General features: G+C 35.9%; 5 protein-coding genes across 10 annotated transcripts in view; 4 read left to right on the top strand and 1 right to left on the bottom strand.

Annotated features, from left to right (window-relative positions):
* LOC120770734 overlaps window positions 1–7765 on the top strand; it is a 153560-nt gene extending 145795 nt beyond the window's left edge. The window contains exons 5-6 of the mRNA XM_040098323.1: window positions 6659–6736; window positions 7301–7765. Coding sequence (XP_039954257.1) covers window positions 6659–6736; window positions 7301–7561 — 339 coding nt within the window. The 3' untranslated portion in view covers window positions 7562–7765. The remainder of the gene's footprint in view (window positions 1–6658; window positions 6737–7300) is intronic.
* A 7923-nt stretch (window positions 7766–15688) lies between these two features.
* On the bottom strand, window positions 15689–22075 carry LOC120770985 (pre-mRNA-splicing regulator female-lethal(2)D). The gene is made up of 5 exons (XM_040098727.1): window positions 21070–22075; window positions 18530–18654; window positions 18236–18460; window positions 18062–18170; window positions 15689–17977 (listed from the first exon to the last, which is right to left on the bottom strand). Exons 1-5 carry the CDS (start codon window positions 21515–21517, stop codon window positions 16962–16964), a joined length of 1923 nt encoding a protein of 640 aa, XP_039954661.1. The 5' UTR covers window positions 21518–22075; the 3' UTR covers window positions 15689–16961.
* Window positions 22076–22467: 392 nt separating this feature from the next.
* LOC120772593 (tRNA pseudouridine(38/39) synthase) lies at window positions 22468–24615 on the top strand. 3 transcript variants are annotated; one of them, XM_040101305.1, is made up of 8 exons: window positions 22468–22817; window positions 22886–22977; window positions 23038–23532; window positions 23594–23741; window positions 23803–24021; window positions 24085–24233; window positions 24311–24426; window positions 24461–24615. In XM_040101305.1, exons 1-7 carry the CDS (start codon window positions 22537–22539, stop codon window positions 24418–24420), a joined length of 1494 nt encoding a protein of 497 aa, XP_039957239.1. In that variant the 5' UTR covers window positions 22468–22536; the 3' UTR covers window positions 24421–24426; window positions 24461–24615. The 3 variants fall into 3 exon arrangements, with proteins under 3 accessions (XP_039957239.1, XP_039957238.1, XP_039957240.1); XM_040101304.1 differs by having other exon boundaries at window positions 24311–24615; XM_040101306.1 differs by lacking the exons at window positions 24311–24426; window positions 24461–24615 and having other exon boundaries at window positions 23803–23996; window positions 24085–24176.
* An 864-nt stretch (window positions 24616–25479) lies between these two features.
* On the top strand, window positions 25480–32520 carry LOC120772714. The gene is made up of 5 exons (XM_040101462.1): window positions 25480–25940; window positions 29141–29341; window positions 31235–31372; window positions 31435–31752; window positions 31817–32520. Exons 1-5 carry the CDS (start codon window positions 25710–25712, stop codon window positions 32294–32296), a joined length of 1368 nt encoding a protein of 455 aa, XP_039957396.1. The 5' UTR covers window positions 25480–25709; the 3' UTR covers window positions 32297–32520.
* Window positions 32521–34687: 2167 nt separating this feature from the next.
* On the top strand, window positions 34688–38747 carry LOC120771805. 4 transcript variants are annotated; one of them, XM_040100009.1, is made up of 2 exons: window positions 34688–35121; window positions 35916–38747. In XM_040100009.1, exon 2 carries the CDS (start codon window positions 35975–35977, stop codon window positions 38549–38551), a length of 2577 nt encoding a protein of 858 aa, XP_039955943.1. In that variant the 5' UTR covers window positions 34688–35121; window positions 35916–35974; the 3' UTR covers window positions 38552–38747. The 4 variants fall into 4 exon arrangements, with proteins under 4 accessions (XP_039955943.1, XP_039955945.1, XP_039955944.1 ...); XM_040100011.1 differs by lacking the exon at window positions 34688–35121 and adding an exon at window positions 35499–35700; XM_040100010.1 differs by lacking the exon at window positions 34688–35121 and adding an exon at window positions 35499–35705.
* Window positions 38748–72089: the final 33342 nt, after the last annotated feature.

The following is a 72089-nucleotide window of genomic DNA, read 5'->3' as shown; positions in this document are numbered from 1 at the left end:
AAGAATATCCGTAGTCGTTTGCATACCTATTTCGAGGGGTATGTGCTTATTTGTTAGTAGTTGCTCTGATTTTTACGTAGCGAGCTGGAGGTTCTGTGAGTCGAGCCATGTTTTGGTCCACATAACCTTATTTGTAGTAAGTTCTACCAAATTAAAAACATCTCCAAACAAGTAGTGAATTTATAAACATTTTTTTAATGACAGAAATAACTTAGAAAGTTTACTAGTGCTAACTGAGGCACTAATGATACGAAAATGGTGTTAATTTTAGTCGCAAGCTGGTATCATTGATGATCATACAAAGGAGTAATGCGAACTTCCAACTACAAGTCATAACGCTGTCGCACTCTCTTTGCGACTTATCTGACCGATATCCAGCGGCAGTCGACTTCATCACAAATCACGAATGTGTCCCTCGATCGTGCTAGATCTGTCAATAGATAGATTGTTGCTATTGTCAAATCAAAAATTATCAAAGGACTCTTCATGGTCGTGGTATTTACGTACAACATGAGACATCCAGCTAATGGAAGTACGGAAAATTTATAACCTACTCCGTAATAATTGTAGTTCATCTTTACACACACATTGATAGGAACTATTCTTGTGCCGAGATATTAATCTAAACGTACTAGGCTAAAGAAGTAGAAGAAACAGAGAAAGAATTTCATTTTGGAAACACCTACTCAGTATTTGATGAAGAATTTTATGTTACACGGCGAACGTGCCTTGGCTTCATCGATATAAAACTGTAACCGTGGACGGTTAGATGAGAATCGAAACTACAATAGAAAGACCGTTCGGTTGAGAAAGCATATGATTTTGGATCAATCTATATTACAACCAGATTTTAAAATAAAGTATAGTTTGAACGAAGACATTTCGCCTAGTCTGCAACATTATTTGATAACAAAAAGCTCGATTACGTCCTTTCCAATGATAACAGTACTGGAGTTACAACATAATACCTATTTACAGAGCTTTCTGGCTTCCCTGTACTTTTTAGTTTAACCTGATAATTATTAGAGATCACTCAACTCAAATTTTAGGTTATGCTTTTATTGTTCTAACAAGCTGCTAAACCTGTAACTTGTTGGAAACTCAAACCTCAGCCGAGAGTACAAAGCACGAAGTCATTACCCCGACAAGAGCAAAGTAATTGGCAACAATGAAGAGGCACGACATAGCAGACACGGCAGCGATGCCCGTACTTAGCAGGTGAAGGCACGTGGAGTGGCCGCCGCGTCAAAGTGATGGCTGCAACCAGCCAAAATAGACACAACACCCAAGCAGCCAAGCAATCTTTCGCGCTCTTTATTTTTGCTGATGATTGCCAAAATGTGCAACCGAAAAGTAAATAAGCTAAGGTAACAAAAACAAATAACGCAGTCGGTTAGTAGGTGAATGTGCTAGTGGGCACAGCAACAACAATAACAAGCACTCACTGTTACCCATAGCAATTGTGTTGCAAGTACCGTTATTTAAGTATGCCACTAGTTAATAGGTTAGCAAAAGCTTGCTCCCAGTCACCGCTGTCTTGCCGCTGCCAAATCAGCGCTTTCTTCCTTCCAGCGGTGGCTGCTCATTTCGTTGCTTTTATTGACTTTTCATTGTTGTAGTTCACAATTTTTAGGCGGCGAAAATCAAAATAGCGCAGCCTTTGTGCTTTTCAGTGTTTTTGTAGTGGTTGTTTTTCCCTTTGGTTGGCAGCAAAATGTTGCAAGCGCCGTAAAATGCAATGTGGCAACAGCAGCCGTCGTTGTATGACTTCATTTTACGTGTTGCAGGTTGGGCGAGATTTCCGATATGTTCACGTGTAACACACAGACAGGCTTCCAACAGTGCGCTTACACTTACTAAGTACATAAATACATAAACAACAAAAACAACTTCATTTGCGCTTGCAACAAATGAGATTAGTTGCAGGTTTCGTTGATGTTGCGAAAAGTGGCATTTTGTGTTGCCGCTGTTGTTGTTGTTGTTTGTATATAGTGCAATGGGCATTAAATTAGTTAGGATTTTAATTGTTAATTAGTTGCTTAGCTTTGCTTTGTTGCGTTTTTTGCCGGAAAAGCAATCTGTAACATTTGCAAAACTTGCCACAAATAGTTTAGAAAGGCGGAAGTATGAAGGAGGCGCGAAAAATAAAAAATATGTTTTGTTCTAAAGCTTACGAGCTTTTCTTGTTTTAAATGAAGTCCTTAGCTTGCGTTGCTTCTAGAAATACAACTTGAAGTCGAATAATAAGGAAACTCCACTCCTACTTCTTCATTGGCGTACAAACCGAGTTTATAACAGTGCGCCAGTCGTTCTTTCTTTTCGCTGTTTGGCGCCAATTGGAAATACCAAGTGTAGCCAGGTCCTTCTCCACCTGGTCTTTCCAATGCTGTGGAGGTCTTCCTCTTCCTCTGCTTCCCGGTGGGTACTGCATCGAATACTCTTATAGCTGGTGTATTTTCATCCATTCGAGCGACATGACCTAGCCAGGATAGCCACTGCTACTAAATTCACTGAACTATGACAATGTCGTCATATATCTCGTACAGGTCATCATTTCATAGATTGCGGTATTCGCCGTTGCCAATACAAAAAGGCCATAAATCTTTTGCAGAACTCTCGAAAACTCGTAACGTTAACTCATTCGATATTGTCATCATCCATGCCTCAGCACCTTATAGCAGGATGGGGATGTTGAGTGACTTGTAGAGGTTGGTCTCTGTTCGTCGAGGAGGACTTCAATTCTCAATTGACTGCTCAGTCCGAAGAAGCACCTGTTGGCAAGAGCTATTCTGCGTTGGATTTTTTGACCTCGCCCACAGCCAGAACATTAGGCTTCACTTCCTTATAGTGCGGAGATTCCAAGTTCAAACATAGCGACTTAGAGTCAGTTCCTTTTCTTGCTGCCGAAGGCGACTGTAAAATCGACGAAGAGATGGTGTGTATCGACCCTCTTTTCACGGATCTTTTCAAAGATTTGGCGCATGGTGAATATCTGGACAGTTATTCATTTTCGAAGCGTAAGGCCAAACTGATAAGGTCCAATCAGTTTGTTGACGGTGGGATTTAGTCTTTCACATAATTCTTTCGATAGCACAATACGATGTCAGTCTTTAATTTTACGAGGACACCTTCCCAATTAAGGATATTCCAGATGCGTCATCAAAAGTTGGGTATCGCATCCGAGGCTATTTTTTCTTTTTTCATTTGAGCGTTTTTTACGTAGGGGGTCCCAAACCCAGCGCGAAGCCCTGGGGTGGTTGGTTCACCTGCCCACTTTAGCTCGCCTTCAAATGGATGTTCTTTGACTACACAGAGGATACTTGGTCTAAGACCGGAAGCCGTAAGCTGCTTGAGTCATATGTAAAGGAATCGTTTCTGGCCACTCTTAAGTGAATGGCGCTCAGAGAACTTTTCTCACTTGCGTGTATTTATACACATGACTCCATCCTCCATATCAGATAAGTTTAGTTAATTATTCCTCCTTTTGATATTATTCTATACGTGTTAGCTGTTTTGGTTTGTGTGAAGTATTTTTTTTTTTTTTTCATATGATACTTTTTCTGGATCCTTTTTGGGATTCGCCTAAGTGATTTTTTCTGAGTTAATCTTGTCGCTTTAACTGTTTTCTTCTTTTATTTCGCCAAAGAAGGTATTCACAATTATTTTTTCTCATAAGTTCATACATTTTTTGGAAAATTAATGCTTAAAATATTTCACTTCTTCTCTTTCTTTCTCTCACTCTCTCTCGCACTTTCTCAAAAGCGGAAACCCTCTAGCTCATTTTTGTCATGAAAGACTTCACATAAAAATTCCTTTGCTATTCGAAGTCGGATTAAAACAGAGAGACCTATTGCAGTCGGGATAACATAAAAATAATAACAACCTCGGAACAATTAAATCTAGGTTTATGCATCCAAGAACTTATACCTCTTAACCCGCAATCTATCAGGGATCTTGTGCAATATTATATTGAAGTGTTCGAACCCTTTTGCAAATTCTTCTTGATGGTTTCCCTTAAGCGGAGTTTTACGCTACGGTTCTTTTCCTAAACAGCCATCGCTTCCACAAACTATTGCAGCTCTGTTTCATGTTGCTATTCTTCAATTTTTTTTTAGTAAACATTTAGTGCAACCACTTTCGACCTTTTTAGCAGTCACTGGAGCAATAACACGAACGATAGCAATAACAACAACTACAACAATTATCATACTTGCAAAATTACTCGTAGCAACGTCTTTGGAACCTTTGACATTGCGAGGTGTGTGTCGGAGGCGTGTGAGACAAAAACAAAACAACAAATACGTGCAAGAGGTGGAAATGACAGTAGAAAACAAAAGTTGCAGCAAATAGTAAAATGTAAAAGTTTGGAAGACGAAAATAGAAAAAAAACAGGTGTTGCAAATACACATATTTCTTTTGTTCAAAGCTTCGAAACAGCTGATGAAGACATGGAAGCAGTAAAACTAAGAAAGGCACTTGGAAGAGGAATAAGCTGTGAAAAGGAAATTGAGAAGAGCAAAAAATAAGAATTTCTTGCATACAAAAATGCAACGCTGCGTTTGCAAGTACATAGTATGTATGTTTGAATGTGTAACTTTGAAGCCGCGTTCATGCACCCATAAGCCTCGGTCGTCAAGCACAAGCGTCAATAGTTAGTTAAATGCAAAGCGGTTGCAACAGCAACAACAACATTAGTAAAATAGCACACTCGCGACCCGCACCAGCGCACATCACGACGTGCCACAAAAACTCTTGAACTTTAAATTAAAGCGACCAACGGCAAAAACGGCTGCCAACAACACGACGACGAAGCACAAGAAGAGCAACAAAAGCGCCAAAACACAATAAAAACTGCCAGACAGTCAGCCTTGCGAGCGAGCAGACAGACAAACAGTCAGTCAAAGCAGACAGCCAAGCAGCAGCAGCAGTCACAGTGGCTCAGCAGGGCAACGGACTACCTGCAAAAGAACAGTTGTCAATGTTATTGTTTTTTTTGCTTTTGATTTTTAACTTTTTTTTTAATTTGTTGTTTTTTCTGCTTTTTCGGAGCTGAAAAGTACTACTGCTCAAAGCGCTCTTGGTAGAGCTTGCCAGCTATTGAGGCTGCCGATCGTGGCCTAAAGTGGTTTGCAACCTGCTGGCTGACAGCAAGCAGCGCCCGCCACGCTCCACCCGCACCCCTTAACTACACATATGTACGTGTACGCTTACTGCGAACCACGTTCCTTAGGCTAGCAACCCACACCGACACCGCACAAACGCTCGAACATACACTTGCTTATTGGCGGCATCGGCATTCTTTTCGAGTGCGCAAAGCCGCACCTCCGGTTTCTCAGCGCGAAAAACCGCACAGAAAAAATAGTGCCGAGCTTGTTTTTTTGCTGCAGCTTCTTTTTCATTACGATTCTTTAGCGCTGCGCTGCTGTAACCGGCATTTTCGTCGCATTTTGCATTGCTTTGCACTGCAATTGCCGCAAATTGTGGCAAACGTACGGCAATTGAATGTCGCCATTCGCCTACGACACATTTCAACTTGTTGGCAATATCACTGCTGCTGTTATTGTTGTCAAGTGTTGCTAAAATCCTAGCACTATTTGCTCACCGCTGCTCAGTGTGGAGCGCATGTTGACTTTGCTGTCATTTGGGTCACCTCACTTGCGCCAAAAATGCATGCTTGCCTTACTTATGTGTACTGCCATCCAGTCGATATTGTTGTTGTAGTGTGGCCGATGTTTGCGCCACTGGTCACTTTTGGCATTTCTCATTTGGCTGAGAAATACCTTTTAGGGCCCGCTGTTTTAGCATTTACTTTGAGTGTGTTCGTAGTTTTCTAGAGCTTTCAGCCAGTCGGTAGAGCTTTTTGGGATTGTAGCTTTCGAAGATTCCGAATTGTATATTTTACCTCGAAATGATCCCGTTATTTTGATATTTACTTTGAGTGTGTTTGTAATTTTTGTAGAGCTTTCATTCAGTCGGTCAAGCTTTTTGGGAATGTAGCTTTCGAAAATTTCGAATTGTATTTTTAACCTGGAAATGATGCCGCTGTTTTGGCATTTACCTTGAGGGTGTTCGTAAGAGAGTTTTGTAGAGTTTTCAGGCAGTCGGTAGAGCTTTTTAGGAATGTAGCTTTCGAAAATTCCGAATTGTATATTTTACCTCGAAATGTCTATTCATAATCCAGCAACTAAACGCTTTTATTAAGATACTAGTAGTTAAAACGTCTTCATAACTTCAAAGTTAGAGGAGCAAAGCTTACGGAAGAATTAGTTAGAAATCATAATAAGGAATTCTAATTCATTACGAGCTATTTTATAACGTCAAGTGGTCTAAGCTAAGGTCCAAACTAGCTGCGAAACAAACATATACCGTGCCGAGCATGGTTTCCCAAATTATGAAGATTGCAGGGATAATTGTAATTCTCGAATCTTATTGCTTCGTGGAGCTGAATAGCATCGTTAAACATTAAGGATTAAAGATGATCTTTAACTTGAAAAGTTTCGATTTCAAACGCAAAATCATAACGTATTCTATTCGCTAGAAAACCAGAGCTTACTTTAAAAGCTAATTAAACTTGTTTTCTTTACAGTCTGTTGAAGTTTAAGTCCTTTTCCAGCAATTGAGTTGATCTAAAAAACTTTTGCATTCTCTTTCTTTTTAGCGTCCTGGAACCCCATCCGGTCCCGGACCACGCCCACCAGGCCCACAACGCCCATCGCAACCTGGACCCGGCGAGCCTGTAAGTAAACTCACTAAGAAAATTGCGTGTATAATAGTGTTAAAATTAATGAGTTTTTGCTAAGCTTTCATTATAAATTCCAAAACTTTCTCAACAAAAGCTTTCTATACACTCTTTTGACATTAATGTCTAAGAAAGCCTAAAGAATTATAAACCATAGATAAAGCTAATAAATATTCGAAATAACAGATATTTAATACGAAAGCTTTTATATGTTCTGGCAGAGCTTTCATTGGCGCTGAATTAATTTCTTTAGATTTTATGTTAAAAGCTGTTAATCGAAAATTATGTGAAAGCACAATATTTTAGAGCTTTAAAAAAAGAAATGAAAAAGCCAAAATTGAAAGCTTTGCAAGAACTTTAACTTTGACTAAAAAACTACAAACAAAAAAATTTGCATAAATCATAAAAGCTTTCAAAAATTGTGGCCTTACAAAAATTAAATATAAATGTATTATTCTCTTTCACATTTCATGAAGTTTAACTAGGCGAGCTTTTAATCACTAAGTGCTTTCCGTAATTTAAATATTCATTAAAAATTTACTAACCTAATTGTCTCCACAGGGTCACGTTCACGTCCCCGGCATGCCATTCGACTTCGAGTACGCCGTCAATGATGTTGAGACCGCCAACGATTATGCCCACAAAGCTTCGAGCAATGGTGATGTGGTGACCGGTGAATATCGCGTTGCACTGCCCGATGGTCGCACACAGATCGTACGCTATACGGCCGACTGGAAGACTGGCTATCATGCGGATGTCAGCTACGAGGGTGAGCCACAATTTCCTCAGGGTCCCGGCGGCCGGCCCGGCTACAAATACTAAGGGAGTACACGCTGAATGATGTTGGAGCGCCGGAAGCACACTCTTGCACGCACGCACACAAACATACACTAACTCACTTGCTCACACACACACTTAACTGCAATTAAGGCTACAGCAACTGCCACAACAACAATAAACTACCACTGCCCCACATGAAGATGAGACAACGATAAGGCGATGCATTTTTTTTGGAAAAAAGAAATTCCTGAGATGTAAATTTTTGTTTAGTTTAAATCCATCGAATTTTTATTATTAGTTTAATTTTTAATAAGTTTTTAGTATTGAAATTTTTTTATATGTTTTTAACTAATATACACCGAGTAGTTCTCATATATTTTTCGAAAAGAATGAAAAATAATAATATTCATTTTAACTTTTTCGTATGCAGTATTTCAAATGTTCAAACTCTTTACGAATAAATAAAAACACATAAAATGAAACGAAGAAGCATGCCATTTCTTATTTTTCAAAAGTTTTAAACACAATGAAGCTTTCTACCAGTGAAAGCTTGAACATATTACTTCGTGTGTGAGTTTCTTTCGAAAATTAGCTTTAGTTTCTGAATATTATAAAAACACGACTTCCTAACGGCAAAGCATTGGATATAAAGTGAAACAGGTAGGTAGTAATCACTTGGAGCCAGGTCCGGCCTATAAGGTGGATGCATAAGAACTTTCCAGCCAAGCTCTCGGTGCTGCTGCCGACTCACTATTGAGACTTTTAGCCCAACGTTGTCCTGATGACATATTTCTCTCTTCTCATATCTCTAATACTTTCGAAAGCTGGACGCTTTTTAAATTTCCTTAGACAGTTCAAATTGTTGACAGTATAGATCCAAATTAAGTGTTTGATCGTAGGAATATGAGGATATGCTTGGACTAGATGATTCCCTGCCAATATTCGCCGATATTTCTCAACCTTTGTTAAATTTTCTTTACAAAAAGCTTTAAGCTCACTCTAAAGAGCTTCCAGTTTCCATGCTAATGCTTGAATTCAAAGTTTTCTTCTGAAAAACTCACATTAAACAAATTTAGTGCTTATATTCTAACGATGTGATATCACACGGCCAAACGTGAAATTATCTGCTCACCGAAGTGTTCTCTCAATAAATCGATTGATTTATGCGACGTGTGGGAAATGGCGCCGTCTTATTGAAACCAAATGTCACGCAGATCATGAGCATCAAATAGTCGGTTATCATGGTGCAATAACGATCGCCATTGACGGTTACGTTCTCACAGGCGTCATTTTTGAAGAAATATGGACCGATGATTCCACTGGCTTACAAACCAAAACAAACCGTTTTTTTCTGGGTGAAATGGCAGATCTTGAATCTCTTCAGTTTGCTATTTGTTTCAAACGTTGGATCTTCCTCGGACTTTTCAAGAGCCCATAGAGCGAAGCGATGTCTTTTGGGAAGGTCAAGTGGCTTCAGCAAGCTGTATTTTGTACGCTTTCAATTTAAGATCTCGACGTAAAATGCGCCAAGTCGTTCCATACGTCATTCCGAGTTGCTACGAACAACGCCGAATCGACTCTTCACGGTGTTCGTGTACACTCTCAGCTACGGCTACTATTTTCTCTTCACTGCGTGTTAGACGTGGTCTATTCGGTCGAATATTATCCCATAATAAATTCTGGATCTGAAGATGGGTTAGGGTATTGCGAATAGTACGCTCAATGGGCCGATTTTGTTGAATATAAGTTGAGCGAAGCGCGTGAAAATATTCTTTACAGAACGTGAATTTTATTTTTTGTGATGGGTCATTGAGTAGAACATATATTTTTTCATTGTAAAAGCAAGAAAAACTTTAGTTAAAGCTCACATAAACTTATATTTTTAATTGAACTTAAATTTTTATTTTGTTTCAACAAAATTTAAGTTCAAGAGAAAGCTAAGTGCACTTATTGTATACACTCTGGATGAAGTTTATAGCCTCATACTACCAAAATGTGAGTATCTAACATCAAATTAATAAAAAGCTTTATTTCTGAGATTTGATTCACCTTTCTTTACTGACCATCCCTTTTAAATAGTATTTGCTATCCTTTTCCTTTTTTTACTCTTACTTTTACTTTTAACGAGTGTTGCAGCTGTACTTGAAGTTTTAGACGCTAAAGCTTTTATTTATTTGGGTTTTTTCACTTTCCGTCTTTGCTGCTTATTTTCGCTTCGTCGCGACTCCCACGTGGTCACATAATTTACGACTTTGTAGCCAATAAAAATTGTCTGCGGCTAAATGAACGTGAAACGCATCTTAGTAAAAGATTCTTTAAGGATTTCGGCGATTAAATTTTACTAAAGAACAACTTTCTGCTGTTAATATTGCTATCCAAAATAGTAGACAATGTTCAATGAATTATAGATCACCACAAACATTACATTTATAAGCTCTATTTCGTACTATTTAAATAGGTTTCATGTTTCTCTAGCTATTATAATTAATTTTTGACCTGAGACAACCTTGATCCTTTGATCAGCGAGCGGACCTACAATATCGCCGCTATCCGTTATAATTTGAGATAATTCAAAGACTGTAAGGATCGAACATCGGTCGAACAACCCAAGAGGTCTTTGAAAGAACGCTTGAATGTTGTATATAGTATATTGATAAAAATTGGTGTAACAATTTTTTGATGAACCACGCACAAACAGGAAAAGTAACGTGACAAAAATCTATAATTTCATATTGTCAGACCACCATTTGAAGATGCACAAGAGAGTTTAGTTAATAGGTATTTCCAAAGGCACCGTGGGTCTGAAATATCTCATAAAATTTAATTAATAATGAAAGCCCGTTGAGTTCCTTGTTCGCCGACTCCGGACAACAAGCGCGATTGGCAGATCACATTGCCGCAGTGTTTCACAAGGTTTAAACGCAAGCCGAAAGACTTTCGGCGTGGTATCGTAACCTTTCACGAAGAATAATTCCACTGATGCACATCATATGCCAAATTACGTTTGAAAAAGTGGACTTGACCTAGCAAACTTACTCCGAATGTGGCGAAGACTTCGACTTTCACTTCGATTACCTAGCGACGGGCGATTGGCGCTATTCGATGCCGAATTGCAAAAAACGGTACTATTTGTAGAAGGAAAGGTAGTTTCCATCATCACGACGCCTCAGCAGAGTCCCTACTACCGTTGCCACTGCCAAACTCATCGAATTAAACCACCAAACTCTTTCTGCTCCCTCCACTGAAATCTTTAATGTTAGTCTCGTCTAATTGCAAAGCCACGTCCAGAAACCGTGGTCTTCGTGAGGGTTAAAAAAGTTGGAGCATTGCTTGTGTTGAGTTAAATGGGGGCTCTATTGTGAAATAACTGGCGATTTTTTCCAATTATTTCATTTATTTTTGTAGTCTATTTACTAATCGGACCGCCTTTGTGTCATCTGAGATGAAGTATGAAAAAGTAACTGTTAAACAATGTATAAACCATTGGTCGCGAGAGCATACTGAAATTATGGCAGTGGAAGCATAATACCAAGAGATGGTGAACCCGATTCCCCAATCGATGACGATGGAGCAGACGTTCCATTGCCCGACCATGAAGAAGTTCTAATAGCAATTACCCATCTCAAGAACAACAAAGCGGAAGGGGCCAATAGATTGCCGGCTATTCAAATACGGCGGCGAAAAAGCGATAAGGAGCATACATCAGCTTCTTTGTAGAATATGGTCGTATGAAAGCATGCCCAACGATTGGTGGTAGTGAACGAGGGCAAGACAAAATATCTCCCGTCATCAAACAAACAGTCATCGCACTCGCTAATTTGCGCCCGCGTCACTACTGAATGTCATAAATTTGAAATCGTAGAAAATTTTATCTATTTTGGAATCAGAATTAGCAGCAACAACAATGTGAAATGAAATTCAACGGAGAATAAGTCTTGCTTACCAAATACTTTTCTTATAAACTGTGCAGACAGCCTTAGCGAGCATATCACACACTTATTCAGTTACTCACTACAAAATGGTGTCTTCCCAACTATATTGAAATCATCCTACATCTGTCCGATTCACAAGGACAACCCAAAGTCTGAGGTCGTTAACTATAGGCCAGTTTGCATCCAATCAGCTTTGGCCAAGCTTTTCGAGAAGATAGTTCTTCCACAACTCACTGCATTCTTCACAAATATTATCACCAACAAGCAGCATGGTTTCGTCGGCGGAAGGTCGACTTCCTCTAACCTGTTTATCTAGGTAAATTATCTACTAGATGCCCTAAACAATGGCCACTCAGCTCACACCATTTACACCGATTTCAGCAAGGCTTTTGACATGGTAGATCATATTAAGTACTTAGACGATACGGTATATGCGGTAATGCACTGTTTTGGATTCAATCATATCTTACAGGTAGGCATTTCCAAGTCAAAGTAGACGGATACCTGTCTGCTAAGTATAATGTAACCTCAGGGGTCACATCTGTGGCCTATTCTCTTTAATATCTTCGTAAGCAATATTGGCGATAACTTTCAATCAGAATTTTTGCTTTATGCAGACGATTTGAAGATCTTCAGAATGATAACCGGTGAGCAAGACCTTCGAGTTCTTCAGAAGACGACAAGCTTTCGTTGCGGTGCCGATTAAACAAATTGGATTTGAATGTCAGAAAATGTGTAACTGTATCCTACTCACGGTCACATATCAGAATACCAGCTAATTATTATCTAAACGATGAGTTGTTAAGTGAAGTGGATCATGTAAAGAACCTGGCTATCATCATAGACAATAAACTGACGTTTAACAAGCATATTGAGAAGATCACTCTCCAGGCTTTTAAAGTTCTGGGATTCATTACTAGAACTAGTAAGGATTTCATGAATCCCATCTCACTGTTACGCCTTTATTCATCAATGGTTCTGCCAATTTTAGAATATGGCACTGTAATTTGGACGCCTTATACCGATGCTGCCTCTAGTCGTATTGAAAAAATACAATCAAAGCTATGTAAATGTCTTGGCTATCGATATGGTATTCCTGGTGGTTACAACACAGTGTCTGATGTCTATAAACACTACTATCAGCAGCCTGCAAGAACGTCGTCAAGTAGCTGACATGATATTTTTTTCAAAGTCGTGAACGGCCTTATCGATGCGCCAGACATCATCAGCAGTTTCGAATTTGCATCAGTGGGTCTCTCACTGAGACGTAACCGTCTCCTGAAGACTATGAAAACTACCAAGAGCTACGTTCTCAATGGTCCTCACAACCGTCTGGCCTGGCTCGTCAACTAATTACATAGTGATGTGGACTTCTATAGCGGATCACTCAGTGCCTTCATCCCGGATATCAAATCACGTCTGCTGCAATATTTCTAGTCTCACCTTTTCCACTTTCTCCTTCCTAACTTGCTATTCTTATAATTTTTGTTCAATTTATAGTTTTATTTATACTAGTATTAAATACTATTAATCCCTTTCTCTTAATTACATAACAAATATTATATAATTTTAAATTTTTTAGTTGTATAATGCCGTTTGGCGTATGTATACTTAAATAAATAAATAAATAGTTATATAAAAGAAGACGACTTCTATAACAAAATACGACAACACTATGTTTTCTTTTAATAAATGTTAAAACATGTGATTTTTTTAATGTTAAAAACAGCTGTCTCATAAATCTCCAACGGCAGTGAGAACAGTCTGGATTAGTGAATAGATTATATATGATTATATATATAAATATTTGTTATATTAAATATATAATCTAATCACTTATAGTTTTTGATCGAAACATGGTATTAGAGGGCGCGTAAGCACATAAGGGTTAATAACATGCATAGCGACATCTGCCGTCTTCTAGCTAGATACAACAGCGCGGGCAATGACATATTGCAGCGGTGGCGGCATATGATAAAAATAATAACAATGGCAACAACACAAGTCAACAAGCCATATGGACAAACAATCTCAGAAGCATGAAAATCTCGATAATTTAAATAAAACATCTGTTTCTTATATTCAAATATATTGTTATTTATTTTTTCTTAAATATTTTCGTTCAATTATTCAATAATTTTTAACATTCTGGTAGAACATAAAATTTTAACGCAACAGCATTAACATTTGGACTTTTTTAGAGGAATTTTTTTCAATGAGACTTTTTTATTTGTAGCTTTTGTCTTCTTTTACATGTAATAGTTTTTTTATATATATATACATATAATATATTTTTGTTACAATTATAAAATTATACTTCTTTGTCCTTAATTATGATTTGTAGTTTTTTTGTTTGTTTTTTATTATAATTTTTTTTCTTACACAAACTCGAAGTTGTTAAATATTATTTAGTGTATTTTGGTGTTTTCTTTACTTATATACCGAGTTATATATTATATATAGTATGTATGTATGTATATATGTATAAATATATATGTATATTAAACATAATTTATATTAATATTATAGTAATTTACACTTAGATATACATACTTAATATTTTTTTTTATTTTAATTATTTAATAAGTATTTTTATTTTTTACTAATATTTATGAGATAGCCAGCCGTCCATTGTAAATATGCTTAATTGCTTATTTAATTACATTTATATTAATTTAATAGCAAATTTTTAATTCTATATTGATTTGCGAAATTTTTATTGTTAAATGAGGTTTTTTTATAGTAATTATTTTTAAGATTTTTCTTGTTTATTTTATTTAAAAGCTTAAACTTTTACATCTCACTTAATCTAAATAAAAAATGTTTAGTAAATTTCGTCTTATTTTTTATTTATTAATATTATTATATATTATTGTTTGTATTTCATTGTTTTTTTTTACTCTCAAATTTTAAGCTTATTCTTGTTGCTGGAGTGGTTAAATATAAGTGCCTTTACGGGTTTAAACCAGTTTGGAAGATTGCAGATTTCATTTCATTTATAAAATTTACAATAAGGATATTTTAATTATATTTACTTGCTCTTTAAAAATGCTACTAAAAAGGTAGGTTATCTATGGATATTTATATGTATGTATATGTGTGTGTGCTGAAGATGAGTTTTAAGTAGATAAAATATTTCAAACACAATTTAAAGTAAAAAAAATAATAAATCACTAATTTAGCATAATTTAAAAAAAAATTAAAAATTAAAAGAAGTACTATTAATATAAAAGTACAATTAGAAGTATGTTTTAAATAATAAAATTGTTAAAAATAGTTAATAGTAACATAATTTGTTTTAAACATTTTTTTTATAATAAATATTTTTAAACAAAAAAATTTTTTTAAATTTGTGCAAAATATAAAAGCCAGGCAACAAAAAATAATTTATACAAAAACATATGTAATATTATTATGAAACAAAAATTATGTTTTCAGAGAAAATATATAACAAATATTTTGAGTGTATGAGTTATAATATAAGTGAATACATACAGTTGAACTTCCCTAACTCGAATCACCATAATACGCAAGAGACCTTCGAGTTATGGAGAAATGCGAGTTATGGAGAAATCCGAGTTATGGAAGTTCAACTGTATTTTGTGTAAAATGTCATTTATGTAAATAAAATTAAATTTAACACATTTTAATGAATTTTTGACTACAAAAAAAAATAAATAAAAATATATAAAAAAAAAATATAAAAAATATATATAAAAAAATATAAAAAAAATATAAAAAATAAATAAAAAAAATATAAATAAATATAAAAAATAAAAACAATGTATAAAACAAAAAAAATATATAAATATGCATAAAAAAATAAAAGTAATGAAAAAATTACAAAATATTGAAATAAAAATAATACAATTAACAATAAACTATTAAAAAAAAATTTAAAATTTCTAATGTATTTATCAAATTAATATAGTATTTGTAGCAATAAGTTAATGCAGTTTAAGTCAATTTAATCTAACATAGCCGCTTTCATTTCCAGTAAAAATCACTTATTTCAAGCTACCACTTCGAAGCGCATATTTATGATAAACCACAGCACTAAATCACGTATCAGTTTGGCAGAATAACTCAACTGGACTTGAAATGAGTTAAATTGACTTAAGCTACTTTAAGATATGCATATGTAACAAGACATTCGTGTATTGCCTCAATCACTTTCTTTGTAAATTTGTTGCAGATCTCATGTAGTTGAAAAATTATGCCAGTCAATGCGCGATTAATCGAAACTACTCACAAAATTGCTGAGTCACGTTTAACATTACTTTGTTTTTCTAAACAGAATTTTTTTAGTTAAGCACATGCTTTGGAAATGTTTGATAATTCCAAAAAGTTTTAAAGAAAAGTAGCGAAATGTTCACCGCAAAAACGAGCAAGCTCAAAAATAAAATGTAACTGTAAGATATGTAAAATATTAGTTAAATCTGAGCCCACGGAATACATTAAATATTCAAAGCACATTTGACATTTGCTATGACATTTTTAAACTTAATAACTTTCCACTTAACACAAAGCACACTATCGAAATTTATCCGTATTGAATACTTGTAGCTACTAAAATATGAATATTTACAATTTAGTTTTCAAAACTAGCATAGCGCAAACTCACGCCACTCAGCAACGCGCCAAGCGCAGATATTTGAAGGGCGAGTTTCGACGGCAGCTTCCACACAAATGAAATTCAGCAATTATTTTTGTGTTAAACCTGATTATTTATTAACTTAATTTATACAGATTATTTGTATGTTTGTATTATTTCGTGTTTTTTGTTTTTGTTTTTTTTTTTGTGTTTTTATTAAACATTCAATGTAACTAATGCCACATCAAGGCTTTAATCTCACTACAGAAATCTCAACATTTGAAACACATCAAAATGTTTGTAGTTATTTGTTGTTGTTGCTTTTAATAACAAATTGAAACAAAATAGTGCAGAGTAAAAGCATAACATGACTTCAACGGTTAATTTCAATAATTTTTTCGTTTTTTTTTTATTTTTATTACAGCTAAGTAAACAAAACAATGCATAAACTTAAGTAAATTTTTAATATAAAATAATATTTTGCAAAAATTCTTCTAATTGAATATGTAAAAACCATATTGAAAATGCGGACATTATTCAGCAACACAAACGAGTTCAATAGAGCGTAAAATTGTTTTTTTTTTTTTGTTTTTTGAATATATTACCCGCAATATTTCTTTAAATAAACTTTGCAAGTAATTTTTACTATATTTGTTGCCGGTTACTTAATTTCTTAATTGTTTTTAATTTGTTTTTTGTTTATTACACAGTTATTGTTTAATTTCCCTTAGCATCATTATATTCTGCATATTCCTTTTGTTTATTTTAAAACACTATAGTATCGTTTTTTCACTTTAACATTCAAGTCGCAATAAAAATATATGCATTTATACCTTCACGATAATATATGTACGTAAATAAAACTAGCTCAGTTTCGCGCATCAGCACTTTGCAGTTTTCATGCAACACACCCGCCCTAATGATTACTATCGCCGCCGATATTGCCATTTTGCTGTTGGCGGACGGAGCGTCTTCGCGTCATAATACGCAGCGCAACACCGCCATTATTGCCACCCGCATCCATGGCTGACTCATCGATCGCCAGACCACTGGTGTGCTCCTCATTTGCCATACCAACCACCGCATTGTCGACAATACTTAGAGGATCCACTGCGGCAATGCCGGTATTAATGCCACCCAACATTTGTTGTTGTTGCGCATTATTACTGCCAACACAATTGCCGGCGTCATAGTCATTGATTTCATTCGATTGCACCGAAGTGCGGCGTAATTTGGACTTTTTTGGTGGCAACGTGCGTGGCGCGGTTACATGCGTCGGCGTAGCAGGCGTGATTACGGCCGGACTATCATTCAGTTCACTGCAATCATAATTACGTTTACGCGAGGCGACTGTGCGTAGCATGGCGCCACCTGCCACAACAGGTGAGGCGGTAATGAAGGGATTCAAAGTATTGTTTCCATCAGCTTCCGGCATTTGTTTAGCCACCGCGATTGGCACATGTGGTTGCTCCTCATTGCCATTGTAGAAGTCTTTTGGTGTGCCATAGTTGCGTAGACAAGAATTTTCATCGATGGTCTCCAAAGGTCGAGTTGCAGCATATTTTAATTCGTTGGCATTGTTGAGCGTATTGTGCGTTGGCGGAAGAACAGTGGTGTTGACGTTGTTAATAGTTGCGGCGTTAGTGTTGTAGGGTATGGCACAGGTTTCGGCAACATTTACTGTCATGTTGCAAGGAGCAACAGCGCCATTATGGCTACTGTGCAGAGCAGGGGTATTGGCATCAGTGACTTCTGCATCTGTTACTTTAATAGTATTCTCATTGTCCAAACTGCCAGTTTTCAATTGATAATTTTCCTTCTCCAAAGTTAGTATGCGATCGTGGGTGGTCTTCAGTTCTTGCTGCAGGAATAAGATTGTACTTTGCATGCCTTCAACATCTTCGTCTAATTCGGGCAGAAAATCGTCGACCTCTGTGGAAGGAAGGAGAAATGTATATGTAGTAAAAAAAGTATAAAAAAAAAAATTTAAGTATGGGTATCTTCCAGCTTGCTTACCTGATTGTGACTTCTTTACTTCTTCGCAAAAGCTTTTTTGCATAGCCAGTTCAGTCTCAAGTTTGGCCAAGCGACCGTTGGAAGTCATTTTACCCAGTTCCTCATTTTCCTAGTGAAATGAAATTTTACGAATTATACAATATCTTTTAAATTGATATAGCTTGTGTTGCTTACTTGATATAACAATCGACATTTGGCGATCAAACGTTTGCCAGTATTAGAATCTGGTGTGAATTTCCAGGCGGACAATTCATTTTGGGTTTCCTCCAACTTTGCTTTGGTAGCCTTTAGCTCTTTCTTGAGCTTCTCAAAAAGCAAATTAACAGCGGGATCAAGCAAAGCCGCTCGCAGTGCCAAAGCAGTGGGTGCTTGTGCTGCTTTGTATTCGGCAATTTGGCTCTGCAATAAATTTCACAAGATAGAAAATTAATTTAAATGTAAGGAACCATACATTTTCTTAGAACATACCACATAATCCTGAAATTCTTGCTCCTTATTGGCCAAACGGCGCATGAGTATTTTTTCGCGCCGTTGTGCATCAACGCATTGCTGCGATAAGCGCGTCTGTTCCAGCTTGAGATTTTCAATTTCATCTACATTAACGACGAAGAGAATTGCATATTTAATTTAAGAATTTATACATTATATGGTACATGACTTTTAAATATACAAATATTTGTTGTAAATATATAAACATAAGCTAATATACATATGTGATAAAAAATGATTACATGTTTAAAAATATAACATAAATCGAATATACATACATACATAGATTATATGAACAAGTTATAATAAATAATTATGTACATTTTGTTTCTAAATTGAACTTAATACGAAATCATACCAATACTGGGTGCAACAAGGTGCGTTTGTGTGCGAATTGCCGCACATTTCGTGAATTTCGAGTTGGCATTTTTGTTTTCTGAGTGTGTTGACTCTGCGATTTGTTGCGTTACGTTACGTTGTTGTTGTGTATATTTATTTGTCTTGGAGGACGGTCAGCTCAGTGTTGAAGAGTGTGACAACAGACCATTCAGAGCAGTTCGTATCGTTATGTATATTGCGACGCGAATGAAACGCCAATATTTTTTTACCAAAACAGTATAGAAAAACTACAAAGCGAATTTTTTTCTAAATTATTTTTCGCAATACACAAACACAAGTAACGAACATAATGATATTTTTTCAATTTATTTTTCCCGCACAACCAGCACTGTAAATTATTTACAAACAGTTATTTTTTTGTGCCATGAAATAAATATTAAAATATGTAATATATGCATTTTTATCGATAAACTTTTCTCTCAAATGCTTTTTGATTTTAGATTCAATCGATCAAAATGCCAACAGCGCACATTTTTTCGGGATAGACACTGGTATATTTTTTTAGATACAGCAATATTTTAGAAAAACACAATTACATCGACAACTAACACTCTTTTCTGACATTTTCAGATAATACCGGTTTGACACTTTGTGAGGTATATATACAATGTTTATGCAAATTTAATTAATTTTATTTCAATGATTGCATATTATTTTCTGTTACGCTTATCTGTACGTAAACAGATTACATTTTTAAAATACTGTTTATAATTTATTTTTCAAATTGATTTCAAGAGCTTTCTGAACTACCACAAGCAAGAAACTTTATATAACATATTTTCTTTTCCGCTTCCTTTTACCATATGTATATTTTTTGGGCCACTCGTTTTTTAACACTCACATCCCACCACAGCATGCATTGCAATACCAGGCTTATTATTTATCAATAATAACCATATTTGAATTTGCATATATTTTTATATATAATTTGTTATACGCTTATTAGCAACACCTTCATGATAACACCAAATTTTTATAGTTTTTCATTTTATAATTATTCATACTAGTAGATTATATTTTCGTTGTAAACTTTTAATGATTTCTGAATATTATATGTATTATTTTGTTATAAAACAGCAGATAGAATTAGATGTATCAGGATAAGAAAAAATATACCAACACCAACGAGGGTGTGGCAGGAACGAAAACAGACGAAGGGATATACAGCAGCATAAAACAGAACACACGACGTATAATATGAAACCGACGACGATGTGGCGAAATAGCGTTTACAATACAAATGTTGACCGCTTATATTTTTATTTTTTCTTTATATTTGTTGTTATTATCGTTGACTAAAGAGTGCATGGAGATAAAGACTTAGGAACATAATGATTATATGTAGAGAAAACTTATATTCTTTAATATGGCGATTTTAACACAATAAATTTATATTTATACATAATTACGAATGACTTTTGTAATATACGTATTTTCATAGATTTATATCACTTTATTTTTATTTATATTGTCTCCAAATATTTGTGTTTTTAACACAAATTATAATAAAAAATACACATATTTTTTCATGCACTTTAGTTCTTTTCTTCATTATTTACATTATTATTCTTATTTTCTCACAGTTTTTTCGCACTACATATTTATTAAGCCTTTTAAAACACGATTATTAGCCAGAGTTCAAGAAGGACATACATATACTTCTTTCATCGTATATACAATTGCTTTAACATTACTTCACCTCACAATTTCACGCTTACAAACTATGATTTGTGCTAGAATAAAATGTTCTGAAAGAGTCAAAAAGAGTGTTCGCTGATCGATTAACAAATTGAGTTTCTAACAAGCAATCATTGCACAAGCTCCACTTAGTACACTTCATTTATTCCAATATTAATGCTTTACAGTCATAGCTGGCTAACTTGCATCGAGTATTGGTCTATTCAATATTCTTAATGTACATTTGTCGTAGAGAAAAATTTCAACAATTCAAAAATAAATCAAAGTAAGAGTACATTATTTACTAGTAAAAATATATAAAAAAATGTTTTGAAAAATAAAACGTATTTCAACACACACCGAGTATTTAAGCATACGCTTTCGTCTTCAATGTATCTCTAGTTTTTTTACTATTAATTTGATTTTTTGTGTTCAATATATACCTTCGAGCAACCGCTGACGATGTTCGGCAGCAACAACGGCCTCAGCGACAGTGCTTGGCTGTTGCTGCTGCTGTTGAAGTTGCTGCTGCTGTTGAGTCTGATGGTGTTGGCTATGATGGTGCACATGTTGTTGCTGTTGCAGAGTTGGCGGCGGCGATGGTGGCTGATGTTCCACATGTTGATGCATATGCCGCGAATGATGATGATGATGATGATGAGAATGATGATGATGTGAATGATGATATTGATGCGAAGGTTCTTCGCTACCGGATGGCGTTGGCGAGGCAGGCCCAGATGGTGGTGCACCGCCAGCACCTAAACCATTGCCGCCACCCCCACCACCTAGTCCGGTATTACCATGCAAATTTTGTTCGTATTGTTTAGACATTTTATCGTAACTGTTCATCAAAGGTCTTTGATCGTCCATAGTCATTGCAGCGACACTCATTACAGTACAGAGGGCAAATACCGTGCCACAAAACTATTTTATATAAGTTTTTAAATTTTCTTTGATTAAGGTTTTGCTCTAAAAGGGAAGTTAGTTTTGTTGTACACCGCACCTCCAATTTGATTGCTTTCTAAAAACTAACACGCCACGCAGCAGCACGTATGCCTTGTGCGTTTGTTTGGCTTTTTTCACGAGTTGCTTCTCTCGCTTCTTCTCCTTTCCCTTCTCCAACACTTATTTCTTTCTTTCTTTCCTCTGTGCTACTTTTCTATGCTCATATAACTTTTTAATTGCCTATTGCTTCTTCTTCAACTTTTGTGAAATATACGTATATGCATGGAAACTTTCAACTAGCGCTCCGCTGACAATTTTTCACTTCCAATATTTGCGCACTTTCCAACTTTTCCGCTACTTACTTTTATCACTGTCGTATTAAATGTGTATTCAACTATATTTTTTCAATATTTTTGTAAGAAAATTTGCACTTTTTCCACAACTAATATTAATTTTTCTACACAGCGAAATCTCGACGCGTCACAATTTTAATTTATGAAAATTCAATATGGTCGTCTTTCACCTTGTGCTCACGGACGTGAAAGAGACAGATGTATAAGCTTCTTCGTAAAAAATGGCGAATATACAAAAGGCTTAGCAGGGTTGCATCGGTTATGAAAAAATATATTTAAAGAACGTTTCGGAAGGACGTATGGACTTTTACGTTTTTCGTATTTTTTCAAATTAATATTAATTTTTTAGTACGATATCAACCAATATTAAATATTTTTCTATATGTATGTATAATATTGAAATCATAAATTCATTTCTATTATAAAATGACATCTGTAATTTTAAGTTTTTACAAAATGGGGTAAAAAATAATTTAGTTGATAACCCCACAAAAAATCTACACATGATCTCTTGATAGAATTTGTTTTGCTGGATTTTCGACAAATGTCAAACACCGCTACTTTATTCGATAAACAATCACATTGTTTACAATACTAATTGCAAACAGGACAATGAGTGATAAAAAGGTACAAATAAACAAACGCGGAAAGGGTCGTGTAAACCGGGAAGAAATACTTCAATGGAGCAAAGAGGAGCTGATAGCCAAGGTTTTACAATTAGATGCATATAACTTCCAGATAAGAAATTTGTTGCAAAAAAAGCTGGGACAAAATGACAGTGAATTTTATGGAGAACTCGCTAGCCTGGACGCTAACGACAATACAGAAAAAACTCAAGAAACTAAGGCACAACCAATACAAAAGCCACAGAAACGTAAATTTGATTTTAAAAAGTAATATTAAAATAAAAATGTCGTAACTGTTCATATACATAGCTATATAATTTGTTAATTGTTCATAGAAGCCACAAGCGGCACGTGCTGATGAAATTGCTTTATTTCGGCTGGGACTACCACGGCTTGGCAACTCAAGAAGATTCAAATGCTACAATAGGTACAAAGTAACCCATAATCTTTAAAACTTATTTTATTTATGATTAAAATATTCTCCCAGAACACCACCTATTTCAAGCGCTAATCCGCACCTGCTTGATCGAGTCTCGCGAAACTGCAAATTACCACCGTTGTGGACGCACTGACAAAGAAGTAAGCGCCTTCTGCCAAGTTATATCAATCGATTTACGCAGCAAATTTCCATCGGAACAACAACTTTTAACTGAATCATTAACTAATGAAATTGATTATTGCGCATTATTAAACCGTGTACTTCCGCGCAACATACAAGCGGTGGCATGGATGCCGCTCCGCAATCCAGTGTACAGCGCTCGTTTCGATTGTGTCGAGCGCACATACCGTTATTACTTTCCAAAAGGCGATTTAAATATAGAGGCTATGCAAAAGGCCTGTGAATTGCTAGCAAGACATACAGACTTCCGAAATTTTTGCAAAATGGATGTTAACAATGGCGTAACAAATTATGTAAGGCAAGTATTTAAAGCTACGGTACAAAGGTGCGAAGTGGAACAATGCGAAAAAAATTCCATGGAAGGTTAGATCAATGAAATTATAGTTAAAAAAAACGTATATTGATTGTTTCATATTTTATGCAGGATATGCCATGTATATGTTAGAAATAAGAGCTAATGCCTTCCTTTGGCATCAAATTCGCTGTATTATGGCAGTTTTACTGCTCATAGGTGAGGGTAAAGAGCAGCCGGAAGTAATAAGTGAATTGCTGGATGTAGCCAAAAACCCATGGTGAGTATTTATTAGATTTATAATAAAACTCTTACAAAATTTGTCAAAATTGTGTCGTCAGCAAGCCGCAATATACACCGGCTATCGGTTTGCCATTAAATCTCTTTCACTGTGAATTCCGCGAGCATACCATACAACCCACTGATAATGCTGTAAATAATGGGGTTTCAGCAAATTCAGAAGAAGGAGAGGCGCATACAACTGCTTGGATATACGGTGATGAACACCTACAAAAACTCATCGAGAATGTGCAAGGTGAATGGATGCAATACAATATCAAGTTAGTGTCGCTATTCTAATTATAATTTGCGATACTTACAAATTAAATATTATCTTATTACAGAAGTACCATGATACGCGATGTGTTGCACCAATTAGAAAGCATATATCAAAAAGAATATCAATCTGCACCAGTGCAAGCGCAGGCTTGGTTGTTGCAAGACGGGGTTCGTCCACGTCAATATCAACAACTTTTAAACCGCAAACGTTGTGGTACGTATATACAATATATATGGGCTTTAACTGTTTATTCACAATTACTTATTATTCAAAATTGTTACTTTTTACAGAGAGTTTGGAAAATCGCATTGAACATTTCGTTAAAAAGCAGCGTTTGATAGTTACCAATGATCCAGTAGCACAAAGCAACTTAGTAACGAAAACGATGGCTAAAACGTAACACACACAAAAAAAAATATTTTAATTTGTTTGTTTATGGGCAATCATATGTTAGCCACTTTACAAAATATCTACGCGCTGCATATGCGGTATATTGTAGTGTCATCTTTAAGAAGAACATATTTGAAAGTTAAAAGAGAATGAATGCACTATTTCTATATTTCAAAAAATAAATGCTTATCTTATAAAACATTAACTCTTATACATAATTACACACACATAAGAATTATATAACTAGAAACTTCTACTTCGGTTGCACCAAAGCCAGAATACCCTTCACAAATAAAACAGTTTCCATAGAACAACTTGATTTTGATTGGTCAATTTGTATGGCAGCTATATGCCATAGTGGCCCGATCTGACGGGGATTGTACGGTTACTTGGGGCAATAATTCATGCCAAATTTTGTGCAGATATCTTGTCAAATAAAAAAAGTTTTCCGTACAAGGACCAATTTCGACAACTGAGCAGCTTTTTGGGGAGAAAAGAACCTTCAGATCGATGTCTTAAAAACTGAAAAACTTGTTTGCGTATACACAGACAGACGGGCATAGTTAAATCTACTCATCTGATATCGATGATTATTCATATATATGTTTATATGGCCTTCGAAGTTTCCTTCTGGATATTACAATTTCGCCACAAACTTATATCCCGTTCATGGTATAAAAAGCATACCAATAAATAGTTTAGCCATATATAAATCACAATCCATACAATTAGATTTATCTTATCTGCATTTATTTAATACAATAATCCGATTAGTCTCAACAAAAGTATCGCGAGATGATAACGACAGTATTTTTGAAAAACTCTAACAAATATTTGAATTTATGCATATGTATTTGCTTTGCTATCCAATAACTAAAAATGAAGTTGTAATGACGCGATAACTGATCAATTTAGTAATAGCGCTACTGACTTGCGCGCTTCATTGCTAACAGTCAATGCTTTTTGTAGCTTTTTTACAGTGCATACAATATTCTGATATTAATACAGCAGCTGATAAATCGATTTGAATTCGAATGCTTAACACCTTGTTCAGTTGAGTTTTTGCGTTTCTATCGCGCGGTCGAATTTGTGCAATTTCCGCCGATGTTTAAGTTGTGCGTATTGGAGAAATTAAAATTTTGCATTTATTAACAGAACAGCAACAACAACAAAAACGAAGTGTAAGGAGTGTATGCTTTGACACACCAAGCACATAATTTATAAATTTATTTATAAAAAGTGTGACACTTCATTTGTTACAAGCTGACTTCTGGTGTCACAACAGAGTAACGCAACAAAATGCACTCAAGCGGTGGCATGTTGTCCCTGTGCTCGGGTTATTTTGCAAGTATTTTGTTGTTGATAGTGCTGCAGTGCAGCTACACAGCGGTCAACGCTTACGAGGAAAATGACAGATTTTGCATACGCACTCAACCAATGCTGCTGGCAGATATTGAGAAGCATGTGAATCCTATAGATGATGATCCTAATTGCAAAGTGCTGGCCACAACGCTCACCACAAAGGAGAAGGTAAGAGCAAGAGTATACTATAAGAAGTAGAAAACGTGTACCGATTTATTAAAAAAATTTTTAAACGCCCTTTTATCATAACGTTTCTATTGCATTTCCGTTCTAAAGTGGTGCTGCCATACGAAAGTAAAAGTGGCGAAAATATAAGGTTTTTCAAAACAAAAATGCTTATAAAAAATAAAATAATTACCATTATCAAATTAAAAAAAAAATATAATAATAATATTAAATTAAATATAGATGATAATAACTTAGGGAGAACAAAGTAGCGATTTACGCGGCACGAAAAATTTAGCTTTAATTCCACCAGTAGGCACACAGTTTTAAGTTCCGAGTTCTCCGACATCATAGAATTTAAAATTCATCATAATTAGGACATATTCAGCTGTCTAAGTTTAAGTTGTTTGTTATACATAAATTATATTACTTAGCCATTGCAGTTACATATAAAAATAAAGAATTTATTGTCTAATCACATTTCTCGCCAAATCGAACGTTTCGCCCGACAGTCGCCAGTTTTTGCTTTTGGCATCTTTCATAGTAGAAATGCCGTTATAATGTCAATCGACCTAAAATACTTGTACTAGTGAAACAATTAGTTTATTTCACTAATAAAGACATTAAACCATAGATGACTATGATTAAACATCAAAAAATAATTTCTATAAAAAGTGCAAGGTCAACTAGCAAGTTGCTCTATTCAATGACCCCACACTGTATATGAAGCTGTTAACAAAATATTCCAGTGCAACTAAATTACCTCACACCAACCAAAAATAGATTCTTCATTGACAAGAACAAACCAAATTTGGTAAAAAAATACATGACATAGAAATGAGCACGAGTACGTAAATATGTGTACATGCATGTGTATTTAAACAACAAGGAGTTACATGCGCTTGCATATACATATATAGACGCATATGCGCCAGTGCAACAATGAGGCAATGCTTGGCTGGAAAACAAGTTTTCTTAGCAATGAAAATGTCAAATAGCATTAATTTGCTAAACGTTATCGTAAAAACACGGCTTTAAATTTATGATGGGTGTCTGTTACGGTTTTATTTACTACATACATAGTAATAAGTTTACATACACTTATAGTTAACTAAGCTCAAAATTAGTATCTATGAAAAAAAATCATTCGATATAATTATTAATTTTCTCGGCCTTTTTGTACTTACAGTTCAAATTTAAATATGACATAATGCAACATCCGCTTTAACTAGTAGAAAACTAAATTAACCCTTGTCGGATAACTAGTGCATATCGCTGTCTTATACTTAGAAGCCTTAAATAGCGATCATAAATTAATTATTACTAAATAAAAGCAGTTACATTAACAAAATTGAAAGAAGCCACCATTAACCTCGATGTCATTTGAGGTTAAGTATTAGGACAAATTAAAAGTAGTAACCATTTGTACAGAATTCCAAGTCATTTCATGTTCTATGATCTAGTGGGGCAGAAATATCTTAAAAATGCATAGCCAGCCACTTTTTTGCATTCTTTGGTTGATAAACTATTCAGAAAATATCAAATGAAAGTAAATAACAAGAAAAGTCGTCGCACCACCATCTAATAACGGTTGAATTGAGTTTACACAAGGTATGTGCATATGAAAAAAAAACAAAAAAAAAAAAATGTCAAAAAAATCACATTTGCAAGGCAATATTATCTACACTCAATTGTTTGTCTACTCAATTAATTGGCACCATTCGCTTTGATTTCGGCTCGCAATTGTAGGCATTAATGGGATTTATGTGCTTTCTTTGGAAAGCCTTCTCGCGGCAATAATGATAAGAAATGAAATTTAAAAGAACGCATGGTGTGTTTTATGTGAGTTAAATGAGGAAATGTCGTTATCATAAAAGCGTGGGATATTCCAAAACGAAGAATATGAGCTCAATAGTTGGTTGATAAACAGCTGATTGTTGGTAAATAATTTATGGTTCTAGTATTTATTTACATTTTCTTGTCTTTGTTTATATTTCAAAGATGCAAAAATCATTATTTTAATATGATTTTAGGAAAAAAAATACTATTTACATATGTATACGAAGTAACAGATTTTTTAATTTAAAAAGAGCTTAACTGTTGATATTTTACTAAAAATAACCTTTCCTTTTCTAAAAATAACCAATATGAATAAAAACGAAGTACACAAACACAAAAATTGTGAGAGCTCTAAAACTAATCTTGTGGGCTTAGAATTGAACATTTCTTTTTAATCCGATCTGGGTTTCAAGTCTAATTTTTAGATACATTTTTAACTAATATTTTCCCCTTATAAGTAGAATTGGAAGTAAGTGCAACTGCACGTATTATCTTTTTATTTATGTTCAGTTGCTTTAATGTTTTCGGAAGTATCACATTACCAAAATGAGCTCAAAACAACCAAAAGTGGAAGGAAGATACCATATACCGTTAAGCATACTGAAAGAAAATATGAACTATGAAAATATGAGCTTGCAGTTGATTTGCTTAATGAACTAAACCCTCACGTTTATCGAGTTTTAAAATTGTTTGAACAACACGACAGGTAATTTTGAATTTGTTTCTTCAGGTTGCCTATACATCATACATATGTATATGCAGGAGTGGAATGAAGATATTTTGCTGGATAATATTTCTAATTCGTGTGAAATTGAGTAATTAGAAGTGCTCGATGATGAGGAGAACGATTTAGATACAAATGTGCAGACAATAAAACCAAGCGAAGCCATCGAAGTATTAGACAGGCCTGTGGATTGGGCTCAATGCGAGAATGTTGAGCAAAATTACTTAAATGTATTAAGACGTTTAAGAGCGAAGGCTCTATTCCAAGTGGTGGAAGGAAAAAGCAGCAGGAAAAAATAACCTATTTTTTAAATGCTTATTTGTTTCCTTTATGAATTTGTTTATGTTTGGTTTTAGTTTATAATTAATAAAAACCTTTAAAAGAATATATGTTTTTTATTTAAAAATTTTACATTCGTAAACGTCAATTAGTTGACGTTTTCCCGAGTGCACTGTATATTAATTTTTCAAATCCCTTTATCTTTTATTTTCTGTTAAAAAGAAAATCATGGCTCCAGATACAATCATCATACATCATTATTCAATACTCACTCAATCAAATGCCATTTAATTAATTTACATATGATTTTTGACATCCAAATACCGTTATAATAACAAATTACAAAATTTGTGCATTGCAGGAGAGTTTCATGGAGACTATGTGTAAGGATCATGGCACCTCATATAAGGATAGTTACTATTTCTTCAAACTGCGCAATGGCGAACTGAGAGGACGCGGCTCGCACAAAGACATTTGCAATGGTGTGAAAAACCCATTGCTTGCTTGGGTGCCATACAATATGGTGCTGGAGAATTTCGCACAGGAACTGAATCCGAAAGAGGTGAGAAAAATTTAAATTAACGGCAGTATACTATTTTAAGAAGTGTTCACTGAATGCAAATCAAATTATGACAAATAATCACATCACATTGGATCTCCACTTTTGACTTAGTCTGCACAGATATCATGTGACAACAAATATACATAACTTTTCACACTTGGTTTAGAAAATAACAGCAAATGCAAGCATGTGCGACAGTAAGCGTGCAAACAACTCTTTTACTCAACAAATAATATTAACAAATTATTAAATAAATATCCGTAGCTTTTATTTGTATATATTATTATTAACTCTGTTAAACATCTTTCTTAAACTTGACATCTTATTCTGGCAGACGATATCAATTTAAATTGATTACGATAATTAGGGGACTGCAAAATCTGGCGCTGCTCGAGCGTTTCGGTTACTTACTTTATAAATTATACGATAAATTGAATCACATTTACGCACGTCATGAATATTAATACATTGGTCATAGCTTAAGTTAATACTTTCGAAATGTAATGTTTAGATAGCATTATGCATACTATTTCAAATGATTTGAGATGACAGGTGAGCGATTATCAGTTTGTTTTGAAGTTTAGTCTATTCTACTTGTTATGACTGATGGTGAAAGGCCATTAACAAGGAAATAGTTTCGTTCGGACGACAGTCGGGTCTACGTAACCGACACGAACCCGGATTTTTATCCGGCCAAGGACCGTCAGTCCTCTCTTGACGAACAAACACTAAATTCTATAAGACACTGATTATTATCGTCTTGCTATATGGTGAAGAGGCATGAACGCGGACAACATCTGATGAGTCGGTGTTATGAGTTTTCGAGAGAAAGGTTCTACAAAAGATTTATGGTCCTTTGCGCGTCGGCCACGGCGAATATCGCATTCGATAAAACGATGAAATATACGATGACATTTACATAGTTCAGCGAATTAAAAAATAGAGGCTACGCTGGCTAGGTCATGTCGTCCGAATGGACGAAAACACTCCAGCTCTGAAACTATTCGACACAGTATCTGCCGGGGGAAGCAGAGAAAGAGGTTTTAAAGACCTGGTGAAGTTGGACCTGACTTCGCTTGGAATCTCCAATTGGCGCCACCTTGCGAAAAGAAGGAATGACTGACGCGCTGTTGTTAACTCGGCTATAACCGCGTAGGCGGTGTCTACGCCAGTGAAGAAGATAAGGACCGTCAATTCGGGAGAACTCTGCCGCTAAGACAACAACTGCAAAGACTGTATTAAAAATTACTATAGTAAACGGCTATCTCTCCGACCTTTCCCGCTTCCTCGCTGCACAGAACTCAACCCTCTTCCCCACTAAATCCAGAGCGACCATATTCTCAAACTGGACCTCAATATTGCAGTCAATGGCGTTCAAATTCTGACTGAACCCTATAATTTTAGGTGTCACTGTCGACAGTCAGTGCTCCTTTACTCCACATACGACGCCGATTGTTGCCAAAGTACAGAGCCGCAACAAAATCGGTCGGCCGGCCGGTAACTACGACGCAACAATATGGTCGGCTGGATACAGTGAAACGCAGACGAGGAAGCTCCAAGCTTGTCAGAACACATCACTCCGAACTAGAACGGGATGCCTTATGAACTCCGCTCCAAGCAGTTCCTGCTGGAGTGCTTTCGCAGAAATCATACCTGTAGTCACCTGCTTGGAACGGAACCGCCTCCTAAGAGCATCAAGAGGTCATTCCTCAACTACGTCGACGACATCAAACAATAAGCCAATCAGACTTCGGACTCAACTAACTTCCATCGTAACGGGAATTAAGTACCCGTTACAACAATAACAAGAAATTAGTTTTTTGGTACACCAACAATTATTTTATTACACCACATATTTTTTAAATTTCGTTTCTCTTTTAATCTACTGTTTAGCAACTGAGTTATATTGGCAAAGCCACTGATGTGGATCGTGCAAAGACGGAGCTCTGTCACTTCAGCCACACCGATCTTGTCACAAACATCACATCTGACCTCTTTGCCTGCATTGTAATGATTTTCGAGGACAACTTTGTAAGTCTAAACATTTAAACGTAACAAGCTTTGCCTTTTATAATCTACGTAATCTTTTATAGTATGGACAAGATTCCAACATTAATGTGCTCGTCGAAATAGAGCCGCTCATGTATGAATTGCGCAACATAACCTATTTGCCCTGGGTCAATGTAACGACCAGCTACAAAACGTTGCTCGATCGCTCCAGTCTCAACAATCCGAATAGCGAGCCGAAGCAAATATATGGCAGCGTAAAATATGGTTTTGTCGAGAAGGTCCACGTTAATGTGAGCACTATATATAATAAAAATTTGGATCATTTGCCATTATTGTTCGAGCATGCGGGCGCTGTATTGGAATTGAATGATTTGGGTGTTGGCGGTGTAGATGTGACGGCGGTAAGCGAATTCATACTGTATGCGATTAGTTGTATTTTTATTAAGCTCTAGTTTCATTCATTAGAAAGCTTATTTTGGACGTTTCATGGACCCACGTACTTCGGTCAAGGTGGAAGTGATCGGTCAGTGGGCCGAGCACCATCAACAATTCAATGCTGATGTGTTCGACTACTTTGGTTATGGCATAAAACGCTACCGCAATGAAATCCATCGTGGCGAGGTTACCTTTACGCGTATTGAGAGCGCCGAACCAGTTTATGAAACACCCGATTCCACACATCTTACGTCAATTACACTACACTCGGGGGAAGAAAAAAAATTCGAACGTTTGGAAATGGCCGACACCGAAAATTTTACACAAACACCCAATTGGGATGTTAACACCTACTACGATTCTCATCCTTATCCGGGTTTCTATCCGTGGTTTGTAGCTGGTAGCATTGCAGTAGCTGTGGTACTGTTGGTGGTGGTATTCAACATGGTGCGCATATGGAGCAAGAAGGAGGAGAAGAAACTTTACAAGTTGGCAGCTTCCTCAGCATAAGTTTTGGAGATAGTTATGTGGAGCATAAAATATGAGAGAGAGAGAGGCGTGGAGCGCTACGAAAATTTTTGTTATTATAATAGTATTATCGAAGATATTAATATATTATATAATGAAAACACATGTATGTTGGCATGGAGCATGCTTAAAGTCCCTAAAGGCTTTTGACTATACATTCCAATAAATTTAACATATTAAATTTTTTTTCATGAAAACAAACCAGAGCTAAACTGCTTTAGTATTTGAGCTGATTTTCGTTTCAATAAATGTTGATGTGTTCTAAAATTTGAAAGCAAAAAAAATTATTATGAATATTTCGAAATAAATATTTTTAAATTCTAACTAGCGAAAGCTTATCTTATTTACTACCTTATAATTGTAGCGTAACTTTTGTAACTTTGTTCCACTGTACGAAATTAGTGATGTTGCTCTTATAAATCTGGCAGCATTAACGTAACAACAAAAAAGCACTACCAAAAATCCTTTCGCTCTTAACACTTTTAGACATGTTTTGTTAAAAGCCCGCTCCCGCTATCTCACTCACACACATCAGCGCACAGTTTGCCAATTTGCAAACGCAAGTCCTGTTGCTCAGTTTACATCATATAAAAGATGAAAGGAAAACATACTCAAATTCCGCCACTACTGTTGTTGCGGCAAAATCTAACTAGAATCAACAACAAAACCTACGAGATCCATTCCAACACAACCCATGTGTACATATGTTTCTATTATTTTTCTGTTGCACTGCTCTACTCGTTTACAAATTTAGTTTCGTGTCGGATTCCTTCAGCTTTCGATGTGACACTTCTGTTCTCTCTTGGTTCGCTTGTGAAAAAACATAAAAGACAGAATATTTGCGAAATTCACATAACTTAAATTTCCACAACCATCACGTAAACAAAAAGTGAGACTAAAAATAAAATCTTCAACTTCAAACGCTGTTGTTACTATATCAAAAAGTTCTTTCAATTCTACAATAGTCCAAGCAAGAAATAGTAATTCTCAATACAGTCGCAAAGTTGGCTAGTTGGAAAAGTTTAATTGCTCATTTTAAAGGGGCTAGAATAACAGGGTGGTGTGCAATTTATTGTATTACTACCAGCAAAAATCAATTCGCATATAATAACGAGTGTTTGCCGTGAGTGTGAGTGAATGAAAAAGTTTTGATAAATAAAAAAGAGTGCGTGCATTAAGTCGTATGGCAAACGCCGCAACAAAATTTATCTGCGAACTCTCTCTAACACAAATTTGCGCCCAAATATGGAGCGCGAGTTGTAAAGTGGTTTTAGTTTTTGGTGTTGGCGTTGTCGCCTGGTAAGTAAACATTTTATTTGGTCATAATTAATTTTTAATTACTGAAGTTATAAAATTACCACTCTAAATATTTTGATAAATACAAAAACTTTTACAGTTTCTAGATTTTTAAGTGAATTAGAAGCTATAAACCGCAAGTAAGAAATGATAGCCGCATAATCTTTGGAGATTAAGTAATTATTTTACTTTGAAAGGAATATTACTATCGAGTTTAATTTTTTCTCATTTTTACATTGGTAATAGCATTGACAGACGGCAGCGTTAAACCAGATTAATTGCTTTTTTCGGGATTAATTCAGGAGTTACCACAGCTAACTCCGTTGCTGAATCCAAAAATAACTCTAAAAATTTTAGGGAGTTTGTGAGATTTTCGTTGGCAACATTGTTAAAAATGGCCAATTTTCATCTATTGTGAATGAAATACAAGCAACCCTGACAGCTGTTTATCAAATTCTCAATATAATATCAATAAAACTTCTATGTTATGATGCAGTTTTAAAAATAATGTGTTGATATGTTTTTGTAATAAAAAATGGTTTGGTAAAAATTGGTCGGCTAACAACCGTAATGTTTATCTTCTCTCAATTTTCATTGAAAATATTATAAAAAGGACAATGAGCTGTTTATGAGAGTTTCAAACTCGTATAGCTGCCGTCTGTCACCTACAAATTTGGATCTGATTAAATGCACAGTTAATCTGGATTAACGCTGCCGTCTGTCAAGGCTATAACAAGGTTATAATAAAGAGTTATATTGTATAAATTAAAGTTTCCAAGTACGTAAACCGCGTGAACAATGTTTTTGTTTACATAAACATTTGTAATGGATATATAATATTGTAATCATCTGGCAACATTATTTTAATGATATCAACAAAACAGATGACTGCAGTCACCGATAAATATTAAATTAGCATTCAGTAACATCTCTGTTGCACGCATGAATATTAAGCGCCTTATTTCCATCTTTGTTCAGCAAAAGAGCAGATGGCTTGCAAGACGAGCAAAAACTAGTTTCACTACACCACTGTAACAGCCGACTACAGCAACGACAATCGAATCGTCTTTCTTGCACGAAGCCTACTAACGAACGAAACGAAACGAATTCAGCGCACCGCATAGAAAATGCAAACGGCAGCCATTGTGATTCACCGACGACAGAAGAAGACAAAAGGACGTATACAGCGTAAACGCTCTTATTAAAAAAGAAATTTCAGATATATCGCAATAAAATTTCACATAAGAAAATCTAGTTATTTCGTTTTTTTACTGTTTAATGTTTTTATAACGGTTTATATTGCGCTAATTGTATCGTGGGTGCAATTATTATGGAAATACGGTCTTAATTGGTAAATTGGTGTTCGCAAATATATCGGCTGTAGACATAAGTTGTCAAGCGCAAAATTAAACTGGATAAGGTGACGTGAATCGTGTATATCTTTGGTGAATTCAAAAATAAAAAAAAATTTGATATTCGGAAGATTTCCTAATAAGTAAAGAGTGTAGCAGGTAAGTTATGTGCTACAGCGCTGTGAAATTTTAAAATGTGAAAGTGCAAATAAAGATCTGGTAAATTGATAGATGCATTATTAAAAAGCTCTAACAATTCTTCCTATCGCTTAATTTTGTTAGTGCTGTCAAAATTAGTGCAATGCAATAATGTAAAATCAACTAAATTGGATGTGTTTTTTTTTTTTTGGAACAGTAGACGTTGCTGCTTCTGCTTTTCATTGCATATTTCTTTTCACTCGCTCGTGCCACTATGTGTCAAGACTAAAAATAACACCATCTCATTTTTGCATGTTTGTAGCAAAGATTAAAATTGCCGCGTAGCTAGTGTTCCCACCATTCATTTTTGTTACGTTGATATTGTAGTGCTGACTCGTTCGGTGCTCACAGTAGTTATTTTTTTTTTTTTTTGTTAAATGTTTTTGTTTAAATGTTATATATATATTTTAAATTAGACTAGTTGAGACAATCCAAGTGAAAGGATGTAGCAATTAAATCAAAAGGGTGGCCAAACATTCTAAATCTTTGGTTTTTAAAAACAATGTCTTGATAAAAAAGTGGTCCAATTAAATACAAATTGTAATGTAATGTAAATATTGGATAAAATTGTTTATGTTATTTGTACATAGTTATCATTTTATAGATTTGTTTCAATATATGTATGAAAGATAAAAGATGCATTCAATCTATTAATTTACCATAAAGATAAGATGTTAATGACTTTATGTACAATTGCATCTTTGTGCTGAGATATTTATGTTGAGTCTAATATTTATATAAAACTATTATTTTAGGTTCTGCGCTATACTTTATAATTTTGATACACATCTAAAAGTAGTAGTCCTGAAGGAAGATGGAGCGTAAAAAAGTTCTTGAGCTGGACAAGATTTGTCGAGTATGCATAGCAGAGCGTAAAGATATGCGTCCATTATTTAGTGAGAAAATCGCTGAGATGCTGATGGAGTGTGCCACTGTAAATATTGAAAATACTGAAGGTTGGCCCGATAAAATTTGTGTGCAATGCGTTCACGCCGTGTCGCGGTGTCATGCCTTTAAGAAACAGGTTGAACGCAGCGACAAAGAATTAAGGGAATACATTAAAAGTTTAACTGTACGTGTGGTCATAGAAGAAACCAATGATATGAAGCTAGACGCATCGCCGCAAAAAATGTTGTCTCAGAAGCCACCTAAATTGCAACTAATACAGCCGCAGACACAATTTCAGTTACAGACGCAGCAAAATCAATTACAATTACAACAACAGCAAATAATTCTACAGCCGCAACAGCAACAGCAGCAACAATCACAGCAGCAGCAACAGCATCAGCCTCAAAATCAACAACTGCAACAAGTGCAGCATTTACAACTGCAACAACAACAACAACAGCCAAGTAAACGGAAGGCCGTTAGTACATCACGTAAATCTCAACGGCAGTCGAAAAAGTCACATTTATTGCCACAGCAGGTGCAACAACAACAACAACAAACACTTGAACATGTGTCGTTGCAAACAATGGTGCAGAATGTAACACCGCCGCGAACACAGGCACAACCTGCAACTCAACATTTGCAAACTACACAAACGTCCTTGCAGCAACAACCGCCACAACCCCAACAACTAATTTCCACAGCCGCCTTGCCACAACAAATTGTTCTACCCAATGGGCAAATAATTACCACAGCGCAAATTGTCACACACGCTGGACCTCCACAGATTGCGCAGATAATAAGTACGCCGAATGGCTCAACGGTACAAGCAAACCCATCCTCTAACGCTGTTGCTGCGCAACCGCAATTCACGCCACAAATTATACAAACATCTAACGGACAGACATTACAATTGATACAGCAACCGAATGGGCAGCAAACATTGCAGTTGGTACACGTGATGCCACAGCGTACTATTGCCACTACGGCGAATGGAACAAGCGTGATGGTAACCACTTCCGAAGATGGTACCACGACGATAGTAGATGATGAAACATTGATAACGCCCGACGAGCATCACCTGATCGATGATGAAGCCGATCTGGAAGAAGATGATGAACAAGAACAAATCTGTGAAACAATTGTGGTAGAAGATGATCAGATCACTCATCAGCAGTTGCTAGCTGGCCACCATACAATCGTAGATGAAGATAATTTATCGCAAGGCGAAGCACAAGAACTGGAGTACCTTGAGGATGTAACTGTAACCACCTCGAATGTAGGTCATTCACATCATCAGCAACATCATCATACCCAACACTATCAACAGCTGAGCGATTGTGATGGTGATGCAAGTCAGCAGCAACATATGCAACTGCATGACGATGATGATATTATCGAAGAGATACACATGGATGAAGAGGAAATGCTGGAAGATGATGGTGCAGATGTGATGCATGTGATGGAAGGAGATGGTACCGAATTTATTAGTGATGAAGATGGCAGTCAGCAACATTTGGTTGGAGAGAACGGTGATCCTCTGCAGTACACTGTGCTGGAAGCAGCCACAGACGATGAAGAGCTTGTTGAAAGCGACGTAAAAGAAGTGCTGCAAGCAGCTTGCGGAACGGAAATGCAGAACGTTGTCGATTTTAATCAAACGGTCAGCAGTGTTGCAAGTGGTGGTGGTGGCGGTGGCGGTGGTGTTGGATCAGGTAGCGGCGCATCTGTAGGCAGCCAAACACCAACACCCAAACGTCAACGTAAATCGAATTCCAAAGCCGTTGCCAATTCACGGCAACTAGTTGCCACCGCATCCTCAATAGCGACATCAGGGGCCTCGGACGATTTGGATTTCGATCCCAAATTTATTGCCGAAATTATAAGTCAGCAAACGACTGTGCTCGGTTCCGGTCGCCATGTGTGTAATTTATGCCGTCATGAGTTTAAACAATTTAAAGCACTGCATAATCACATGCACCAACATTCGAATTGGATACGTGCAAATTGCAAGAAGCAACCGCAATGTGAAATCTGTCTTAAAAGCTTTAAGGGTCCAGGCATGCTAAAGATGCATATGAAGACACATCAATCCGCTGCGCGCACACCTACCTGCAACATCTGTAACAAGAGCTTCAAATCAAAAGCGATACTATATCGCCACCGGCAAACGCATCAACTGCGCTCCTATGCTTGCGCCGTGGATAACTGCCGCAAAACATTCTCGATGCCACAAACGCTGCGTACGCATTCGGACAACAAACACCCGAACTCAAAGCAGCCGAGATTTAAATGTGGCGAATGTAGTTTACATTTTGACGATGTCGATATGCTGCATACGCATGTGCAGACGGGTGTGCACTGTGATACGCTGACAATGGAAAATGGTGATGGTGGAGGCAATAATGGTGCCGATGGCTCGGGTGGTGGCAGTATAGACGGTTCGGGTTGTATGGACGGCAATATGACGGGTAACACTATAATTGTTGTTACGCAGGGGTAGGTTCGCTGTTGCTAGGCAAACTGCGCTCATTCCCCACTCGGTCGTTCTCTCTCAGCGCCAGTTTTGTAAATTTGATTGGTTTCCTCTACGAAAAAGAATGCTTTCCCAATGTGCTAGATTTAATGTTTAATTTGTTCAAAACAAAATAAACAATTCAACATTAGAATTAATTAATTAAAATATAGGATTATTTTTAATAGCAATTATTACATTTAAAAAAATACATGTACATATACTTATGTATTAAACAAACCAACAAACGTATGTACATATGAATGAAAAATGAAATTATTTTTAAAATATACAAAATTTACAAACTAATTCATAATTATTGAAATGACAAAGCAAAACAATAAAAATAGAAAACATGAACATGTTTGGTAATAAATAAATCAACGAATATTAAAATGTATTCAAAAAACTGGTCTTTAATTTATTAGACAAATTTTTATATCTTTAATTAAATTAGTTGTTTTTTCTAGCGGCTAAAAGTGTTCTTCAAATAGTTTTAACAAATACAGCCGAGCAAAAAGTCATCATTCGGGTTCGTTCCGTAAATCGTTATCATTGACTTTTAATTCACTAAGCGGCATTAAACTTTATTTAGTTGCAGTCTAGCGGCTGCAATCTTGGATCTTGAAAGAGTGCATTTTTTTCGGTTTGAGCTCAAAACAGTCCGGAGAATGGCAGTTTTAAATAGCAGGAACAGCTGGTTTAATATTCGTTAATATAAACTCCTGAATTATGGTAAACATTCCAACACTTCATTGACATTTCTGAACCGCCACAAATTTGTGTTTATTATACATTTGTCTTTACTATAAATATTAAAATTTTTCTAAAATTAGATAAAATCTTGGCGGTTTTTGACGTACTAAAATAATTTTTAAGAATATGACCTAAAGATTTGAAAATGTAATATACTTTAACATTTATACTATAACTCAATTCCTTCTAGCAAAGCGAGTGGCTTTATGGATATTGTCTTATAGTTTAATGCGATCCCTTACCTTTATTCAATGTCGCCTGCCGCTCATACACGTACTTTCTTTAAAAAGTAGAATCTATGAATCACTTTTGCAACATTTGCAATTTTGTTTTTTTTTAGTATTTTTTAATTAGGTTTGCAGTTAATAATATTGAAATGCTCGCTAAAAATACTTCCAGTAACACTTTTGTTTACTTTTGTGTTATTGCTTTCTTTAACGATCTATTTGCATATTGCAGAACTTGTTTTTTTTTTGCTATACATTTATATTTATATAAATTGCTAACGTCAACAAAACGTGTTTAGTAGACTGTTTTCAATTTTTTGTTCTTATAAAGAAATTATTTGACTAATAATCGCTTATAAGCTGACCGGTTATGGGGAAAAGATATATACATACATATGTACATACATATATACATATATGAGTCAAAGAAGACTATATATTCTTGCAAATGTTTCTATACATTTAATATAATTTTTCATAAACTCTATAACGTTTTTATAAAAAATCTCAAGCTTTGAGTTGGTAAATGGGAATTCAGGAAAGTAAATAATTACTTTATGAAAAATAAGAAATATAATCTGTATTTTTTTCGAAAACTAACAGTTGGGCTGAAAAGTTCATAGGCTGATATATAAGTAGATGGTCTTACTGTTATTAAGATCATATGACTTTTAGACACCGGCAACTTTCTACAAATACGTTTACGAATTTGAGAGCTGTCAAACTATTAGATATATAGTTTTTGAGTGAAGTAGCTTGTATTTGTTTACAAAAAATTAATAAAAGGCACTTCAAGTATTAATAAAGCAATACTTTTTTGGGTGAAAATAATGTGGAAGTCAAGGTTTAGCTTGAAGAACAATAGTTTTACTCTGAACCAGGAAAATAAACTGTGAGAAGTCGTTTAAGTTTAACGGTCGCCACTAAAGAGGCTGATACCGTGGAACACCAAAAAAGTCCCAAAATAATTTTGGATGACCGTAAAGTAGAGTTATTAGAACTATCTGATACCCTAAAGATATTAAAGGAACTTGCTGAATATATGTACATATGTACATATAGTATTGTGAATAAGTAAGTGGGTGCCGCGCGAGCTCAAAATCGATCTGAAGAGTTTTTTAAGCTGTTAAATCGTAATAAAACCGTATAGATTAGATAAGTAAATAAGGATTGCACTGTGACCTAGGGTCTATTTCAATAAAAGCCGAACCTTACGACGATATGTGACCAATTCCCACGACAGCCGGTTCTGCGCACCGGAATTGTCTCGGATTTCATCCGACCAAGGGCTGTTCTTTCGGCGATCTAACCCCGTTTGGATCGTCCGTTAAAACAACAACAACGATATGTGACAATGGCTAAAACATGGTACCATCATTTCACACCGGACTGTCGATTGAGTCAGCTTATTTTAAGCTTAAAGACAAATTGTATTATAAAATTAGTATTAAAAATTTGTATGACCGGTATAATTGTTGCACCGCCTTCGAAGATAATTTTTTAAAGAAAAAACACAGAAACTTCAAATTTAATGGGGAATGTTTATTATCATTCGAAGGAACATTATTTGGCAATTATTTTTTGAAGATACGCCTCAGATGGTCCATCCGTTGAATCCAATTTTCGATGACACGTTATAAAATTTCGACTAGTAACAGGCAAATGACACGCGTGATGTTTGCTCCAAGGCCTAAATCGAAGCGGGATTGCCCGCATAGACTTTAGACTTTACATATACCCACAGGAAAAAGTCTAACGGTGTGATAACACACGATCTTTGTGGCCGAACCCTCGGCCCAAAACGGTTACGTTATCATCGGCATCATTTTTAAAGAAATATGGACCGATAATTCCACCGGCCCATAAACCACACCTATCCGTTTTTTTCTGGATGAAATGGCAGCTATTGAATCTTCAGGTTGCTCTTTACATACCCATTGAGGCAGAAATAGGCTGAACATCTTTGGACTTCCCAAAGGAAATATTATAAAAGTTTTTTTTTTTTATTATATTTCGTTGCTAAAAAGGTCACATAAAAAATAACAAGAGACTTGACTGACATTATACATAACTCTCTTAATTTTATTTAAGCCTTTTAAAAAAGTACCCATCACGCGTTCGGCTCGTGGGCAAACCTGGATTTGTTTTCGTTTCTAGGTGTGTATGAATATTTTCCGCGATGTATCGTTTGGAAATCAACATTTAATAAATGTGGCTCGCTTAGCATTCCATTAACATTTCGGTCTCGTAAAAGAAAGCAACAGTTAAATGTTGACATACATACATACATACGTACAAATGTACTTGTACATGCACTTGTATGTGTATAATTTTTCAATAAAATGTACTTTACATGCAACCAGAAAGTAGGTGTGTGAATTCGTGCATATTTTTGTAAGAAGATTCATTAAAAAAAATTTTCCACACCCTCGCTCTTAATCGAACCATTTTATTGCCAATTAGTGTTTTTAATGTGAGCAAACAGGGAGATACCGAGATTTGACAAGCAAACAAAAGAAAGGAAGAAATTCGTTAAGACGCGTGGAAGTGCTTCATTCATTACCATTACCAAAGTGATTCCTTTATTTTTCATTTGATATTTTATTATTGAAAATTGAAGAGGGTAATTCCCAGCAGGTTATTTTTTCAGATTTGTTGTGATGACTAATATTTTTTACCGTTATCTGCACTTTTATTCGTAGTTAGTGAAGAGAGTCACTTAATTTTATTTTTTTATTTTGAGAAAATTTTTGTAATATACTCCAAGATCTTCTGATGGGGAATAACTTGTAGAGATTGGAGTTGCCGTTTAACTACTATTCGATCTCGATCTCATTTTTTAATTGCGCTGCTTCATGTTTTGTCCAGAAAGCATTAAAATACATCAGTCTACCAAAGTACAATCACTTAAGGAGAACATAAGATCTGGCTAAAATATGATACTTACCCTTTGTTGAACTGAAACTGATCAAGAAAGACGTATAGGCTTAAATATTTAAGAGTGACCACAACTTGATAAAAATCCATCTTATTTTAGAATAATTCCCGGACTTATGCCGTTTTACGATTTTCAACTCCACTCAATTGCATTGAAGTTAAGGGGTTACATGGGTTTAAGGGCTTCAAAAAATCGATTTTTTATATTGTCTTCTTAAATTCTACAACATCTCTAGAATATTGTCGTAAGTTTTCAAGTTGATTCGAGTAATCGGAGATACAGCCTTGAAAACTTGTGCGCTCGAGCTAGGCTAAGTGCACCGTCTTTAAGCGCTTTTTTCGCGAAACTGTGTTTTTGAAGTCGTTTCGCAAGTTTTATCGAGAACTACTCAACCGATCTTAGTGAAATTGTACGCAGGTCTTTGAGATATAATTCTTAAAGACTGGAACGAAGGATTTTTTTCGGTAACAAGAAAAAAAATTTTGCGAAATTTTCACTGCAATTTTCATTTTTTTGTAAAAACTTCTGCCAAAACTCCAATTTTCAGTTTTTTTTCTCATCGTCCAAGTCCTAAGTTAAGGTTTTAACTAAAACGGGTGTATAATGTAATGCCGACTATCAAACTCTCGAAATTTAGTATTCCGGCAATCAAAACACCGCCAAATCAAGATGCCGACAAATGAAATAAAAGGAGACTATTTTATTATAGACGAAACGTCCTGAATCCACATGATGAGTCGACGCATCTTAAATGTTTTCTACAGAAACTTCAATATTAGTTCTCTAAAACCGAAATAAACAAGAAGAAATCCAAGACGATTTAAACATTCGCAGGGAAAACTTAATAAGTTTTGGATGAAGTTGTATCATTTTAGCTTAAAAAACTATTTGATAGAGACAAATCTAGAGCAAGAAGCTAAAAAGTAAATATTTCGAATTATGTAATTATACTTTATACTTATATACATATACATATATGTGTATATATTAGGGTGTTTTTTTTAACTCTTATTTTTTTTTCAATCTCGTCACGAAATTTCTTTGAAAATACCCTAAAAAAGTTCCCTGAAAATTTTAGCCTTTAATATTAACATTAAGAACCGGACCAAGGCATGCACAAATTTTCCATAGAAAATACACTACAATCTTGATTTTTTATCTTTAAATTTCTACAGATCAGAGGTATTTTATGGCATCGCTTTGACTTTAGACGCATATTTCTCAGAATTGTTCACTCTACAAAAGTGCCCAGTGCAACAAAGTCGTAACTCACACCGGCGAGGTAATACGGGGCTCTAAACCTGACTTTTCCCCGAAATTCGCATTATCTCGTAAATGACAAGAGCTATAGAAAAAATGTACATGACAAACTTGTAGGAAATTTTATTTGCTACAAAAAAAGGTCCAAGGCCAAAATCGCTATCATTAATACTTCTCGAGATGTTCGGCTTTTTAGGTAAGGCTTTATAGAATTTTCATAGAAGGTATGTAATAAAAAATCTATCCAGAAATTTTAACTAAAATGCAAAATAAATAATCATCAATATTTAATTTGTCGCCTTCAAAATAATCCCAACCAGAAGTAATACACCTATGCAAACGACTTTTCAAGTCCTCGAATCCTTTTTATAAGCAAATTTTGGGATGACCTTCAGCTCCTTCAGCTTATTTCGTTTTTTCTCTTCGATGGGTTCAACGGTGCGGCAATTTTTGTTTGGGGAGCAAGAAAATTCACACGCAGACAAATCTGCTGAATACGGTGGTCATGGATTCATGGATTCATGGATTTTTGCCAACGTTTTCACTGACTTGTGACATGGCCGCATTTCGGCAATTTCGTCCTTCAAACGTTCCAATAACGCTAAGTAATAGGCGCTGTAGGTGGTCTTTTATTTTTCAAGATAATCAATCAAATTTATTTAATCCCAAAATATAGATGCTGTAACCTTGTCAGCTGACTGTTGCGTTGTTTTACTTTTCGAAGCGGGTCCAACAACTTCAGTCCACTCGGAGGACTGTCAATTTGACTTTGGAGTGAAATGATGAACCATGTTTCATCCATTGTAACTTATAGACGCAAAAATCAACTCGTTGTTGTTTTTGGTCAAAAGTAGGCTCGCACGGCACCTAGTTTACACAGAGCTTTCTCATACCCAGATATTGGCACTTTATAGCTCCTACTATCTCGAACAAGTTCACTTTACGCTCATCCAAAACTATCTAGCAGACTTTTTTGATGCTTTCGTTGATAAAAATTTCTTTTTGGCGTGTAAACTTGGCATATCAATATTTAATGGTTGATTTTCCTAGGGCAGTACCCGGAAACATCAAGCCAAGTTTTTGTTTCAGCTGTATTTTTCCCTTAAAACTTGTAATAGGCTTTCTCCAAACATTGTTGGGTCCTTTATGATTATGTACCATTATCTTCGTCTCGTCGCAAAAAATTACGTCATCCCAGGAGTTGAGAGGGTCGGTTTTATTTCGTTGTAGATGGCAGATCCGAATCCCATGTTGCCTGTTTGAGCTCTTATGGACCGTGGAGGTCCTCTGGCGAACTAGGTGCAGGATGCACAGCCGTAGAGGAGAAGGTCGCGGTAGTGCGTAGGCAACATGGGGCTACGTAACTTGTAGTTCACTCCCTGTGTGTTAAGACCTGAGCAGATCCTAAGATGGCTCAATCCATTGCATGTATTACACCAGACCGAGGTGGAGTTTGGCGCAAACGCGAAAAAAATTCCACCGGTCCCGGGGTGGGTCAATGCTAGCACGTGTCAGGAGGATACGGAGCAACCCTACTGCAAGGCGTTGCTTCAGTGACGAAAAACTTAAATTAATACTCACCGATCCAAACAGGTTAAGATCGGTGAAAATGAGCCTTGCGCAGCTTCGTTCTGGATACTGTAGCACTGAACGACTGGCGCGCTGTTGAGAACTCGGCTATAACTGAAAAAAATAAAAGAAAAGAAAAAAACATAATATAAGAAAAAAATATGTAATGTAATGACAAAAGTAGATAAAATCGGGCTTTATCTCCTATATACCTATTATACGATTATCAAATTCCCGGTTGGCTTTATACCGTATATATCGCTGACTTTATTTAAACCGTTAAGGTTGGTCTAATGAAATGAAGTTAAAAATTATAAAATTCTTACTCTTCCTTACTTCTGTTCAAATTGATAATATTGTGTATATAATATGTGACCTGGTCTACGGAAAGGGGGCTTAGGTGTCAAAATTAATGAGATAACGTGAAATAACGGTGAACGGAGAAATAACGAGATAACGGTGTTTCCCAGAAAACTAGTTTTCGCACATTAGCTCCCTTTTCGTAGACCAGGTCACATACATATACTCTATAACCTGCTCATACAAAGCCATCAATTGCCAACAATGTATTACCGTTGAACAGCGATTAATCGAACGCTTAGTTTAATTACTCGGAATGCAATGATGTTTCTTTATTTTCAACTCATTCCGAGTGGAATAGTATGAAAGGTATGAGGTCATCAGTGGGCTAAATTTTAGCAGGAAAACATGTTCAGTCTATAATTTATATGTACAGGGCTTGCATCTTCTGACAACATTTTCTTTCTTAAAAAATTTAGCTGGGGAAGCAAAAATAAAGATTTGGAATTGAATTCAACTGAAGAGAGTATACATGTGAATATATATGGGGTATTCCATACCAAATCGACCACTTTTGAACCCGACCCCTTTAGATTTTGCTGAAACTTATCAATCCTTTTCTACCCTTTGAAAAACATTTTTGAGAATTTTTTCAAAATTTTTTGTCCAACTTCAAAAAAGTTATGAATTTTTCAAAAATGTGAAAAAAGATATTGACTTTTGGGGATTTTTTTTTTAAATTTTTGTTTTTGAATGAACTTTTCGAAAAAATACACGAAAAAAATTTAACACGATCAATTATATAAAATAATCGGGTTTTTTTTAAGTAAAATCGTCATTTTTTTTGCAAGTTCGCCATTTTTTTTTTTGTTTTTTCCTCAAAAAAAAACTTCAATTAATTTGACAACTATCCTTGCTAATCCCGGAGTGGGCCGATTTTTTTTATTTATTTTTTTCATTTTTGAAAATTTGACAATTTTTTTTTTAATAATTTTTTTTGGAAGTTCGCCATTTGTTTTTTTTTTTATTTTTTTTCTCAAAAAAAACTTCAATTAATTTGACAACTATCCCTGCTAATTCCGAAGTGGGTTGATTTGGTATGGAATACCCCATATATATACATATATTACACATACATATATTATACATATATGTATATACTAATTATACCAGTAAAACTCATCGCTATGCTATCTCTCGTTGATTATGCCAGTTTATGTGAATTATACCAGTTGATTGTTTGATTTGCTACATAGCATAATTTCCGAGAAACGGAAATGAATTTATAGCAATTACTTAGCTGAGACTTAACGCGAGTTTTCCTATCATAAATAACAAAAAATACATTATATTATTAATAATTTTATGGCTTTTGAGACATATTAATCAACTGATCTGTTCGCGGCATTTTTTCGTAAATGTTCGCAGTTGTTAACGAAGCGTTTTATGTACAAACATATAAATCTACATACCATATATGCATATATATTTATTTGTCTTCACTGACGAGTGTTTACTAGAAAAGTTCACTGACTTATATTTCTTTCGCACTTTTCCCCATTCACAGACCAGCTAATATAAATAAAGTTTACAGCTGACGGTTAGTCAAAGAGACAAAGGCGTGATACGGCTTATCACTGACGACACCGTAAGCTACATATGTTAAAAGATAAACATTGTGACAAAAGAGTACCCCAAATTGTAGTTAAAATTCTCCGGGTAAATGATATTTCAAAAAATAAGTTGGTAGGACTGTCCTTGATTACTATGCCAAATATGAGCGTGATTCTTCAACCAGTCCTCAGTAGTACGTTGCGATTTTTACAAAAGAAGAAGAAAAAAATATCGAACAAAGAATTTGTCTCAAATTTTGTACTTCCAATCAAATTTCGAGTACGGAATCGCTGTGTTTCAGTTTTATCAAAAACACAAACCTAAGAGTGATACAAAACCTTCATAGACGGTCGAGAGATCGTTGAAGACATGCCTCGTTCTGGACGGTTTTTGACCTCCGACCTGATGAAAATATTAAAAAAGTGAAGGATATGGTGCTTGAAACTCGTCAGACAAGAGAGCTCGATATCTCTCGTGTACGAGTGATACGAAACCTTCAAAGACGGTCGAGAGATCGTTGAAGACATGCCTCGTTCTGGACGGCCTTCGACCTCCGACCTGATGAAAATATTAAAAAAGTGAAGGATATGGTGCTTGAAGCTCGTCAGTCAAGAGAGCTCGATATCTCTCGTGAGTCCGTTCGAATAATTTTGGATATTTTGCGTATGAAACGCGTTATTGCTGGACTTGTCCCGATAAACCTGAATATGAGAAAGAAAAGACCAATGTAAACAGGTCACTTTGGACATGCTTCATTCATTGAGAACATTATAACTGCCGATAAGTCTCGGGTTTATGTGTTTGACATACTTACATACAAGTCAACAATCATTGGAATGGAAAAACGAGCCGAATCAAAAAAACACGCAAAAGCATGAATATATTCCAGAGGACAGACAGTCAATAAGGAGTTCTAGTTCGCTGTACTGAGGTGTTTGCGTGAGGACATCCGTCGAAAACGGCCGGAATTGTGGAATAACAATTCATGGGTTTTACTCGATGATAATGCACCATCGCACCGAGCTACAATTGTGATTGAATTTTAAACCGAAAACGCAATGAATAGCATCGATCAAAATTCGCTGAAGGAGCTGAAGGCCATCCCAAGGCCATGTGTATTACGTTGAAGGCTACAAAATAAATATTGATGAATAATTAAATATTTTGCCTTCTATTTACAATTTCAGGAACTTTTTTGTCACATTGTCCACATATGTATTGTAGGGGCGTGTTTTGGCGAGATATTGAGAACATTTTTTGTGATTTGCGTTAAATATGAAATATGTATGTTTGTATGTTTGATTTACGCACTCGGCTACTTTTATCGTAGACTCGTATTTTGCGGTTGTAGTACGTTTTTGGTTGACTAGAGCATTGTAACTTTGGCAATTCAGCTTGTGGTTTTATGGTTTCACTGACTTTCAAGTGCTTGTAGATAATGTGGAGATGTAAAATTGTATGTATGATTATATATGCTTATATTATACTCGTCAGATATTGGCTGGCATTTCATTAAGTGGATATTTAGGTCAGTCGTAAGGTCATTCAAATATGCGTGGTAGTCTAATAAATAAGATTATTGCTCTTTTGTGATTTTTTAAGTGCGTTCGTAATTATCCGCATCTTCCGCAGAATCTTTCTTTCGAAAACTCGTAACCTCGACTCATCAGATGTTGTTATCGTCCACTGCACCATATAGCGGGGCGGCTATAATGAGTAACTTATAGAATTTGGTCTTTGTTCGTCGAGAGAAGACTTTACTTCTCAATTGCTTACTCAGTCCAAAGTAGCACCTGTTGGCAAGAGTTATTCTGCGTTGGATTTCGAGGCTCACATTGTGTTGCTGTTAATTGTGGTTCCAAGATAGACGAAATTATCTAGGACTTCGAAATTATGATTGTCAACAGTGACGTTGGAGCCATGTGGCAAGTGCGACGACTGTTTGTTTGATGTCAGGAGATATTTCGTCTTGTCCTTGTTCAGAACCGGGCCCAAACGCTTCGTTTCCTTTTCCAGTCTGGAGCGTTGTTAAGGCCAATGACATCAATGTCGGCAGCTGTATACTCTTGCTGAAGAGTGATCGATCTGAACTTTTCGATCGAGAGACAGTAAAGTAGTTTTTTGAAATTTCTTGTGCTGGAATCTACTACTACGGCGTTGGGTCATATTGTTTAGTTTGTGTATCATAAGGTAAAAGAAAAAACGATATTCGAAATTTGTACGACTTTCGGGTTACTTTTCGTTCGTTGAATCGATCTATTAAGTGGTTACCGGTATTAAAGATTTTGTCAAGGTTGTAAATGTAACTAACGAAATGCCGACTTTTGTACTAACACTACATTGGGTGTCTATTTGGTTAACGGGGCGAGTAGGTAGTGGTAAAGAACCTCCTTAGTGCCCGAGTCATGCTGTTGATGCATGTGACTGCATCAAAAATAGCTCAGAGGCCACCCTCTAATGCCATACAAAGGGGGCAATGCTTTTCAAATCTCAACTGCTCGACCTTTTTGTCATCAGATTTTACTTTCCCCATAGAAAAAGGGTTCAATTTTAATGATAAGTTGATACAGTGATACTTAAGAGTTATCGATTTATCGAAATATAAGGTAATGCGAGTTCCATTTAAAAACAATTTGTATTCTACATACATAGTCGTAATCTTTCTTTCTACAATACAAAAGTATCTATGTACATACATATATATGTACACATTGTAAATTACTTGTGGTCACGCGTATTTTTTACAACTCGTAAAACCCACCACTGTCATGGCCGATCAGGAAATGGTTCAATTGCTCGCATTAGCACTTGTGTCTATCATCTTAGTAGTAACTATTTTACATAGATACATGCATATGCTTATTCTATACTACTTAAATATACGTATTAGGGCCGATCAAAAAGGGAAGATTTTGTTTTTTTGCTTGGCACTCTGAAAAATTGGTTGATAGACATCTCTAGGCAAGGCTCTCCAAGTATGAGCTCTTAATTGTAGCAAGAAAGTATTCCGCCTAACGACTCGCTTTATTTGGGAGAGAAGGTTCCAAGTCACTCTAAAGGTAAATTGATGGCGCAGAAGGTATCCACACACTAGCGGAACTTGCAACATCTACACAGAGGGATCCAAGGTAGCCAATGGAGTGGGAGTCAGACTTATAGCTCGGAGGTGGATCTCAGGCGACCCTTCAAGCTTCCGGATTATTGCAGTGTCTTCCCGGCGGAAGTATTTGCAGTTGGGAAGGCGGCCGAGAAAGGTAACAACGTAGGAAATAACATAAAAAGGATAAATATATACGTTGATAGCCAGGCAGCAATTAAGGCAATAATCTCCCATCGCATTTCGTCAGAGAATGTCCTTAGAAACAGGGAAACAGTAGATGAAGCGGCTGCCGGAAAATGACTGCATATATACTGGGTTCCAGACCACAAAGGAGTTCCGGGTAAAGAAGCAGCTGATAAGATTGCCAAAAGTACCTTTCCTCTGGCTATTGAACAAATTCAGGAAATACGGAAGTCACTAAGAACGATATACAATGAAATTTACGAGGGCGAGATGGAATGCGTTAAGTACATGCAGGATCGCCAAGATCATGTGCAATAGACCCTTAAGGAAACTCATTTGCTTCTTACTCACACGTTTTCGAAAGGAATGCCGGACGGTTGTTGGCCTCTTGACAGGCCACAATTAACTAGTATCACATGCGAGCCGGATGGACATAAGTGATAACGATACATGCAAAAAGTGCAGACAAGTTAACATGAGAGAGACGCTGGAACACCTTATACATATGGTTTTGTTCAGCACTATCTATAACTCGACTCAAGTATCTAGAAGCTTCGAAGTTCAAATGACTGGACGAAGTATCAAACGTAGACATCAATTCACTCTTAAAGTTCAAATTAAACTGAACCTCCATCTGGCATTACTAAAGACCAGTAGGTCTATGTATGACGTGATAGCCGGCCAGTATAACCTAACCTAATGCTTCTCTAAAAATGTCCACAACATTCAAGTTTCTTGACGCACCCTAATACATATACAAGTAGCATCTGTAATACCACACGTGTGTTGCAAAGAAATTTACAGTTGAGTGCATGCGCTTGACAGTCGCCGAACATTCGACGTTACGTAACATTCTTTGATACATATCTATGCTTCTCTGGATTCACTATACCGGTAGTTCTTTGACACTTGTTTGGCATACGGGTATGCGTGTTTGGGCTTAGTAAGGTACATTAAACCCGCATGCAAATTATTTTCCTCGCAGAAGGTCTAAGTTACAATGATAAACTTTGGAGTGATGTGTTCTTTGTAGAACAGGGTAAATAGTTTTTCAAAGCAAAAAAAAAAAAATAATAGTTGGATGAAATTCATTGGAAAAGAAAATGAAATAACAAAAATAAAAGGAACAAGAAGTTACGTGTGATTTGAGGTCTGGGCAAGAGAGGGGTGGTGGTTGCATATTTAAAAGTATTTTTCTTCACTTCATTTTGACTTAATATCGGAAAAGGCTTCTAATTTTCAATTGAAAATTCTAACGTCAAAATATCAGATGTTTTAAAAAAGTCTGTTTAACAGGGACTTTTTTGACAGTTTTTCAGAAAATTTGATTATTTCTGAATGCATAACTTTTATATAAAAAATGGCAAACTGTTTCCTCTCAAACTTTATATCACAATCTCTTACCGTATTATGTTTTCTGCCATTTCACACGCTTATAAAACACATTGCTGTGATTGACAGTTCAATCGCGATACTGTGACAACTCATTCATATAATCACACGCTGCAGCTTACAAACTCCCGCACTTTAATGTGCGTTTATGCGCTCTCATGCATGTCTCTCGTGTCACAAGAAGTGAGCGCATACCAGCTGATTGTGACAGCTATCAGCTTTCAAACGGCATAACGAAAGAGCGGGCTATAGCTGATATGAAATGTATTCCGATTTATATGTATTTACGCGGTTATGAGTTTATACAAGCAGATCAGTTTCAAGAAAAGCATCAGAAAATATTATATGTTGACCGTACAAAGGAAACGTAAAAAAAATTAATATTTACACTACTTGATACCTCTCGCGACTCCATGGAATGCAGGTAACTGTGTCAGCGCGCCAAAAAGGCCAAACGAAACGGAAAAGAAATTTGACCGCACTCACACCGCACTATAGCTGGGGTTTCATGTGCATGCTTGGTGTTTGCGTTTACATTTCATTTTTATTTTTAGCCAACTTGCCTTTATTATATAAGTAATAGTAGGTAAATAAAGGCTTAAGAGCATAAAGTGGCTTATGGAAAAGTGTAAATATGTTTTTGTTATGCAAAGCATCTGTTGTTGGAAGATTTTGCACTGATTCTTCGTATTAAAAAATATATTTGTTTACTTACGCTTTTTAATTATAACTCACCGAGTGGAAGGGATGTTTACATCACTTCCTTGTTTATTGTTTTCGTTAATAGAAATGTAAATTAGTTTCTGCTAAATATTTCACTATTTTTATATTTTGTATACCCAGAAACTTTTGTGGTACATTTTTGATGCTAAAAATAAAAGTATTTGCTTCCGCGCTAAAAAAAAACTTTATATTTGGCCATAACATACCCTTCATACTATGTGTACATACATGTAAGATTTTAGGAACTTGTTAAGACTATTTTACTTATATTTGCAGAGGAATGTTTGGAAATTTCTGCGTAGGCTTAATTAAAATGGAACAACTAAATGCTCCTTTGAATTTGTACTAAAGCCAAATTTACTTTTGAAGTGATTAACCTTATCTTAGTGCACCAGTATAATTTGGTCGACGGCGGTGAGGACCAAGAAATTTGATTCTATTAACTGCCAGCCATCAATTATCGAATGAAATTAAAATACATATTTATTTTCACTCCTGCCTCACTCATTTTTTTTAACTCACTCAAGTCCAGACTAATTAGATGATATTGGCGAGCTGAAGTTATGAACTGTTTATATCCAGTTCACTAAATAAGCAATGGATCTGAGGTCGCAGCGCGACTGCCATGAATATATCCCACGCTTTGTAATTCGAAAAACGGGATAACGGGACAACTGGAAATTCAGATATGCTTCTATACTACTATGAACAAAAAATTTTAAGACTTCGTTCATAATTTTAAAATTCTTAATTTATTGTTCAAAATCTATGTGGTCCCTCTCAATGTAATCTACTTGGCTCCAATACCCTTGTGTCAACGTTTTTACCAATCCTCGAAAGTCAATTTCCGGAATAGTCTTCAATACGCGTGTCTTCAATTGACCCAAATGGTTTCCCCGGCGCGCCCGTTTGAGTTTGCTGAATAGCCAGAAGTCACGCGGTGCTAAGTCAAGCGAATGCGGTGGTTGCGGCACGATATGGGTTAAAAAATTCAGGGAGAATCAGCAGTCAGAATCAGGGAAAAACAAAGAGTTTTCGGCCTATAATTCCGGCATCTTTTTGCAAATAGCTTCAGGCAAACTACGCATTACACTCAAAAAGTATCCCTTGTTGACAGAATGAGATTCGGTGCACCACACCTCGATAATCGAAGAAAACTGTCACATTACCGAGATTATTGACCTGCTTTCATGCGTTTTTTTTTGGCTTCGGCTCACCTTTGCCACGATATTCGGCCGGTCTTTTCCGGGTCGTAAGCATAGTTTCATTATTCATCGCCATTAATAATACATACTTTCATGACATCCTGGTAGTCGGAAAGCATTCTTTTATAGACGTTAGGTGATGCTGTTTTTCGAACAAATTGAGTGATTTTGGAACCAATCGCGCTTTCACTTTTCTTAGGTCCAAATGATCTTTCAAAAAAGTTTTCACTGATCCTTTCGATATTCCACTGATGATATCAGTAAGATCCCTGACTGTTAACTGTCGATCCTCAAGCGCGAATGTCTTTATTTTATTGACGTGTTGATCCTCAGTTAAGGGGGTATTCTGGTCTAGAAATTAAAAAAAAATCGATTTTTTTTTATATTTTCAAAGTATAACTATTCAAGAATATGTGTACAAGAGGATTTTTCAAAATTCAAATTATTTTCGGAGATATAGGCACTTTTATGACCCGGAAGCCAAACTGGTTCGGCCGGAACTAGTCGAACAAAAGACATTACGCGAAACTTTAAACGCGTTTTTCTCAAAACTAATTTTTTCGGAACGATACCCACGATTTCTCAGGTTCTACTGGACCGATTTACTTGAAATTTTTATAGAGTCTTCTTTATAGGCTTGTCTATGGTAGGAACTAGCCCCAATCCCAAATTTTTATTTTTATTATTTTTAAAAAATTCGTAATAGTCAAAAAAAGTGATCCAAAAAACTTTTTTTTCAGGCAGTCGCCATTTTGTAAAAAAATATTTTTCCCACTTCTCCGTAGTTCTGGCCATTGCGACATTATTCTAGATTAATAATCTTTTTTTTGGTTTCAGATAACTAGGAGAGTTGAAATCACGTGGAAATTTTTAGACACCCCCCACTTCGTCAGTTCATAATTTTTGAAATTTTTTACTTTTTTTAGTTTTTAATCTTTTTCTGTACTCTTCTAAAATTAACAAATAAGTAATAAAAAAATGGATACTAAAAATATTAATTGCCTTTTTTTTACGACACTTTAAAAATTAAGCGAAATTCATGCTTCTAGACCAGAATACCCCCTTAATGTTGATGGCCGTCTTGGACATGGTTAGTCGTCTTCCGTTCTCGACCCTCTTTTAATAAATTGTATCAATCAAAAACACTTGCTCGGGGACAAATAATATTCACCGAAGGCCTTCTCCAAAATTCTGAACATTTCGGCACCAGAAATCTAATTCCGCACAGAAAATTTAATGAAACTTCTTTGGTGAATAATGTCACTCATCGTAAAAATTCACTTTATATACTTCAGAAAGACAAGCTTATACTCAACACTAGTGACTATTTTGATGAGGTATTTGGCACAGATGTCACTAACAGTCAAACAAACCTAGAAAAAAAAATTTCTGCGAATGGGGTTTCGGATGAAATTTAAATTAACAAGTCTTACTATTTTTTGACATTTAAAAAGAAAACTTCGCTATTTTTCAGCTTATGCAGGTATGCTCTTGATTTAACATCACTTCCTTTGCTTGTCAAAACAATCTAATACCAATTAGTCATCTAGATAAGATAATCTTTTTTAAAGAGTTTACCGACGAAATTTGAAGTGTTCAGATTAATCATCTAAAAATATTAAAAAAAAAAATACTCCATACATCAGTTTAAGCTGTCATATCACAAAAAAAAAAAAACAAAGAAAATCGAACGTTTTGCAAAACTCGTTTGCCTGATAAAACTAATTTTAGAGCAAGAAATAATATGATAACCAAGGAAAAAGCACCTTTGCCTTTTTTAGTATCTTCAAGTTATTTGCAGAACTCGTCTTTACGATCTAGGCAGCCGATAAAAAACCAAACGGTGTTCCTAGCAAGCGCACTTTTATATTACTATTTGTAAATACTAAAAAAGCGCATTGTTTACTTTTTGCTTTATGATTTAATTATTGTTCTTATATTTACTTTTGCAATCATTCATTTTATTTTATGAAGTATTGCTTGACGTCAATGGTTCTTTTTTACTTTCTATTTGATTGTCGACTTCCCCACCTTAGATATAGAAAATATAAATAAGTATAGGTAAAATCAATGTTTCTTTTTGTTTTCTTACAAAATTAAGATGTTAAATCAAAGCAAATATTTGCATTAGCTGTAAAATTCCTGAAATTTCTACGAAACCCAAAGTAAACCAGACTCTACAGTTACAAATGTTAGACTTCGGCGATAAGGAAGGTGAATTTTATTGGCGGCAGCATTATCAAGTAGTTCCAAACATCGCCCAATTAATACTCTTTAATCGCCAAATAGTCATGGGTAAATTGTGACAGTGGCTTAGTGAATTACCTGCCATTGGAAGAAATGGAAAATGCGTAGAAATTTTTAATAGAGGTTAGTAGGGAAAATACTCGTATATATTATATAATTTTATTCACTACTACTAACGCTCTGTAGTAAGCTTAGAGAGGGCGCAAATAAAATATTACATTTTCTTACTTTTAAATATTCGTGCTCGGAGCTAGTACGAAGAACAAGGAGCTTAAGTTAAGTTATGTTTTTACTGAAAAAAATAGATAGGAAAATAGGAAGCTTTTATGGAAGACTAATATTGAAAAAAGAGCAAGAAAGGCATTGATTGCCTTGGAATGCTGCAGATGAGCCATTTGCAAAAGTGGCTCTCTGGCTCTCTTTGTCTAGCCCATTAATTTTTTATGTGGTGTTTGTGTGGTAGAGGCCCTAGAAAAGACCACACTTGCAGGGAAGTTCGAGAGCGTTCAACGAGCAGCGCTCATAAGCATTTGTGGTTTACTAAGGTCCACTTATACCATGGCACTAAAGGTCATTTTGCAAATAGTGCACACAGATATCGTCGGCGCCAGGCTACAGCGGAATCGCAGGTAACTGTAAAGCTGACGAGCAGGCAAGATATCCTTCCTAGCCTTAGCTTCGCTGTCCATATAATAGGAACGAAACGGTGCTCCACTTTCCTTCTGTGTTCTCCTACTGCATAGATGGGCTTCGCGGGGGCCCGCGCTACCGTCGGTTTATACGTTGTCGCAAAGTCGTTTGGGCCTAAGATTGATCGTAAGAGATGCAGTGAGCTCTTTGCCCTCAGTAAGGCTAGCCTCCTGCTCTATAAAGCTGAGAATCTTATCGGACGTCAGTTGAAGAACTTGTATGGAAGTATACGAGATGGAATCATTTCAACACTTGTTTCTTCATTGTCCCGTGTGTGCGAGATTAGATGTCCTACCGAACTGGTGGTAATAGAAATTAAATTTTTAATTTATTGTTTTGCTGATTTATGACTTATGAGGTACAGTCTTTAGAACGAATCAGATGATTGCAAGAAACTACTTGGTGAAGAGTGCATCATGGTCTTTAACCGGAAGCATGCGGACCTAACTTTGGAAGTTTTCAATCGGCATCATTAAGCGACATTTTGTGGTCGTCCGTTGTTCTTACTTGTCTGTATCTACCTGATTTGCAGCATATTAGGGCTGCGTAATTTATGGACAACCGGCTTATTGCCCTGTATGTCAACGTTTCTATGTCCTTGCCTCAGGTGTTGCTGGTTAGCGAATTGAGGATATTTGTACGGCTCTGCACTTTGTTAATGATCGTGGTCGTATTTGGAGTGGAGTAGACAGGCTGTCATACATAACATCCCAAATTTTGGGTTCCAGTTGATAAATATCTGCTTGTTTAAATCCTAATTTAAGTAAGAAATTTATTCTTGCTAATGGATTTGGATGAACGCAGAAATTAAGTATTAATTTATGACCTCTGTGCACGAACGTCTTTCCGATCTCGTTAGTAGTTCATTAAATATACCAACTTGCTCCACAGTGCCTTGTTTTACACGAAATCCGAATTGTCTGTAGACAAGATTTTTTTTTGACGGATTATAGGAGTTGGAGTAACGCTGGGTCCAGTGTATTGAATTAAATGGGGACTATGTACAAGAATAAATAGATATTTTTCCAAAAATTTCGAATTTCTTTTTTCGGCTTGTATTTACGGACGGTCCTCGTATCTGAGCTTGTAATAGTTGAATATTATATCAAATGGTGTTTATTTATTTAATCGTAGCTCGTAAAATGTTTGCAAAACAAACATAACTTAGACAAATATAATTTTCTGGGAATAAGTCGGTAGTATAAAAAAATTTTACGGCCGCCTGAGTTTCTAGCAATTACTACAAAACAAATATTTATTTAAGAAGACGAAATTGAACTGCAGTTCGCGGATTTTCAAGTTACTGCAATGAAATGGTTGCAATTCGAAAGCGCAAATCGCTAATTAAAATGAGTATCGAGCAAAAAGCCAGCTAACTGAACTGAAAGTATTAGGATATATTTCCTATATCGAAACATATATACATATATACATGTATATTCCCATTTACAAATAATTAATTGTTGCATGGACTCCACCTGCTTTTTATCACCAACGGCTTTGGCTCATTTAGAAAATCCGCAATTGCGTTTATATTTTCTTTATGCGCCGCATCTTTTATTCCGACGGCTTGTTTGCATTATCTCTGTATGTGAGTAAACACCAGTTCGGCCAACAGCTTTTTGGGGCCACCTGGCGCACTTTGAAAGCGATTTCTGTTGCGTAAATGCGTAAATATAAAGTTAAAGCGCCACAGCAGACGCGTTCGGTGGAGCACATACACACTCAAACATAAAGGGTGATCCAATTCGATGTTTCCTACTTTTTAAAGATAAAACACAGAAATTTCACATTTAATGGGAATGTTTATAATAATTCGAAAGAACATTCTTTGGCGTTAATTTTTTGAAGATTATCTCTTTCAAATGTTGGCTGCGGCTACTTCTCAGATGATCCATTGAGTTCAATTTTCGATGACTCGTTCGAGTATTTCGAGTGGTAGCTGGCCAATGACACGCGTGATGTTTTGCTCTAAGGCTTGAGCCGAAGCGGGATTGTTCGCATAGACTTCAGACCTTACATATCCTCACACAGAAAAATCTAACGGCGTGATAGCACACGTTCTTGGTGGCCAAATAATCTGTTCACCGAAGTGTTCTCTCAATAAATATGTTGCATGATGCGTTGTGTGGGAAGTGGCGCCGTCTTGTTGAAACCTAATGTCGCTGAGAACACGAACTTTATTTGCAAGCATCAAATAGTCGGTTATCACTGCGCGATAACGGTTACTTGCTCACCGGCATCATTTGTAAAGAAATATGGATTGATGATTCCACCGGCCCACAAACCACACGAAATCGTTGTTTTTTCTGTATGAAATGGCAGCTTTGGAATCTCTTGACATTGCTCTTCGTCCCAAATAAAATTTTGCTTGTTTGCATACCCATTGAGCCAGAAATGGGCATTATCGTTGAATAAAATTTTGCTGAAAAACGTCAGATCTTCTTGGAACTTTTTAAGAGCCTATAGAGCGAAGCAATGTCGCTTGAGAAGGTGTTACGGCTTCAGTTCTTGCACAGCTGTATTTTGTACGCTTTCAATTTCTTTCATCTTTTAAATTTGAGATTTCGACGTAAAATGCGCCAAGTCGTTTCCTACGTCAGTCCAAGTTGCTGCGAACGGCGCCGAATCGACTCTCCATGGTCTTCGTGTATACTCTCAGCTACAGCTGCCACATTTTTTCTTCACTGCGTGCTGGACGTGGTCTATTTGGTCGAATATTATTAAATAGTGAATGCTGAATATAAATAAAAAAAATAACATGACAACTTGGCACGATTCACGCTTAATCTGTCAAAAAAAAAACTATTGAAAAAATATCTCTACTTGGTTCACCCGTTATATCAGCATAAATAGTTTCCTACAACATTTAGTGCACACTTTCCAAATATCTAAATTTCTAGTTGTTAGTGGGCGTTCAGACGCGCACTTTTTTGTCGCTCATTATCGGCAGATTCTCTTTTGGCGTCCAGTCCAAGTTCAGCAACTCGAGTGGAGCTTTTCTGTCTTCATTTCACCCAATGTTTGCAAATGTGTTTGCGTTTCGGCTACGCGACAGTTACAAGGGATTACCATAAATATATTAAATACCCGCTATTAATATTTTGAAGACCAAATTTATGATGGGAATTTCCTAATCTATCGGGTGTACTAAATACTCGTGAATTTTTATATCATATTTTTTTTCACAAACTATTCATGAAATTAAATTTATTGTTTGAATTAAAATTATTTTTGAACTAAATCCTTTACGGTTAAAAGAAATATGTATGTATAAAAACACCTTAATATTTTTATGTAAATATAAAAAGTGAAAGTAACTTCGTTTTTGCTATTAAATAATTTAATTAGATATTTTTGAGCATTATATTTTTATCTTTATTTACCATTTTCTAAAACAAACCGGCTTGGGTGACAAATAAATCCGTGTGCGAACTGGCGCTTATTTGTGTGTACGCCATGTTGTATGATCAACTTTCTTCCTTTCTCTCACCCACTTCGCCTTGCGGTTTAATTTCATGCGATAAGCGGGTGGTAAATGAACTGGAAATGTGCAAACAACGAATTCGGTCGTTTGTGTACAACATGTTATTATACCGTTATGTTTGTTCCGTTCTTGCATGGCAAATTATTGATTTTCCATGTTGTTTATGTAATGCCAAAATTAAACGGAAATGGTAAGCGATTTTGCGAAGAGTGCGCGTGAAGCGTCAATTAGCTTAAGGTGATGAATCGAGTAAATATGTTTGGTTTTTTTGGAAAATTTGGTTGTGTTATAACCCCACGTGGCTATAACCGTGACCTTTTTCTAGTTACGCAATTCCAAAGACAGGATAAATTTGAATATTTGTCTGCATACCTTTCGCCAAAAGAAGGAGTCTCCTTGCCAGTGTATGCGCTTACTTCACTAAATTAGAATGATATCATCAACCGAAGCCAGGTCCTTCTTCACCTGGTCTTTCCAACGTAGTGGAGGTCTTCCTCATCTTCTGCTTCCCCCGGCGGGTACTGCGTCGAATATTTTCAGAGCTGGAGTATTTTCATCCTTTCGGACGACATGAGCTAGCCAGCGTGTCGCTGTCTTTTAATTCGCTGAACTATGTTAATGTCGTCGTATATCTCATAAAGTTCATCGTTCCATCGAATGCGATATTCGCTGTTTCCAACGCGCGAAGTACCATAAAGCTTCCGCAAAATCTCTCTCTCGAAAACTCGTAACGTCGACACATCAAATGTTGTCATCGTCCATGCCTCTGTACCATATCGCAGTACGGGAAAAATTACTAACTTATAGAGTTTGGTTTTTGTCCGTGGAGAGAGGACTTTGCTCCTCACTTGACTACTCAATCCGAAGTCTCTCAGCAGAGACGTGGGAGCCAAGTTGCGAATGCGATGACTGTTTGTTTAATGACAAGAGATATTTCGTCTTGCCCTCATTCACAACCAGACCCATTTGCTTCGGTTCTTTATCTATTCTGTAGAAAGCAGACCTAATGGCGCGGTTGTTAAGGTCAATGATATCAATATCATCCTCGTACGCCAGCATACTATGGAAGATGGTACCTTCTCTATTTAGTTCTGCAGCTCAAATTATTTTCTACAAGAGTAGATTGAGAAAGTTGCATGATAGGGAGTCACCTTGACTGAAACCTCGTTTGGTATGGAACGGCTCGAAGAGGTCCTTCCCGATCCTGACGGAGCTTTTGGTATTGCTCAACATCATCCTTGCCGTATTGGTGTTGCGGGGATTCCAAATTCAGACATAGCGACATAAAGGCAGCTTCATTTCGTGCTGTCAAAAGCAGCTTTGAATTCGACGAAGATATGGTGCGTGTCGTCACTATAATTGCAATGAATGACTTGAATTTAAATCTAACATTGCAAAGACAGCGGAATAAAATTCACAGCTTCCCAACAATTGGTCGAGAAGCTGGAAGTTTTTCACCTTGACGTAATTTCACTTCTTTAGATAATTGTAAATATAAAAAAAAATCATCGGACTTATTTAAAAGCTTCAGACTTCTTCCCAAATTCTGTAAAAGAACGAATTCCATTTTTTGGATTTGATATGAATTTGGGCACTGTTGTACATCGTTTTTGATTTTTTAGTCATAAAATTTGTTTATGCATTTAAGACATTACATTAATGGCAATTTGGGGCCATTTGTAGTGTATATTATTCTTGGTTCTACCTATGTATATAACAGACTATATCTATGTTTCCTGTATAAGCCAATTATACTCCGAAGTAAGATATGAACTTTCTTATGGATTTTTGACTCTGTCTCGAAGCTGTAATACGTTGGAAACTTCGTTCTTTTACAGAAAATATTATTCGTCGCCAGCGGCGCGTTGTACCCCAACGCGCGGGATACCTTAGTGATTTTACGAGTAGATATAATACCGAATGCCATACCTGTGGATATTAGATTTAGAATGCATGAAAATCTACGTTTTTCTTGTCTGTGTGTTCCTTAACGCTAAACATTCAGATCTTGTATGGAAAACTTTTTATTTGGCAAAATATCTTTATAAATATACTTTGGCATGGATTATTGTCCAATGCATTTGTCAGTTAAATTTTTTGGATTTTTTTAATTGTGTAGGGTATGCCAACGTTTTTTCTTGTATTATGCCAGTTTATGTGTTTGTTATATACCATCAATTGTTTGTTCGTTTCGTTACTCTCAAAAACTCGGCAAATTGAACACAGCTAACGTGACTAATTTGCTTTTTAATCGGGCATTTGTAATGAATTTAAAAAAAATGTCGCTTCCTTCAGAGAATTATTCGTGCGTGCCAAAGCATTCTTTAGGCTGCAGCAGCGGAACCTCAGCGATCTGCGCTATGCTTTGTGATTTAACTTCAATGAATGTGTATTTTTGGCACAAGCCTGCAGTAAATGCGCACCCATGTGTGAATGAATATCACTTAACCGTACACGGTAGATAACGACCTTGAACTTTGAACACACTTTATGGCAGTCGCACACATTTCAGCTGCCTATCAAAGTGTTGAATGACATAATTTGACAGCTGTTGATGAGGTAAAAGAGAAGAAATTCAATGTAAACCATTTGGACTTGCATATTGTTGGTGTATATGTAGGCATTTATGTTGATAGGGGTATATAAAATGCGCGACCACGCGGGTACCACATGCATTCACAAAATGCGGCGCGTAGAAAAACAACAAAAATTGTATTTTATATGGTCGAGTAATAAAATTTAATCCAATTTTATATTACAACATGAGAATTTAAATGTTAATAAGACTAGTGTCCATACATACAAGTATGTATGATATACAATATACAAGTGTGCTATTTGCGCTCTAGCGGGTGGATGCGCCACTTGAGAGCGGCTGTTAGCGGTCATTACTACATTTAGTCGGCACTGCAGCTGCAGCTGTCGTACACTTATTCAAATAAATATACATTCATATATTCATTTATTTAATTGAGTGTTGAGCAATTTCTGCTGCCGGCGCGCATTGCACGAATATTTTATTTTATAATGCCATTTGATTGTGATTTTTAGTGAAATAAATGCATACATAATCGCTGGTACACCTACCTCATAAGTGTGCGCGTCTTTTTTTTCGAATATTTTACAAATTTCATATACATTTTTGTCGCATTAATACACACACCTTTGGCAAACTTGTCATTTTTGTCACTTTCAATTGTGCATTAAATTTTTAGTACAAATGAATTATTACACAAATTTTATTGCAAAAATGAGAATGTGATATGATTTTTGTGACGCCATTATGTCGCTTGACGCCATTAAATTGCGACCTAACAGTTTGTCAGATAACCCTCTTAACATTTTTTTTTTAATTTTCGTAGTACTTGCATTTTTATTGTTAAATATTTTTTGTTTTGATACTTTGTAACTTCATTAAAATTATTAATAAAAAGTAAAATTCATTCAATTTGTTAACCTTCAAAATTACTAAACTGGTAAAAAACGCTAACTTCGGTTGCACCGAAGCTAGAATATGGCAGATATACATACATATGTTATAGTTAGGTTAGGTTAGATTAATCTGGTAGGTCAATAAACCACGCACAGACCAGTTTGGTACTTTGCGATACAAGATAGAGTTCAGTTGCTAAGTCCAAGATGAATAATCATCCTTCATGATGCTTGCGCTTGACGCGACTTTTAATAGATTCTGCGGACTCACTATCGATACCTCCTCCATTGTATCATACCGTGGTTTTCCTGGTGCCGTGCTCTAGACCATTCCTACAGTCTTCTCGTTCTGTCAGCCCCGTCTTGTGGGGGGTTCCCATCATGTTTCTACAGGTTCTTCTATTGTAATGCCAATAGGAATTCTGTCTACTTCCGATCTACCATTCTGCACATGACTTTTGCAGTTTTGCACCCAGGTAGCTCTTTCCATTTAGGTCGTATAAACAATGCATGGGTTTGCGAATTTTCATCATGTTTTCGGATGTTAGTCGTACACTATTCTCGTCCACTATTTCAAGATGTCTTTGTGACCTGGCACTCAGTAGATTCAAGTTGCTTGCTTCTGGCAATACTTTCCACTATCGCTCTGCTTCCCAAGACACTTCTGGCCGATATGCGATATGAGGTTACTGCCTTTATTGCTGCTTGGCTATCTACGCAGATGTTGACTCTGGAATTGCCTGCAGGTGCATTAGAGGCCAGTTCCGCGGCTTTCGCAATAGCACAGACCTCAGGTTGAAATACAGAGTTCGTCCGGAAAGTAATAGGACTGATTAAAAAATGTATTGAACCAATCGTTAAAATTTTTTAAGAACTTTTAAAATAGGCTTCTTCTGCGTCGTTGCAGCGCTGCCAGCGCGATTTCGTAAGCATTGAAGGCGGCACGGAAAGTATTCACCGGTTTCAAAATGCTTTCCTTTCATCGACCTTTCCAGGAAAGGAAACAAAAAAAGTCCGGGGCCACATCTGGGATGGGATGCCAGCCCGGTAGCTGTTCACAAGAAATTCGGTGTGAGCCAGAGCGTTGTCGTGGTGCCATTTCCAATCAGCTGTGATGTCTTGTCGAACTTGATTGACCCTTCGTTTGAGTCTCTTGACGACTTCCACCTAAAACTTGGCGTTGACGGTTTGTCGGGGAGAAACAAATTCATGGTGGACGATGCCTTGGATGTCAAAAAAGACATCGAGCATCGTTTTTACTTTGGATATGCTTACTCATCAACGACCTATTCCCGTTCCTCCAAAAAGATCTGGTGCCACCAAAACACACAACTTGTGGCTAAAGCAACAACTGGGTAACCCTTTTGCTCATGACTTTTGCAGTCTTTAACCCAGGTAGTTCATTCCATCAGGTTTTGATTTTCTTTGCCATGCTTCTGTCGATATCGTCGTATAGACAATGTATGGGTTTCCCTATGTTGGTATGGGTGTTTGCCATATGCCATTCTTGACAATATCGTCCACTATCTCATTGTTCTAGATGCCTTTGTGGCCTGGCACTCAGTAGAAGTCAAGTTGCTTGATTCTGGCAACACTTTTCACTATCGCTCTGTTTCCCATGACACATGACCGCTTGGCTGTCTATCTTTTTCTATGTTTACTTTAAACATTCTTTCCCAGTTGACAAGTGGGATCATGTAATCGGTATTTGCTCAGCTGCCATTACCCATCGCGCTAGGGCCGAAGGTTCTATATGTAAATTCTCCTGCAGCCGGTAGTCGTCCCGCCGATTTTAATGCGCAGTTTTCAGCGAAGAGATCTAAAGGTGGCAGGTGGTCCGATATACAAAATTTCTTCAAATATTGTGCATTTTCTTGGATAATAACGAATGTGAAATATTATGAAGATATCTTGTCAAATAACAAAAGTTTCTGAGCGATATCTCGAAAACTGAGGGACAGACAGGCCTACATGGCTAAATCGACCCAGCTCGTCACGCTGATCATTCGTATATATACATAAGTACATTTTATAGGGTCTTCGACGTTTCCTACTTAATTGTTAGGAATTTCATGGCAAACTTCATTTACATACATATGTATATATAGTCGAATCACCATAATCCACAAAAAAAAATGCGAGTTAGAGAGACTTCGAGTTATGGAAGGAAATTTATATGAAATTTTATTGATATACGAATTATAGAAGTTTGAGTTATAGATGTTCAACTGCACATAGTATTTTAAAAAATGATCTGCATTATCCAATATAATTCCTATTACTTTTGCTACTATGTAATTTAATAATTTCTTAAAATTTTAACGAAATAATATTTCTTCGCATTCAACTAAGAAATTTAAAGTAATTCTTGCCGACCATTTTTTAATGAGTCACAATGTTGGCGCTTTTCTCTAATACATATGTATGTATGTACATTCTTATGACTTATAGAAAAATAATATAATTTTGTTGGTTATAAAATTCTCTCTCCTTTGCCAAAACTTGCACATTCATATTAATTGTTTAAACGCTAATTGTAAGAAACAAATTTTTGCCCATTTGTCACATGCTCTTTGCAAATTAAAATTGTCATCTAATATTTTGCGGCTTTTGCGTAGCATGCGAGAATAATTAAAATATCGATGTTTACATAATTATTCTACATGTCTCATATACTACACATAAGTTATTGTAGATTGCATAAAGAATATGTGTTCTGAATAAAAGACGAAATTTACTAAAATATTAAATAATTATTCCGTACTTGGCGAACAGCAAACCACCATTATCCTCAAAGGAATAGTTTTCGTTAAGCGATTTTATAACTTATTACGGAAGCTCAATGTGGAGGAATATAATAGACTATTGATAACCCGCTATTCTACATTAGTTAATAACCATAAAATTCAATCTAGACTCCTAAAACATTATTATTATATCTTATCTTTGTTATCACCTTCAAAATCAAGGGAAGTAAAGTTTAACCAATCTTCCAACCTTTATTCAAAAACGCAAGACTCAGAGCTTTGAGGAATTACAAAAGTTACAGCGAGCCAAAGGTGACATAGCTGTGGATGATTGTTTTTTTCTTGAAAAATTTTGTCCAATAACAATGATTTATGGGCGACTGGCTTAAGAGTTTTACGATCTATCGAACTTCATCAAGTGTTTTTGTGGATCCCTTACATCAAGTTCACAAAATTTTCGTTTGTTTAAACTTCTCGAAAGAGGAACTTATGAAAAATATCTCAATGCGGGTATATTTTCATCGTAGTTTCCGGGGATACTCCTTTAGCTTCTATAACTGTCTGATTAGCATTAATTGCATTATACAAAGTCTGTCGCAAAAGAAACTGAACTTTTTAAATATAACTGTTTCTGGTGGCGTCACCTATTGGTGGATACATGAAATAAAAGTTTGATAGTATCTTGTTGGCATTTCGTAAAAATTTTAAGACAATTGGATAACTACAATCGATGTTATCGATCAAAAAGTGACAGCAGCTTTTGGTCATCGGACGTAAAATGCAAAGAGCAAATATTAAATTTTGTTTTAAACTTGGGAAAACGTTTACTGAAACATTTCAAATGATGAAAGTGCTGATTTGCTTTTACGATTCCGAGGGTATTTTACACCGAGAGTTCGTCCCACCTGGCCAAACGATTAATGCTGCGTTTTACCTTGGTGTTATGAAGCGTCTTGTGCCGTGTCATCGGTCGACGCTTGTCACTGATTTTTTAACCAAAAACTCCATATTAACCGATAATCACTCACCCTACTCACCTGATCTGGAACCCTGTGATTTTTACCTATTTGGAAAACTTCATTTGCCTATGAAAGGACACTGGTTTCAGGACATTTCAGCTATCCAAAAGGCGACGACCGATATTCTCAAGACCATTCCGAAAAATGACCTTAAACACTCATTTGAAATGCTGATTGACCGGGCTAAACGCTGTATCGAAGCACAAGGAAACTACTTTGAATAAAACAGTATAACTTTTGAAAAATATTAATTTTTTGTTGTTTTTTTTAACAGTCCTGCTACTTTTGCGACAGACCTTGTAACTTTCGATTTCTAATATCTTTTCTTCGCTTTTTACTGAATGCTTATTCATGTAGACTGGCCGATTTTGATGATGTTTTAACTGGCAGATAGCAAATAGGGAATAACTAGGTGTATTTTTTCCATGAATTTCTATAATACCTTTAAATTTATTATTTACGCCACGTCCACTTTGTAAAAAACCTTAAATATAGATGCCCATTAAGGGGTTACATGGGTTTCTTCGGGTAAAAAACAGCCTTTTTTCAACAATATTTTTCTCATGTAAAAAATTAAATATTTTATTAGAATTTTTTATTGTTACAAACATACACTATTAACAAAAAAATTCTGAAATTTTCGGAAATAATTGCCATTTCCGGTTTTGAAACCCGCAAACTCATGTAATCCATTAATACTTCAATGCCTTATACCAAGTTTCATTAAGATGGCTGATTGTACTGAGCTGTAACTCCAAATATATTTGAAATATTAATTTGAAATTTTATTTTTAGAAACGGAGACTATCAAAATTTGCAAACTTGCAGAACATTTTTTTTGGCTTTACACACTAGGTGCGCCCCTTGAAATTAGTAACAATTTGCCGGTAGTTTAACAATCACCACTGACGTAAAGAATGACAAATGAAACCGCCCACAACTGACAGCTGTTGCGAACAACAAGTCGGACAAAAGCGAAAATAAACATGTTGCCGGTAGTGTAGAGAGTGGCAGCGTGCTAAAACGCTCGTTTTGTGCTAAAGAAAAACAAAATAAAACACAAATAATAAGAGAAAAATAAAAAGCTGAAGAGATTTGAATTGTGGCAACATGCCATTGACAAACGTTTTGGGCGTTGATTGGACCAATACATATCACCATTTGGATATGCCTTCAAATGGGCGCAGAGCACACAATTCTTATACTCTTGCAACATGTTGCCACAGCGTATAAAAGTTTTGTTCACCTCAAAATAATCGTGTTCAATATAAGGTTATATACATATGTATATTGGGTAGTCGAAAAAGTCTTTTCATATTTTCATATAGATGTGTATAAATGATGAAGATGATGAGTTAAAATCCAGGTAGCTGACGATGGGGGCCAAAAAAATGCCATTAATCGAAAACCTATAAAATGCTTTAACTAATCCGCAAATTAAGACACAAAACTCTGCGTGGATTCGCCTCCCAAAAAGTTAAATGTATATATCTCACAAGCTACTAAACCAAATTTGGTTGAGACCGTTTTTCTCTGCACCTCCTTCTCCAGTATGAAAACAAAATGATAGCCCCATATATTGGTTACGTTGAAGATTAGTAAAAGTATGATAACTCAGAGGCAATGAATTTTACACTTACGATGGTACGGAAGAGTTTAATAGCAGCCGCTAGCAAAATAGAACATTCGCGCAGTACCGCCCACGTTTAAGGGAAATTCTTTATCTGTTAGAATCGGTTTTGTTTTCAAGACTTCAAATTTATTGGGGAATGTTTATTATCATTCGAAAGAACATTAATTGGCATATATATTTTGAAGATTATCTCTTTCAAATGTTTTCCGCGGCTACGTGCCAGATTGTTCTTCCGTTAAGTCCAATTTTCGATGACTCGTTCGGGCATTTCGTCTGGTAACTGGTGGATAACATGCGTTATGTTTTGCTCCAAAGCCTGCATCGAAGCGGGATTGTCCGCATAGATTTTAGACTTTACATGTTCTCACAAGAAAAAATCTAACGGTGTGATATCAAACGATCTTGGTGGTCAATCGGCCGGCCCAAAACGTGCAATTATCTGCTCATCAAAGTATTTTCTCAGTGAATCCATCGATGGATTCGATGTGCGGGAAGTAGCGCCGTCTTGTTGAAATCAAATGTCACCAAATATCAATTTCAGGCATCAAATAGTCGGTTATCATAGCACGCCATTGACGGTTACGTTCTCACCGTCATCAGTTTTGAAGAAATATGGGCCGAGGATTCTACCGGTCCACAAACCACACTAAATCGTTGTATTTTCTGAATGAAATGGCAGTTTTGAATCTTTTAGGTTGCTTTTCGATGCGTCAATTTCGCTTGTTTACATACCCATTAAGCCAGAAATGGCTTTCATCGCTGAACAAAATTTGGCTCGAAAGCGTCGGATCTTCTTGGAACTGTTCAAGAGCCCATAGAGCGAAGCGATGTGACATTAGAAGGTTGAACGGCTTAAGATCTTGCACAAGCCTTATTTTATACTCTTTCAATTTAATATCTCGACGTAAAATGCGCCAAGTCATTCCATACGTTAGTCCGAGTTGCTGTAACGGCGCCGACTTTCCACGGTCTTCGCGCACACCCTGAGCTACAGCTGATACATATATTTTCTTCTCTGCGTGCTGGCCGTCAGTAGGCCGATTATGCTGACTATAAGTTGAGCGGAGTGTATTCTTTACAGTACGTGAATTTTTTAAAGAAGTTGAACGATTTGTAGACTTTGTTCAATCTTAAGTATTTCTATGATGAAATGCCAAACAATGCTGAACATAAATATCATGACAGTTTGATACGATTTTCGCGGGATCTGTCATAAAAGAAGTACCTCTACTTGGATCACCCGTTATATTTTTCGCTATTTTGGTAGACTTTATGCCGAATATGCAATCTGTGTGTGATTTAACTTCATGGAATTGCATGGAAACATGTTCTCAAGTATCTATCAACTTATGTATATCACATAAATCTCACTTCAGTTAACTAGGTTGAATTAAAAATAAATATCTCGGGCATGAAACAAAATGTATTAATGGAACTACGTGCGTCTATGACCTATAAAATAAGTTCAGCTACAATATATGACTGTATGGACCATAGTGTATGGTATGCCTTTAATGATTTCGTCGAACAACAAATATGGAGTTCTTACACAACATTGTATAATATAAAGTTTTTCAACATCTGAAAGTATTTTCTAAACTTTGAGCTTTTTAAATAGTGCGAGTATAAATTTTCGGTTACACACGTGCTTAGACCTTCCCTACTTGTTATTTTTGGTAAAATTTTGTGACTAACAACGAGGCAGCAAATTTTTGATGAATAACAATTTTGGGGAAATTTCCTACACATACCTACAGAAAAAACAGCTGCGGCAAAGTCGAACGACAAAATACAGACAATGCCAAAGCAAGAGTTATAATTTAGAAAAATATTTAAAAATATGTATTATTTTGTGTTTGTATTTTACCGCTCGCTAGCCAATCAAATTTTGAAAATTTTCTTGCACGCCGTTGTTGCCAATTTCGGCGAAAATCGCTTATACAATGCGTCCGTTCAACGGTCAACAGCCGCGTGCTGCTTGCTGTTTTTATTTTTGCTTGTATATACATACATATGTATGTACATATGTAGTTTTGCATTTTCATTAGCATTTAAGTATTTAAAAATAATCTCATACTAATTTATTTTTGAATACCTGTGTTTTCTTTCTGTTGTTTTTGTTTTTGAGTGCTGTTGTTGTTGTTGGCCGCTTGTTGCGGTCGCTTACGATCACAAAAGAATCGTTTATTTTTATTGCACAAGTGCTACATCTTTCTTGCTTAACTTTATGTACTTGCTGCTGGTCCAGTGAATTGTTGGGCTCGCTGCTGGTGGACTCTTCGTGGAGGTGCTCGTAAATTATAAAGTTTCTTCCTTGAAGATTTGCCGTTTTAAACACTTTTATGGTTTCTTAAGTGATTTATGGTTGGTGTGATTTTTCAATCGGCTATAAAATTTGCTTAAGTTATGAGTGCCCAATATAAAAATTGAGGGCTCTTATAGTCTTTGACAGATAATTTCAACCTGAACAGTGTGATCTTTCGTTTTTAAAAGAAGTTTTGTTAATGTTTTTATATTTACTTTTGTTACTCTGATCGTAATTAAAAGCTCTTCACGATTAAAAGTTACCTTTTTTAAATAAAACTTTTTGAATTTTGTTCGAAGTTCGATAAATCACTTTTACAAATATAAACAAGTAAGGAAGGGCTAAGTTCGGGTGTCACCGAACATTTTATACTCTCGCATGATAAAGTGATAATCGAGATTTCATTATCCGTCATTTATATATTTTTCAAATATCGTATTTGTGTAAAGTTTTATTCCGCTATCATCATTGGTTCCTAATGTATGTATATATTATACAGAGAAGGCATCAGATGGAATTCAAAATAGCGTTATATTGGAAGAAGGCGTGGTTGTGAACCGATTTCACACATATTTCGTACATGTCATCAGGGTGTTAAGAAAATATTATATACCGAATTTCATTGAAATCGGTCAAGTAGTTCCTGAGATATGGTTTTTGGTCCATAAGTGGGCGAGGCCACGCCCATTTTCAATTTAA

Source organism: Bactrocera tryoni, chromosome 3, assembly GCF_016617805.1.
Source record: "Bactrocera tryoni isolate S06 chromosome 3, CSIRO_BtryS06_freeze2, whole genome shotgun sequence".
NCBI lineage: Eukaryota > Metazoa > Arthropoda > Insecta > Diptera > Tephritidae > Bactrocera > Bactrocera tryoni.
Note: the sequence above shows the minus strand (reverse complement) of the source record. Positions and strands in the feature narration are given on the sequence as shown.

Excerpts from the sequence above, each read along its gene's own strand:
- LOC120770985 (XM_040098727.1), bottom strand. The coding sequence starts at position 21,517 with ATGAGTGTCGCTGCAATGACTATGGACGATCAAAGACCTTTGATGAAC. Across the intron at positions 18,461-18,529 it reads AAGAATTTCAGGATTATGTG|AGCCAAATTGCCGAATACAA; the intron begins GTATGTTCTAAG and ends AATTTATTGCAG. Across the intron at positions 17,978-18,061 it reads AGTAAAGAAGTCACAATCAG|AGGTCGACGATTTTCTGCCC; the intron begins GTAAGCAAGCTG and ends TTCCTTCCACAG.
- LOC120771805 (XM_040100009.1), top strand. The coding sequence starts at position 35,975 with ATGGAGCGTAAAAAAGTTCTTGAGCTGGACAAGATTTGTCGAGTATGC.
- LOC120772593 (XM_040101305.1), top strand. The coding sequence starts at position 22,537 with ATGAGTGATAAAAAGGTACAAATAAACAAACGCGGAAAGGGTCGTGTA. Across the intron at positions 23,742-23,802 it reads GATGTAGCCAAAAACCCATG|CAAGCCGCAATATACACCGG; the intron begins GTGAGTATTTAT and ends TTGTGTCGTCAG. Across the intron at positions 24,022-24,084 it reads TGGATGCAATACAATATCAA|AAGTACCATGATACGCGATG; the intron begins GTTAGTGTCGCT and ends ATCTTATTACAG.
- LOC120772714 (XM_040101462.1), top strand. The coding sequence starts at position 25,710 with ATGCACTCAAGCGGTGGCATGTTGTCCCTGTGCTCGGGTTATTTTGCA. Across the intron at positions 31,373-31,434 it reads TGATTTTCGAGGACAACTTT|TATGGACAAGATTCCAACAT; the intron begins GTAAGTCTAAAC and ends AATCTTTTATAG. Across the intron at positions 31,753-31,816 it reads GCGGTGTAGATGTGACGGCG|AAAGCTTATTTTGGACGTTT; the intron begins GTAAGCGAATTC and ends TTCATTCATTAG.